Raw genomic sequence first — 72089 nt, forward strand, 5'->3', positions numbered from 1 at the left:
TTCACAAGAACGTGTAATAACTACTGCAAGAGTAGTATAACGCAACTTTCAACATCACAGCCTATCGCGGGAAAATAACCCTGTGTCAACGTGGAGTTCACAACAAGGCGGTAGCATGCAAAAGACAACAGATAACACAGCAAATGTCCATGTGAAAATCAACTCCACACCACAAAAATGCGATACACGAAAGCAAAAAAACATGCGATGAGACCAACCGTGGTACAAAAAGTAGCGAAAACCAGCCACAGGCTTGCAAATCCCACGCGTCTGTGGGACAATGCACCAAAAAACCACGGAAAACATACACCAGAAACAAGCCAAAGCACGTAGCAATATGAATGAACCCTGACCCAGGGCAGAGGCCAACTCGAACCCCACAACCCCCACAGCCTACCAGCAAGGAACAACGGGGTCGAGGAAGGCCAATGGGGAGAGGGAGAGGAAGATGGGGTGCGGACCGCAGGAAAACAAGACCAGCGTCATGGAGGTGACAGAACACTACCAGCAACTGACCCACAAGCAGACCACCTGGAATGCAGTCGGAGTGCCGAGGAGGCCAATCGAGGCACCAATCCGCTGCCAACAGGAAGGTAGCAACGGCGACAGGAGGTGGCAGTCCAGTGCCACCGGAGGAGCTGGAGGACACCTAGCCTCCAGTCTTCAGTGTGGAGACGGTGCAAGGAGTAGGGAGTACGGATACAGCTCGAGAGGACCTGAAACAACACCAACAGGGAGTGCAACGAACTGGGCTTGTAGGAACGGGGGAGAATGGGCACAATGGCATACATGCACAAAGAGGTGCAGCACACTCCACACCCAGGATCATGTCCCAGATCCCCATGGCACACGAAGCACACACACATTGCACGAACTGCACACCAACATTGACGACAACGTGGAACTACGCGCATAGCCTACACTGACATTGAAATGGGAATGTACGCGTACAACTTCACATTCGTCATGTAGTCTAAATGTACACTTACCCAGAATGATCCAGCACCCCAAACAGTCACAATGTACACTGCCATACAGTCTGCATGCAAACTAGCCCAATGCGCCAACATACATGTCAACATATATGTCAACACAAAGGCAACATGCACCTCCCCTTCACATCGCAGAGAGACACACAACACCTGCAGCAGAGCACATAATATAACACATCAGTGATGCCGGTGAGGACCACCACACTTTTGACACTGACGCCCTACAACAGCACATGGATATCCAACACAACCCCCTACCAGGACCCAGACAGCCAAGCTACTCAGAGGAGAACACCTAGCCTGAAACAGACCACACAGCAGGAAGCACCCACAAGCACAGATGGCTCACAACACTTCACCAACCAACACACAGCACCCCAATGCCATGTGGCGGCACTCCAAAAGGAGATGGCCCAACAGGTGTGGGTGGAGGCTGAACCCATGGAATGCGGACCAGGACACATACGTAGGGGTCTATCACCCTTCAGGGCCCACCCACACCCTACTAAGGAGACCCACGCTGCCATACAGACACATGCAGATGCACATTCACAGCCCAGAACCATGCCCAAGGGCGCGCAAATAGCAGTCACACACCCATGTTGGCTGTGCGTACGACAGCCCTGGCCACTCCCCTCATGAATTGAGTGGGTGATGACAAAGCTACATGTCCAAGCCCCAACCCGCTGCCTCCGATGACATGTCTGCATCTGATGTACACCGCACAATGTAAATTCGTAGGGCCCAGGGCCCACATGCATACTACAAGACCACAGGGACACACGCAGAGCTCATGTTGAACTGGCTATGGGCACATGCACCCAGCCCCTTTTTTTGGCAGGGCCACATGTACAGTGACACCTTTGCTGGATGTGTGCGGGGTGAGTGTAAGCCAACCCGCACAGAATGCTGGTGTTGGTAACCACTTGGACATTGGACACCAGTGTAACGGAAATAGAAAACACATGCAATACAGAGTCAACTGCTGAGCAACATGGGGTGAGTTGGATAAAGTCCAGAGGACAGCCAACATGCAAACAGAAGGGTCCATGAGTTACTGTGCACTGGGCTGTGGACACTAGACTAGAGATGAGCGCGTTCATGTGCCGAAAAAGTCTCGGATTGTGTCCCTTCGATACATTCCTGATGCAGATGCAGTGGGGTGTGTCAGACCTGCAAAATTTCAGCATCAACATCTCAAGGGCCCAACACTGTTTGAGGTAGCATACCTGTGCAACCGCTCCACAGCACAAAACATAATCAGCAACGGACAATGGCCTGTGGTGCATTGAGTCACAGGCACTTGGAGTGCTGAGCAGGGAATCAGGCCGATGATGACATCCACGACAGGCCTGAGCAACCCAAAGTCTGTCAGGACCACCGCTTTAACTCTGGCAGATGGCGTTTGGAGGTGGTCCTTGCGGTGGTGGTGTGTGCCTCCTGCAGTGATGCCTTGTCCAGGTCGGTCTGGACTCACTTTGGTGTATGAGCCCTGGTGGGAAGCATTTGGGCCCAAAGGCTGTGTATAGCGCAAGGCCACAGAGTCATGGCATTGATGGCCCCAAGGCCTATGCCTCAGGGCCAGCCTATGTCTCCGGAGAAGGGGTCCCGGCAGGACCAGCACAGAGTTACTGGCCCAGATGCTCTGCGGCCGGCACAGGCACCCAGCCATGGGACAGTGATTTGCAGTGCAGTTAGATGGGCCAGGCGACCTGAGCGGGTAACCATCATTGGCCGAGGTTTATGTCTTGGAGTGTTTCAGGGGACAGTTGAAGCTGTCTTCCAGGGCAAAATGCCGAAAGGTTTGATTTTATGTGTAAGCAGCAAATGGAGGAGTGGAATGTGACAGCCCATTGCCACCACCAATTCTGTATCAGCTACAAGGGGGTTAAAACTGCCCCCTAGTCCATAGGCTCTTTGGCCACCACTGTTCGACCAGAGAGTGTCCATGAATGTCAGGGAACAGACTTAGTGGCACCGGGGTTAAGTGGGGATGTAGACTGCGATGATGCCGGTACACTGATATGAACTCCGCCATTGCTGAATCATGACTCTGTGATTTACTGGACTGCAGTGTAGGCCGTAGGCAGCAGGCAGCAGGCAGCAGTGGCCCACAGTCACATGTCTTTGGCTCGTGATGCACATTGCTAGTGACACCAGGGCAGTGTTTGGTATTGTACGAACACCTCCGTAACAATGATCCTTTTCTCTACACCAAGATGCAAGGCGGCATCCTCTAAGGCCTCTCCTTGCGTGCAATGATGTGTAATCTGCCTTTGCATACTCGATGTTCATTACCAAATCTGTGACCTTCTCAAGCACAGCCTATGCCGAGAGCAGTGTAGGCAGTGGTCAGCACAGGCCATTCACTGAGTGGCGCCGGCATAGGTTGGTGGCCTCACCGGCCTGTGTAGTTCAGGTTCAGTGGCACCACTTGTTCGGTCACCTCCATGACTGTGACCTGGCTTTCGTCTGGACTGAGCGCATCTTCCTCTTACTCCTCTCCGTGCGACCACTGGTGTGGACTCAGCCATTTGTGATTCGCAGCCAGGTGCTGGATGTGAGACCTACTGGTCCGCAGGGTAGTCCTGGTCCCTCATCCACGTATCGCCGGATGGCATTGGACAGGGTTTGTGGCAGCACGGCTCGCCGGATGGCGTTGGACAAGGTTTGTGGCAGCATGTGTCGCAAGATGCACATATGGCACTATGCCTCACGGATCAAAGGGGGTCTGGTGCTGTGGCTGCTGTCCCAGATTTAGGGTCACTGCCATCAGGAGCCAGGACACAGTCTCACATTTGGGACCCACGCAGGTCGCCGGTAGAATATGTAAACAAAAAGGAGTAATGTGGGTCAGTCCCACTCTGCTCACACTTACGGGGGACGTAACAGGAAACATTTCTGCAAGGACCCCCACTGGCTGGGGTGACATTATTGAGTCCACTGACCACTACACTCCATTCACCGGAGGTGTATGTCACCATGGATATGGGTGTGTTCTGCATACTGCGGTCTGTTCAGCACTTCACCGCCACTCTTGGCATTGTGTACTTTCCCAATCATGGTTCTACTGCATCCTTCACCCATGCCTGGTTGCCTCCTCTCCCCACATTCATCTATTGTGTGGCTGAGGTGCCATGCCCTTGATTGGTCATGTTCACGGCTTGCCCAGGTTACCATTGTGAGTTGTTCTATTGTGACTTGTGAGTGAGCATGTTGTTGTGCATCTTAGTTGTGGACTTGTGACTTGTGCATTGCCAGAGTTGTGGTTTGCATGGTTGTGGAGTTGAGGTGAGTGGGGTGTTAATTGGGAAGTTGCCAAGGGGCTGTGCATTTCCCTTGGTGCCATCCTGGGATGGCTGGTTGCTGTTGGACTGTTGGATGGTGAAGGGATCATGCACACTGGCTGTGTATTTGGAGGCGAGATTGTTGTAGGTCCCGCGGTGTTCTGATGTTGCATGCACATTGATGTGTGACGTGTGCTTCCTGTTGCACTGATTGTGTGCTGTGTCACCAGGGGGCCCAGGTGGGATATGTATGCAGTGGTTTGCCTCCAACACGTGTGTGCATCCGGCTATGGCGTATGGTCCTTGCTTGGTTTCCTGCGCTTCCTGCGCATTGTGTTGGCCGTACGGGGACTGGGTACCAGGGTGATGGTGATGTCCAGGGCAGGTGTGGGGGTCTCGGATGTGGCTGGCTGTGAGACTCCGCTGACTCTGGCAGGTGTTGGTTGGAGTGTGCCAGGGGCCAACTGGTGCTGCACAGCCAGCAGCTTTGTGTGGAGTGCGATGTTGGTTGTCTGCTGTGTTGGTGCAGTTGGCCTGTTGGTCGATGGAGGCCAGGATGCGTAGGAGGGTTATTCCTTTCAGCCTGTAGTGGACAGTGACATTGTCAGATGTTGTGCCTGTGAGGCAGGTGCATTTCCTGGGGGGCTGCTGTCTTTGTCTGCGCTGCCTCTGTGGTGGTCCGGGGGGTGTGCCGGGTGGGTGCCTGGGGACATCTAGTTGAGGCCAAGATCAGGGGCTTCAACAAAAATGTGGAGGCCATTTTCAGATTTACCAAAAAACTAGGCTCCAGGCCAATCAAAGCAATCATCGACATTTATAAAACCCCATGTGTGCCGTTACTCTGTATGGCACTGGAGGTGGGGCCCATGTAACATCAAGGGTCTACAGAGGGCAGAGAACACATTCATGAAACGACTTCTGACAGTTCCCACAAGCACAGCTGCCACCATTTGCCACAGTGAATTGGGTGTGATCGCATTGTCATTTCGTATAAAATCGGCCCCTTTAATGTTATGGAATAGCATTTGGGTGAAAGAAGAAGCAGCCCAGAACCCTGCCCTTGTTCTAGATTGTTTAAAATGTAATCATTTCTAGAAAATCCATTGGATTTCTTATATTAGTGATTTTCTTGAGAAACTGGGACTCCCAGATTGCCTCGAAAGCCCTAGTGATATAGCCAAAATACCAAGGGCTAGGTTGAAAAAAGAAATTTTAATCCACCTGTACTCAGCTAGAGATAACCTGGAGAGGGGTAAAAAAAGCGTTGTCGACCACTCATTACTGATTTGTTAACCTGGCATTGCGCCGTACCTCTCCTTTTATTTTAGTCACACTAAAATGTTTTATTTCATAAGATTTAGGATGGGTACTTCCTATTTATTGGTGTCATACCCACGTGACGCTCATTTTGATGCCAACTTGGAATTGTGCCCATGCGGTTCAAAGTCAGTCCAGTGTACCTTGCATTTATGTTTTTTTGTTATCTTTATATAGAACCAAGACATGCTTTTTTAAACCACTTTTATGATTTATTAAACATTTGCAAGTGTCGGGCCGCGTTAAAACAGCTTCACCTAATGAATTTATTTGTTTAATGGTCTATAAGTATATCTCTTCGGCTTTCCAGCAACAGAACATTGTTGGAAAATGATTACTCTGTATTTGGATTATATTGAACAGATCAGCATGTCCATTCATGAATTTTTGCGTTGAAAGATAGTATGATATTGTCTCACATGTAATTTGCATTATTCACAATCATTATAATCATGGATTTAAGATTATTTGCTGGTATTTTACTCTATTATGAATTGTCAGATAAAAGGTTTTGTTTTTTATGATGCTCTCTTTTTTGGCTGGTATTCAGTCGCATAAAGACTTTTGACTGACTGAAACTGTAAAGGTTCATGTCATTGAGACAGTTTGGGGAAATGTTTTTTTGTTCTTGTAAATTAACAGAAATTGTGTCCTGTCTTCTACTATGTGAAGCCAAGAAAAAAAGACAGATGAAAAAACATGGTACAATTCAATGGATACAAAATACTCACATCTACAGTCCGCATGGCATTGCATGCTAATGCATTGCAGTTGGACTGCAAAATCGTATTCTTTATATGAAAGAATTGTCATGTGTTCTGTCATTGTTTTTATTGCCAGCACTGTTAAAAGCTTGCCTTGTGTGAAAATGTGCCCGACATCATTCTATTTTTGAATCTTTGATTGCACTTTTTATTTGGATTTGTCGCTATAAAGTTTTTTTTTTCTTTTAGTCAAAGAACTGCCATAGTAACGTAAGCTATTTAGATTTTGTTGGTAGTTAGTTACTTATTTCACTTTTTTTCTCCCCTGTTCTTCACATGTTTTATTGATGCAATTTTCACTCCGAATGGGTTGGGTATGCTCACACGTGAGTCCCAGGCGCTCCACATCACTGGAGTCAAGCTATCCAGGCTGAAGAAGGCTGATAGCCAGAAACCGGTCCTTGGATGCTTGATTCCGGTCTAGGAAAGACATGGCTTGGTAGTTCGGGCTGGACTGTCCCCATGAGACACAGGGTCAAGGCTGAGTTGCATATAGCCATTGTCTGACCTAGGGTGGTGTGGAGTGCAAATAAAACAATGGATTTAGGCCCAGATCTTTGTACTGGGGTGAATGTAAGACATTGTTCTGCATTCTGTCCATCAACTGTGTTTTTTGCAATTTTCACCCCGAGTGGGCTGGGTATGCTCAGACGTGAGTCCCAGGCACTCCACATCACTGGAGTCAAGCTATCCAGGCTGAAGAAGGCTGATAGCCAGAAACCGGTCCTTGGATGCTTGATTCCGGTCTAGGAAAGACATGGCTTGGTAGTTCGGGCTGGACTGTTCCCATGAGGCACAGGGTCAAGGCTGATTTGCATATAGCCATTGTCTGGCCTAGGGTGGTGTGGAGTGCAAAAAAAACGATGGATTTAGGCCCAGATCTTTGTACTGGGGTGAATGTAAGACATTGTTCTGCATTCTGTCCATCAACTGTGTTTTTTGCAAAACCTATTGAGGCAATATCAAAATAACCAATCACAAACCAACCTGGTTTTGCAAGGGGGTTCCCATGAGTTTTTGGCCCTGGGCTTGGCGACCATCTAGGAAAGCCTACCAAACCCACACATTTCTGGAAACTAGACACGCGGGGGAGTCAAGTGAGGTATGGCTTACGTGGGTCCCCTAAAGCCTTCCTACCCACAATCCCACGCAAACCTCAAATTTAGCTGAAAAAATCACTTTTTCCAGAAATTTCTGTGTTGGAAAGTTCTGGAATCTACGTGGATCTACAAATTTCCCTGAGAATGCTGGGTGGGAGGAAATTTGTGGCTCCACGAAGATTCCAGTATAATAAAAGGGACCCCCTGAGTCAAGTGAATGTTCCTAGGACAGGGTAACAATACTTTCAATAATAATAATTCCTAGGCAACAAAATACCTGTCTAGAGTCAGGTTTAAACAAAGGAAATTGATGAACAGAGCCTCAGTGTACTAACAAACAAATCAATTAAAAAAATATATATATATTTTTATTTGAGTGTTATACATAAAAAAAAGATTTTTTTCCCTTTTTATAAAAACAATGACATTATCACATACATGGCACAGAAATCATACAAAATGACAAATATTTCAATAATTCATTAAAAAGCATATAAATCTAAAGATAAAAAGTGACGAGGGTTTTCAGAAATTGTAGTAGAAAAGATGACAATCTCTATGCGCGTTTCGGCATGGCACACGCCTTATTCAGGAGAACCTCTTGAATTTCTATAGTTGATAAAGGTGGATACCCTATGAGCGGCTTAGTAGCATGTTCTGACTAATACAGCCAGCTAACTGATGCGGTAACAGTGCGTGGTCGAGGATAAACGACAGCGCAACAAGCTGGTCCCAACAATACAACAACAAGAGATCTGCTCTAAAACGATGTGCTCCAAAATATTCAGCTGTATAGATTTGAATTGAGGACTTATATTGCCAGTTTATGGAGCAGAGAAGCTGTGTGAGGACAGACCAATCGGGATCAAAGATACTGGATGGATTGTCGGTAAATCACTGTTATGAAACCAAACGTCAAACGCGCCTACATATGATCATTATGAACTTCGGGTGAGCAGAACCGTCTGGAATCTACAGCGGAGGGTAAACACCTAGGAAATATTATTATTGAAAGTCCACGAAGATTCCAGAACTTTCCCACACAAAAATTTGAGAAAAAAGTTATTTTTTCTGCTAAATTTGAGGTTTGCAGGGGATTCTGGGTAGGAAAATATTGGGGAACTCACAGAAGCCATACTTCGCTGGACTCCCCTGGGTGTCTACTTTTCAGAAATGTGTGGGTTTGGAAGTTTCCCAAGATGGCCGCCAAGCCCAGGGCCAAAAACCCAGGTGACCCTCTTTTCAAATCCAGGTTGTCTGGTGATAGGATATTTTGATGTCTCCTCAATATGTTTTTGGCCCTTTCCTGTCGTGAGTACTTGACCCACACATTTGAGTGAGGCATCAATTTTATTGGGAGACCTGGGGGAACACTGGGTGGTAGGAAATTTGTGGATCCACGTAGATTTGAGAAGAAAAAGTGATTTTTTCAGCTAAATTTGAGGTTTGCAGGGGATTCTGGGCAGGAAAACGTTGGGGGACCCACGCAAGCCATACCCCATTGGACTCCCCAGGGTATCTAGTTTTCAGAAATGTGTGGGTTTGGTATGTTTCCCAAAATGGACGCCAAGCCCGGGGCCAAAATCTCATGAGACCCCCTTGCAAAACCAGGTTGTTTTGTGATAGGTAATTTTGATGTCTCCTCAATAGGTTTTGGGCCCTTGCCTGTCACGGGCACTAGGCCTACCCACACAAGTGAGGTACCATTTTTCTTAGAAGGCTTTGGAAAAGGTGGGGTGGGTGGAATTTCGTGGATCCACGCAGATTCCAGAACTTTCCACCACAGAAATGTGAGGAAAATGTGCTTTGTTTTGCACATTTTTAGGTTTGTAAGGGATTCTTGGTAACAGAACCTGGTGAGAGGCAGTCAAGTCACCCCATCCTTGATTTCGGTGGGTGTCTAGTTTTCAAAAATGTACAGGTTTGCTAGATTTCCCTATGTCTCTGCTGTACTAGGGCCCAAAATCCACAGGTAGACATATTGCTAAAAACAAATCTGTACCTAGTTGGCTCTCTTCAACCCTGCGGGGGATATCGGGGGTGGGGTTGCCCTGATTTGCCCCAAGGGGGGCAGAAACACTGTGGCTATTTTTCTGAGGGGTTGGGACATTGATATGCCCATTCTGTGTAGCCCTCACCCATACACATAAAAAAGCCAGCTTAATCATTGGCGTCTAGTGGGTTTTTACCCCCAGGGGTGGGGCAGATTATGGGCTACTGCCCCATCTGCCCCCCAGGGGGGGCAGACAGGCTGTACTTTTTGTGGGGGAGGGGGTGGGGGCATGGGCATGCCTGTTTTGGGCAGCCCCACCCTGATTCAAATTTTCTCCCAAAAAATCCCTGGGGTCTAGTGGGCTTTTTGCCCCCCCGGTGGGGCAGATTATGGGCTAATGCCCCCATCTGCCCCCCAGGGGGGCAGAAAGTCCACTAGTTGCCAGGGATTTTTTTGGGCAAATTTGAAATAAGGTAGGGCTGCCCAAAAAGGGCATGCCAATGCCCCCACCCTAATGAAAATTTGCTCAAAATATCCCAGGTATCTACTGGGCTTTTTGCCCCCCAGAGGGCAGATTGGGGGCTAATGCCCCATCTGCCCCCAGAGGGGGGCAGAAAGGCTGTAATTTTTTGGGGGGGAGGGGTGGGGCATTGGCATGCCCATTTTGAGCAGCCCCCACCCTAATTCACATTTGCCCCAAAATATCCCTGGCATCTAGTGGTCTTTCTGCCCCCAGGGGGGGCAGAATGTGGACTACTGCCCCATCTGTCCCCCAGGGGGCAGAAAGGCTGTCATTTTTGCAGGGGGTGGGGGCATGGGCAGCCCCACCACTAATTATACTTTTTTGAAAATCCCTGATATTTAGTGGGCTTTCTGCACCCCCTGGGGGCAGAATGTTGGCTTCTGCCCATCTGCCCCCCAGGGGGGCAGTAAGACTGTAATGTTCTGCCTGTTTTGGGCAGCCCCCTAATTCAATTTAACAATAAATAATCCCTGGCGTATAGTGGGCTTTTTACCCCCAACGGGGGGCAGAAAGGCTGTAAATTTTATGGGGTAGTGGCATGGGCATGCCCTTAATGGGAAGCCCCACCCTAATAATTTATGTGCCCAAAAAAAAAGTCCCTGCCGTCTAGTGGGCTTTTTGACCGGGGGGGGGCAAAAGACTAAATCATGCCATATTAATTTCAGGGGAGCAAAAGTCCTTGCCCAAGGGACAGCTCCCCCCTCCTGGGGTGATTCCCAAGCAGGGATCCACTGAGGAGGGATACCATTTAAAAGGGGAGATTCTCCCCCTGACAATGATACCTCTCCCGTCTTTCTACATTCCCGTGGGGCAGCGATAGCTCCCTGAGCACATAGAAAGTGAAACTGAAATGAGCCTAAAGGCTCATTTCAGTTTTGGTTTCTGTGCAATGACGACAGCGCGATGTGCGCGCTGATCGCCATTGCACAGAAACCAGGGAGGGGGACTCGGAAGCTGGGGAAACTCTTACCCAGCTCCAGAGGCTTTGGGGGAGAGGAGGAAATCCCTCTGCTGTCTGCAGCAGAGGGATTTTGTGCCCCTGGCCTCATGACGGAATGGTTCCGTCATGAGCACAGGGGCACCGATGCTCATGATGGAACCATTTCGTCATGAGCATCGAAGGGGTTAATATCAACCTGAAACACTGTTCCCTCCACAATATAAATTACAACAATATTGTTAAATATATAAACTGAAAAGAATTTAAATTTAGGAAATTTAGGAAAAGTAAATCTATACTTCCCCGTTTTTGACACAATCACTCTGATAGAGGTAGGTTTTTTTCTAACTGGATTTTTTGACACATGTCAATACATAAAACAGTTGCAACAGAGCTACATCAAAAATATATTAGGGTTGTTACACATTCCCATGTAAAATGAAATATTACATACAGTGCCATTCTCTCCCTCAATGTTCACCACACAAAGCATAAGAGAAGGCATTGCAGGATGTAATCAACGCACAGAGTCAAATGTAAACGTCACTGGCTACTTTGGAAACCCAAGCCAGAACAAGAAAGGGTACATATTTATATGGGCTGCAGTGATGAGTGATAAAGATATGCACAGAGGGGGTCATGCAATCAGTCCTGGGTCGGCGGGTAGCAACTGCAGAGAGGTGTCTAGTGGGTGCCAGATATCTCTGGGAAGGAAGGAATTAGGTAGAAGTTCAGCATATAACTATAATTGCTCATTACAACATATGAGATCTGTGATCCAATCTTTGAACTTAGGTACCCACCCCAGTCCCCAGCGACTTGCGACCCATCTCTTGGCAAGGAGCAAAGCAGTGCAATAATCCTTAACATACCCCAGTACAAGGAGTCAGTAATATCCTCTCCTCTGTCATACAGGAAAAGGACTCCTACACCTCCAACCAGTAGGAATGGTCCACATGAGCATGCCAGGTATACAACAATCTGTGCCATCAGACCTACATCTGGCACACCAGTCATCTGGTTTAAGAACAATTCTGCGCAGCCTGACAGAGGTGTAGTATACACTCCGAAGGAACTTGAAATGGATGATTCTGAGTCTACTACTGGAGGATATCTGACATGACTGCAAACAGCAGTAAGGCCATTGTTCATCTGAGAGAAAATCCTAATTCCTGTTCCCAACACAAACAACCTCTGCCCTGGGATCCATGTGATTCGGCTTGTGCATGGTGGTAAAGAAAGGAGACCAGATGTGGTGGCCTGTAACATGTTTTGTAATATGAGAAAAGTAGGAGGCTCAGCGGGGAAATCTGGGGCAGCTGTCTTAGAGGTATATTTCAGCCTAATGTATGTGAAAGCATCCATGGTTGAGGACTGTGTCTCTCCTATGTATTCTGTTTGTGTAAGGAAATGACCATTATTATTTTGATCACTCCAATGAGTTAATCACCTTTGGTTGAATTGTAGAGGAACCAAGGATTCATGAGTGGCCGACAATAGAGGGTTACATTCCAGAGGAAGTAAAGGTAAATTAACCACTTGGATGCAAATGACAAGGGTAACTCGTCATGCACTGCCCATTCATTTTAATGGAAATGAAAGCAAAATGGTGATAATGCCTTAGCACTAAAGGGGTTAAAGAAATTGATTACCCACTTTGCAGCATAGCCTTTGCCAAGCTGTAGTAGTACAGGTTACCCTGGGCATAGAGAACGGGGGTCCAGCCAAAGGCATACCAATGTAGAAAGCTGCAGGATTTTGTGGCATTTAGCCTTGTTCAATAGCTAGATGGGAAGGGAAGGGTTGGGGTGATACCAGTGAATAGCATGATGAGCCTGAGCACATAAAAAATAAAGATCTGTCTGTGGTGCTTCAAATCCCCCTCCTGGAAGGGTAATGTAGGGGTATTCCACTGAACATGGGGCTTTCTTCTCACCCGGGCAAGTCGTATCATTTAAGTTTTCAGATTGTGGAAGAATGATTTGGGGCAGTGGGACAGGGATATTCCAAAAAACTTGCAGTAATTTAGGGATGATTTACATCTTCATTAAGGCTACACGGCCCACAAGGGACAGTGGGAGAGAAACCCATTGTGTGATTTGATTGGTGATAGTGTTAAATGTCCTTATTATTAGTTATCTTTATATCCAGGAATTTAAGTTCCGTTGAGCACCATTGTAACAGGAAATCTGGAGGGAATGGCGTCGTATCAGGCATAAGAGGGAAGGGCTGACACTTCTTACAATTGTTATGAATGTCTGATAGGCCACAAAAGTGAGTGAACTCCCTCAGCACATTTCTCAGGCTTATGTGAAGGTCACAGAGATAGAGTGTAATATTGCCCATGTACAGGGAAATTAGTAGTTGTCTACTAGAGTATCACAATGCAAATTTGTGATACTGTTGTCGTAGTTTTGCAGCTAAGGGTTTAACCGGTAAGCTGATAAGTAGGGTCAAAAGTGAGCAACCCTCTCTGGTACCCTCCAGTATAGGGAAGGAGGTAGCACTGTTAACCTGCACCCTAGCCATTGAGGAGAAGTTGATTAGTTGTATTCAGGACAAAACTGAGGTTGGGAAGCCCATTTTGCAGAGGATTGTCTGCAGGTAGTCCCACTCAAGCGAATCAAAAGCTTTGGGGGCATCTAAGAAGACCACCACAGCAGCCAGCTCAAAGTCAATATCTTGCAAGACTGCGAACAATGTACTCAAGGGCCCAGGAATTAACCCATTCTGTTCAGAGCACACTAAATGTGTCATTAGGAGGGTTTGCCTGTTAGCAAATACTATAGCAAGCTTTGGGCGGGATGCCTGGCTTTCACCTTGCGGATACCCTGCTGGGGTTATCTCACAGGGGAATACCAGGACGGGTTCCCTAAGCAAGCGCTTAGAAACCGCTCGGTGATTTGCGCTATATAAATTCCTGTACATTTACATTTTACATTTACAATTGAATAAGGAGAGTTGCCAGCAGGATTTGCAATTGTATTGTATTGTATTGTATTGTATTTATTATTTATAACGCGCAACTGTCACCCTACGGGTATCCTGGCTCCCAAACAGGAAAGTAGTCAGATGGAACAACAATACACTAGCTGTCATGTCATATAAAACAGCCGCCAGAACTATTAGATGGAATCAAGGGGATTAGACTTTGGCGAACAGCCATGTTTTCCGGCTCTTTCTGAATCCCAACAGGGTGTCAATTTGCCTGATGTTCTGGGGAAGCTCGTCCACAGCCTAGATGCAGAAGTGCAGAAGGCTCTGCCTCCCATCCTCGATCTCCTGATCCTGGTAGTTGCTGCCAAACCCAGGCTAGAGGAGCATAGGGACCTGGTGGGCTTATACCAGGTGAGCCTTTCCTGTAAAGGAATAGGTCCCGTGTTGTGCAGGGCTCTGTACACAATACATAGGGACTTAAAAGCGACTCTACTCCCGATTGGCAGCCAGTGTAGGTCTCTGAGCTCCAACGTAGTGGAAGAACTGTGAGGTCTTTTAAGTGCCAGCTTGGCCGATATAGACTGGACCCTCTGGAGCCCCTGTAAGATGTATAAGGGGGCCCCTAGATATAGAGAGTTACAGTAGTCCAGTCTGGCCAGGATCACACTCCTAACCACTAGCGGTCTAGACTCATAAGGCAGAAGGGGCAAAATCTGTCTGAGCGCTTTCAGCAGTCCAAAGCAGACACTGATGGTTTTATTGGTCTTAGAGGTCATTTGGAGATCTGCATCAAACAGTACCCCTAGATTGCGCACGGTCTTAACTGGGATGCAAGGGTCAGCTCCCGGTGCAAGCCTGATCTCATAGGAAGGTTGCTGACTCAGTTTGGCTGACGAGCAGTAGACTACCTCCGTCTTCCCCTCGTTAAATTGGAGGGAGTTTATTTTCAGCCACCTGGAGACCCTGCTCATGCAGTTCTGAAAGGTCTCCATGGTCACCGCCTGTCTTCCTTCTAAGGAGAACACCAGTTGGGTGTCGTCGGCTTAATTTATCAAATCTATTCCATAGGATTTCATCATGGGGATCAGAGGCAGCAGTTAAAGATTAAAAAGAATAGGGCTGATCGAGGAGCCCTGAGGTACTCCATGACTGACCAGAGACTTGGGAGATGAAAAGGGTGCCAGGGTCACCACCTGTTGTCTGCCTGTCAGGTAGGATTGTATCCACCTCAGGGCCTTGTCCTTCACGCCCAGTTTTTCCAGCCTACTTAGCAGAACTGCATGGCTAACCGTGTTGAATGCGGCCGACATGTCCAACAGCACCAAGACTGAGGAGTTGCCATTGTCGGCTCGCATTAGAAGGGTGTCCAGCATGGTTGCCAATGCAGTTTCTGTTCCGTGGCCTGGGCGGAAGCCAAATTGGTCCTTGTCCAATAGGCAGTTGTCTTCCAGATATCCTGACAGGGACCTACTGACCACTTTTCCATGATTTTTATCGGGTAGGGCAGGAGGGATATGGGCCTGAAGTGCGCCGGAATAGTAGGGTCCAGCGAAGGCTTTTTAAGCAGGAGTAACCACTGCCTGCTTCCATGCTTCCGGCACTATGCCTTCCTCAAGGGATTGGCGACAGATCTGATGCATCCAGGGAAACAGCTCTGGCCCATATTCCTTCCAGATCCTATGCGGAAGGGGGTCTGAAGGCGACCCTGATGACACATTATGGGCCAGACTAAAAAAGAGCTCCTCTGTAAGAGGGGTGACATTTTCCAATGATGACAGTATTGGTAGAGGTTCCTCTTCTTCTATCTGTGCCACTGCATCTTTAAAGCTAGCCCTTTCCTCCTTCAGCCCCCCCCAATTTTAGCAATCTTTTCCTCAAAATAGATCGCAATCTCATCACATAGTTCTTGAGTTGCAACCACCTTATTACTCATGCAGGTGGGGTGTGAGAGATCCCTTATGATATTAAAAAGGGTTTTAGTACTGTTAGGGGACTGAAGAATAGTAGTGGCATAGAAGAGTGCCTTAGCTTTGGCAATAGCTCCTTTATATTTTGCCTGTTCCACTTTCAGCAGTTTTTTATCCGGCTCTGAATAGCATCTACGCCATTTCTTTTCTGCCTGTCACCATACATTGCGTAGGGATTTCAGCTCCTCATTAAACCAGGGAGCTGATGGTTTCCTCTTATTCTTTGTATTTTTCAGAGGGGCAAATCTATCCAGGGTATTTATGATGTGATTGCAATACATTTGATAGTTCAAGTCTACCGATTCCTCTGGATCATAAGATATGTTCCTCATAAAGATAGGCTTTGTTTTATCCTTTGGTAATTTAGACCAAATCCGTCCCTTCCTATAAGTCACCGGGCACTCACTTCCATTCCCCTCAGTGAGTATGGAGATCTGGAAATGGATTAAGGAGTGGTAGGTCCAGCACTGAGGCAGGATATCAATCATCTTAGTCTCAGTCTGGTTGGCGAAGACCATATCTAGGATATGTCCCACTGAGTGAGTTGGTTTCTGTACCAGCTGATCAAGGCCCCAGTTTCCACAGATGTCCTTCAGATCCCTCAGATGGCTCCCCAGGGACCCATTGTCCCATAGATTAAAATCTCCCAGGATCAGCATTCTGGAGTGGGTCAGGGCAAGGGCAGCAATGGTGTCAAACAGCGCCTGGTATTGTGTATCCGCACCAGGTGGTCTATAATATATCAATCCAGCCAGGATCCTACCATTTGGTTCTTGCAAGGGAAACCCCAGTAGCTCCACCCCCGCCACCCCATCGATCTGTAGAGGGGAAAAGTCCCACTTGTCTTTATAAATCACTCCAAGCCCCCCTTCTCTTCCCAGTGGCCTAGGTTTATGGAATAGCTTATACCCTTCCGGGCACGAAAAACCCAACTCTACAGAGGTGTCCACACTAGTCCACGTCTCCGTGATGAATAGGGCATCTAGGTCCATGTCATTTAGCAAATCTGACACTTCCTGGTGATTTTTTACCAGGGATCTACTATTGATCAGCCCACAATCCAGCATTACAGAGGACTGTGGTAGAGCATTTTGAGATGTTCCCTCTACACTCTTACCTATGGCCAATAGTTCTTCCTTGGAATACCTACAACCGACAGCGGTCTTGGCCCTAAGCCCGTCCGAAGCACGGACGGGCACAGACTGGCTTTCCTCTGGCGCTCTCCGGCGCGACGCTGCGCGCGTGCGCTGCACGCTTGCATACTGATCTTTAAATGAGGTGTGGAAAAGGGTACTTGCAAACACTAGAGCGCTAGCCCCTGGAGCGTTTCTAAGCCCACACCCAAAATGGCGGTCGGGAGTGAGGCAGCGCTAAATTCACCCGATTGGTGAGTCCTGTAGGGTCTTTATTAATTTGGCATTTGGCAATGGTCAGAAGGTTTTCTGGGTTTGAGCAGTGTTATAATTAGTGATTGACGCATAGACATGGGGAGCTGTCCCATCTGTCCTGCCTCTTAAAAGATGGTGAGCAAATGTGGGGCTAGGATGTCTAAGTGGGGATTGTAGAATTTGGCTGGGAGCCCATCAAACCCCAAGGCCTTGCCAGACCATAATTGTAGTATCACCTCACAGATCTCTTCAGTAGTAAAGTGCTTTTCCAGTAACATACTCTGAGCATTGCTCAACCAGCCGAGAGGTCCATCCTCCAGACAGTAGCCCACATCCATAGCTGCTGTACGTTGGGAGGTATAGTTTGAACGATAGAAGGCCACAAAGGCATTCAGCATACTACCTGTGTCAGTGTGTATCTATCCCTGCTTCCCCTTAAGGCTGATCACATCATTAGCAGCCTTGGCTCATCTGACCTCTCACCCTCCATATAGGCTAGGACAGTTGCATATTTGTCATGGAGCTGGCACTCTCTGTTGGCCACCTCCAGGTATTCCATTAACACCCCTCTAATTTGGTGTGCTATCATATGGACAGCCATAATGGATTGATTGCTTAGCACCATTTAAGGTGCTGTTCAAATTTAAGAAGATGATCCCAAAGAGATAGCAATATACCTTCATTCTTGGCCAGGCATTTCCCACTGACAGTGACTTTATGAATGGGGAGAGCTATGCCAACTGGAGTCAAGTCGGGTTTGTGTGGGAATGGCCATATGTGAGCAGGACGTGGGAGCAGTGTGAAAAGGTTTAAAGAAGGTGGCTGCCCCCTGTACCCAGGTGGACATTCTTCTGGAGATTAACCAGAATTTTAGCCTTGACCAACATCCCATGCACTCCCGAATCAAAGATTACCCTCATGATAAGGCGATGGTAGATAAGCCTGCTGTCTGAGAGATCATGGTCTCTTATCAAGTCACAGAAGTGATGGGATGATGCACCATGGTAGCTGGCTGGATATGCGAGCGGTCAATATCCTCATTTAGAGCACAGTTAAAATCACCCCTCTCTCCCCACAAGTAGCAGGGGTGGTTCTGTGAGGGCATTCTGTCCCCAGAAACAGTCATAGAAAACTGGGTCATTTCTGTATGGTCTCATCCAAAAGGAGCACAGAGGGAAAAGATACTGCTGGTTGCCCTCCACTCAAAAATCATAAACACACAGAAACCCGGTCTCTAAGGCAAACCTTTTACAAATAGAACGTATGAGTATTACTTCAGTTTACTACTCTACAATTAGTCCTCTTCTTTATTTCATATTCATTTAAAAACCTTTATTCAACAGATAGTCTTCGAGAAGGCAGGTAGTGACTGAAATATTGCTCACACAATTTCTCAGTACATTCAGTACAAAATTATTTTTCTGAGTAAGCAGAAAGCACCAATTACTCTGAAAAAAGTACAGAGGCCAAAATGACTCCTCACGGGCGCACCACCAAACAGGTAACTGGTAGGAAACTCACCAGATAAGCCCACTATTCTCATCATCGGTGGTCATTTCGTCCCAAAGAAAAAGTGTCTAAACAAAGAAATAAAGCAATACACTGTGTAGGTGCAGTGAAGTGAGAGATAAACACTCTCCACATTGTGACGAAAAGTGATTAGAATTGGCAGACACACTTTTGTCCCAATCACTTTATTATTCACTAAGTCTGACCTGCCAAATTAAAAATAGGCTGGTTGCTATCCATTTATACCAATACCAAATGCCAAAATGTTTCTTTGCCACAAAATGTTTGGCAAGTTCTTCAGGGCCAGACACTTCGTCACAGCACCAGTGTTGGACAAACCATTCAAGTAGACTGAAAGTACTGGGTAATCCGCAGAATGTTGAAAAGATCCTTCTTTCTGAGGTAGCACAATGGATTTTTCAAGAGAAGAGTGACCAACAGGGGCTTAATGAATTTATTGAGTGGAATAGGGTTGGCTAATTTGCCCCATGGTCAGCATTTTGCTTGAGCAACAATTACACTTTAACTTTAATTTTCCTCCCCACTGGTTTGTGTATGGAAGCCTTTGGTGTCAGTGAGGGCGCTCCAGTCGGGAGAGACTTTGGACATCTTAGTGCTTCTCTATCCCGATCTTTGAAGTAATGGGGGATTATTTTGAGAACAGACAAAAATGAACTTTATTGACAACCTTTAATAAAGTTAGTGTATAAAAAACAGCCATAGTAAAAGATATGGGGGTTATGATTCTATGGTCCTGCAAATCTTGTTGTAGTGTTAAGTTCCCCAAAAATATTTTATGTACACTTCTTTCAGATCTTTGTTGGGGTATTTTGAGAGCAGCGTTTGTCCACTGCAATGCTCCTGTTGTTCAATAAAGTGGGGCTTGTGGACATATATCCCCTAAAGGAAATACCATAAAAAGCAATAAAAAACACTAACTTTGTCTAGTATCGAACGCAGGTACTACTGGCCCCGCATTTGAAGATCACGTGTGTAATTATTATATATGTGCCGTACTTTGGCAAATATTTGTAACGGTGTGATACTGTTGGCTCCCTGTGGAAAAAAGCCTTCCCGTTTCAAGATGGCGCCCATAAATATCACATCGGCCATGTTAACACATGACTAGATGCGAAAAGTTTTTAAACATTTGGCGAGGCAATAAGAAGACGCAGGAGGAGACGTTATTCTCCATGAAGCCCCAGTTGGTAAGGAGTAGTGGGACTGGGACCGAGTGAGAGTCGATGCTTTGTGGTGTTTTGGTACTGACTTTGGACAAGGGCTTTATGAGATACGACAGAACAGGGTGTACACGTATTTCCGTGCATCAGGCTGTAAGTTTAAAATTCCGGTAATTGCATTGAGAACTATATGCAAAAGTAGCGGGTATGAGTGCTTTACATTTTTGGGCAAATGGTGACCGCTGATTAATGCAATATGTAGAGGTTAATGGCTGAATGCTATAACTCTGTGAAATTAGAACATATTAAGAGGTTGTAAGATACTGTACCTCGGTTGATAGTCAGGATTATGTCGACATATTGAGGCTGTTTGGCACAAAAATATGCATTATGTCAAAGTCTTAACATTTTGGTATATGTTTTTTGAAAACTCTTACTCCTCCCTTGGCGTATGGGTTTAGATTGACACAACGACTGAAGGGTCAATCACATAGGAGGACTCACATGAGGAGTTTGCCCACTACATTTTTACCTCACAAGCTGGCATGAGAGACAGAAGCTAACTGAGGGTAACTATAATTAATATAATCACAGAATATGGATTTCTGTTGGGGTGATCAGTCATGTTTTTAACGGATCACTGAAATAATATCGAATTCCAAAATATCGACCTGCAAGAATATCATGTCAAAAATATCGACTGACAAAATATCGAGTTTCTATCTACAAACAGGTAAGTACAAAAATATCGAGTTTAAAATATCGTTTACTAAAATATAGTTGTAAAAAATATCGACTTTACTAAAAACACTATTAAATTAAATTAATATTAAAAACTAAGTACTAAAATATACTTAAGAATACTTAAATTAACTAATGATAATTAAATAATTAATGAAAGTACAAAAAAAATTTTTTTTTATCATATTTCTTAAAACATGTATATATAGTTACAAAATATAATTAAATAATAGCCAATATTATTAATGTACAATAACAATAGAGTAAAAATTACTATTCCCACTCCAGTGGGTGCAACAGTAGGGAAAGCGTTGGATAGCGTAGGGGTTAAAATTACTATTCCAACACCAGTGGGTGCAACAGTAGGGAAAGCGTTGGATAGCGTAGGGGTTAAAATTACTATTCCCACTCCAGTGGGTGCAACAGTAGGGAAAGCGTTGGATAGCGTGGGGGTTAAAATTACTATTCCCACTCCAGTGGGTGCAACAGTAGGGAAAGCGTTGGATAGCGTAGGGGTTACAATTACTATTCCAACTCCATTGGGTGCAACAGTAGGGAAAGCGTTGGATAGCGTAGGGGTTAAAATTACTATTCCCACTCCAGTGGGTGCAACAGTAGGGAAAGTGTTGGATAGCGTAGGGGTTAAAATGACTATTCCCACTCCAGTGGGTGCAACAGTAGGGAAAGCGTTGGATAGCGTAGGGGTTAAAATTACTATTCCAACTCCAGTGGGTGCAACAGTAGGGAAAGCGTTGGATAGCATAGGGGTTAAAATTACTATTCCCACTCCAGTGGGTGCAACAGTAGGGAAAGTGTTGGATAGCGTAGGGGTTAAAATTACTATTCCCACTCCAGTGGGTGGAACAGTAGGGAAAGCGTTGGAAAGCGTAGTTGTAATAATTAAATTTGTAAAAATCACATATTAACCAATTAATCAATTAATATAAAATTATTAACAATTACTATTTAATTAATTAACACATATAAATTAATAATCAATTATTTACTAATTACTATCAATAAATATATTAACATATTTAATTATTATTAATTAAATTACTTCCGACCCTATTCCCCTATAATCCCACAACCCGCTACTGCATTAAATTAGTAAAATTTGCATATTTACCAATTAATCAATTATTATTAATTAATTTGCAATTACTATTAAATTAATTAACACATAAATTAATTTACAATTAATTTTAAATTAATATCAATTAATTAATTTACATATTTAATTAATTATAATTAAATTACTTCCCACCCTATTCCCCCATAAACCCACAACCCGCTACAGAATTACATTACGCAATTATTATAAAAACAAAATTCATTTAATAAAATTATTTATAACATTAATACACACTTTTCACACATATTATTACATAAAAATACACTATAAAATATTATATATATTAATAAAAATTCGATATTTTTGCTATCTTTATTTTATACAGTCGATATTACTTCACTTACCTTAAGAACGATATTTTTGTAGTCAATATTCTGTCCAGTCGATATTTTGTCCAGTCTATATTATTTACTCGATATTATGTCCAAACGATATTTTGGACTCTATATTATATCTGTGCACCGTTTTTAACATAGTGTTTATTCTTTGCACCTTTTCAATTAACAGTCTACTTGAATGGTGTGTCCAACACTGGTGCTGTGATGAAGTGTCTGGCCCTGAAGAACTTGTCAAAAATTTTGTGGCAAAGAAACATTTTGACAAGGGGTATTGGTATGCATGGATAGCAACCAGTCTATTTTTAATTTGGCAGGTCACACTTAGTGAATAATAACGTGATTGCGACAAAAGTGTGTCTGCCAATTTTAATAACTTTTCATCACAATGTGGAGTGTGATTATCTGTCAATTCACTGCACCTACACATTTATTGCTTTATTTCTTTGTTTGGACACTTTTTCTTTGGGACAAAATGACCACCGATGATGAGAATAGAGGGCTTAGCTGGTGAGTACCTACCAGTTACCCCTTTGGTGTTGCACCCGTGAGGGGTCATTTTGGCCTCTGCACTTTTTTTCACAGTAATTGGTGCTTTCTGCTTACTCAGAAAATAACTTTGTACTGAATGTACTGAGAAATTGTGTAAGCAATATTTCAGTCACTACCTGCCTTCTCGAAGACTGTCTGTTGAATAAAGGTTTTTAAATGAAAAGCAAAAAACGTGTTGCAAACTACTGCATATGAAATAAAAAAGAGGAGTAATTGTAGAGTAGTAAACTGAAGTAATACTCATACGTTCTATTTGTAAAAGGTTTGCCTTAAAGACCGGGTTTCTGTGTGTTTATTATTCCTGTATGGCACATGACATTTGATCATTGTAATAGTATGTGACTGAAGTCTTCCTCGTGTTTTGAAGACCCTACCCTGGCCATCAGTCATGTACCCTTGTGGTGTGCATGGGGTGCCATTTCTCACCAGGAGTGCTACTTCTCTGGTGTAAGAGGAGTAGTAGGAAAATAGCCTGTAAGAGGTCTATTTTGCTGCAAATGGTTGAGAGTTGTGTGTAGCCAAGTGTGCTTCCTGTAGTAATGCTACATGAATCTCAGGCCTTTCCAGATAGGATAGGCTGGACTGCATGAGGATCAGCAAGTCTCTCATGCCATCAATTTTGGCATGCTCTGTAGGAGGTAGAGCAGCCAAATCCAGCAACTCAGGGTCGATAGCCATGCCACAGGGATTATGATGAGAATCAAACTGAAGTTTTGTCTGACATCTACCTTATCCATTTTGAACTAGCAGCTGCTGATTATAGGATGAAGGGGTGATGCAATTAAAGGTTGTCTCAGAGCATGTCAACATTCCAGGCCAAGAGGACGCCAGATCACCATCAATGTGCCACTTTACCACCTCACCCCATTGATGCTTAAGGTATTAGGGCACAAGCAGACCTGGCGCTTCAAGGAAAGTAATGCAAAGGGATGCATAATATAAGCCTCACAGTGCATTGACGCAGCAATTATTGATCCCAAGATAGAACACTGTCTCAGGTAAGGGACAAACCAGGGTGTAACGCTGGTCTAGTTCAAGGGACCCCAGGCTGCCAGGAATGCATCCAGACCCTACCTCACGCTCATCAGATCCTAACATAAGGGGGCATAAGCAGACCCAGTGCCGCAAGGAGACAAGTTCACTAACCCCCTCTGTCGAGCATTAACAGATTCCCTAGCCAGGCCCAGCGGCAAGGGTACCATCAAACAGCCAGGGTACCTTCAGGGGTGTACAGGGCAATCCACCAGGCCCCATAAGGACAGCCCCACACAGTGAGCAGTTGGAATCCCGCCACAAAAGGGGGAGAGGACATGCCACTCCCTGATAGCATCCCCGGCACAATAGCAGAGGGAACATCCCTTGAGTGACACATGCCGTGGACAGCCCCACACAGTGAGCAGTCGGAATCCCGCCACAAAAGGGGGGGAGGACATGCCACTCCCTGATAGCATCCCCGGCCCAATAGCAGAGGGAACATCCCTTGAGTGACACATGCCGTGGATCATCACTCCCCGGCTCCCACCATGCAGACTACAGCAGGCTGGTCCCAGAACCAACACAGCCCTTGATGTGATGCCTGGACCGTACGCCTGTCTCAACCAGACCTTCTCTCACCCTCAACGCTTTTAGTTGCTCCCACCCCATCACAGTGCGGGCCTGTTCCAACCGACAAGCTCACCTCTGACAGTAGGGGACATGAAGGACACCGCTGCCCTACGCCCTCACTCCAAGAGCAGACTTGAGTCCACAGGCCTCGTAGGCAGCAGCACCACCAGACCACAGAAGGCTGTTATCATCCACAGGGCTTCAGGGATAGTTCAAAACATCGTCCGCAGCCCTTAGGCCAGAACATTAAACAAACAGCATCATGTTCACCCACCTTCAGAGTATATGGGGAAGATGGAGGAGGATTTCTGTTCCCTGGCTGCAAGAGCCTCACATCAGGGTGGCCATCTTGTGCACAACCTCTCTATCACTCCCACACTGATAGTGATAGTTGATGTTGTGGAGTCAATACCTGTCCAAGACAATATTTTTCACATTGATATTATGTTATGTCACACTTGTGCAGTGTTGTGCACCTTTCTCAAATAGTGAGAAAGCATCTCTCTCTTTGAATTAAGAACAAGCTCATTCATATTCACTTGGTCCTGGAACAGAGAATAAAATGCATAATTGCATGCCTCAGCATCAATTTGTTATCTGTTTCTAAAACTTCAAGAACATTCCAACACGCACTAAATGAAGCTGCACCTAAGAAAATGTTTTTAACAAGAACACTTTCTGTGGATACTGAGTGTATAATCATTTTTGTGAATGAAAGTATATTTATCTTCATCTATTCTATTGCCTAATCTGCCAGTCTCCTCTTACAATGTAGTATTCAAATGTAATATATCTGTGAGTTAAGTACTCACAATCGATCCTCTTTTGCACCAAAAGCTCTACCAATATATATATATATATATATATATATATATATATATATATATATATATATATATTACCTACTGGCGGTCGCCAGTAGGTATATATAGTTAGGATTTTTTCCCTATGGGATTTCTGAAAATTCTATGCCTAATAACTTTGGCGTTTGTGGACGGAATCGGCTGAAATTTTCAGGAAAATGGCACATTTTGTTTCTGAGCAGCCCCTGAAAATTTGGTGGGGTTTCGTTAAGGGGGGGCTGAGAAAAAAGGGGGGTCCCAAAACGCGTTTTTTGCATTGAGTTTTCCATAGGGCGGTTGGACTCACTTTTAGCTCGAACGGCTGAATGGATTTCCACCAAACTTGGCAAAATTGTAGGGACTGTTAGCCCGATGTGCCTTTGCTAGGTCTCAATATATGTGCTTCAGTGGATTTTGAGAAATTAACGTTCAAACCAAGATATATATCTGTAACAGCGCTCCGGGCAGCGATCCGGTCCGCTTACTTTTCGCTTATCGGAACTTTGCGCGCAGAAAGCTGATTGGCTCTCCGGTGTCTGTCAACATTCTAAACAGTCCGGAGCGGCCGCCATCTTGTCTCTCGGTAGGATCGAGAGAGAAGAAGAGGTGAAAAACGAAAGGGGAATTTAATGAAAGGGGGCAAGGTATCCCCCTCTTGACCCCCTAGGAATGTTGTTGGGGTTATTAAAGGGTCCCGTGGGGAAAATAAAAAAAAAATGATTTTTCACGGTAGAAGCGCGGCCGCGAACTGGTAGCGAAACGGGAATTCGCCATTTTGTGCTTCGTAAATTAAATTACTAGTTATAAGTGGGTGCGGGAGACGTATCCTAATCCCCTATGTTTCCTGAGGGTGGGTGAGGAGGCTGATATATGTTGATACATCTCTTCCAGCGGCTGTGCGTGAGCTTTTTTTTTTTTTTGCTGCGTGACAGTCCGGAGCGGCCGCCATCTTGTCTCTCGGTAGGATCGAGAGAGAAGAAAAGGTGAAAAACTAAGGGGGAATTTAATGAAAGGGGGCAAGGTATCCCCCTCTTGACCCCCTAGGAATGTTGTTGGGGTTATTAAAGGGTCCCGTGGGGAAAAAAAAAAAAAATGATTTTTCACGGTAGAAGCGCTTCACGGGCCGCGAACTGGGCCGCAAACTGGTAGCGAAACGGGAATTCGCCATTTTGTGCTTCGTTAATTAAAGTACTAGGTATAAGGGGGTGCGGGAGACATATCCTAATCCCCTATGTTTCCTGAGGGTGGCTGAGGAGGCTGATATATGTTGATACATCTCTTCCAGCGGCTGCGCCATCTTGCCTTTTTTCGAATGCCACAATTTTGTCGTGCACGGCAGCCATTTTAGATGCCAGGCTGGTTCCAGGCTATCACCTAACCCTGCGGATGTAGTTTATGGCCCCAGCTGTAGAGAATTCAGACATGCCAATCCTCCTGATTCAGGCGTGTGAGTACTGATTTCAGTGCTAGTCTCCCGCCTCCCGATTTCTGCAAGCAAAAACCCGGGGGCATATTACGAACAACTAGCGATAATTTTTGTCTCTAACTTGTTTAGAGACAAAAATTATCGCCGCACATCGGCGATTTTTATCGCAGATAAACCTTGCTATTATCGCAGAAAAGTCAGCGATATTCATGTATTATCGACCTAATGCTCTTAGCCATGTTATCCACCTCCCATTGGATAACATGGCTAAGAACTGCTCAGGGCAGGTGTTAGATTTTGGAGATATTCGCGCTTAGCGCGAATATCTCCAAAAGTTGGTAATAGAAGGTAGCGATGTTAGGGACTGTTTCCAGTCGCTAATATCTTGGCACGCCACTTTGCATGTCATTAGTGATAAGTATCACTGACATGCAAAGCGGGGCCCAAGATGGTCGCTATCTCCTTTTAGCTGTCACTAACTGGTGTTAGCGACAGCTTGATAATAGGGAAATAATTTTATCTCCGCTTTCATGGTTTTTAAAGCCAAAAAAGCGGAGATAAACCCCCTTGATAATATGCCCCACGATTCCTTGGGGGTTTCAGCTGACAGGGCTTGGTATTGTGTTACATGGTAATTTTTCCAGGAAACGTCAGAGGGTCGATGCAGGGGTTCTAGAAGAGGTGATAAACCATTTAAGCCTCATGAACAAGCGCATGGTCTTTTAAAGATTTGTGAAGTACTCGGGGCGGCGGTGTGTGTGTGCCCTCTTTCAGGAGCGGGCGGGGGGGCACTGCCAGCAACTTGCCAGGTCAGGTAGTGTTCAACACGTGCATCACCCTTTCTCTGCCTGCTATTGCGCTCCATGCTTCGGAAAGGTAAGAAAAAGAACGTGCATTTGAGTTTGAAATGTCTGATCCTGCAGCAGCACACTTCCAAAGCCCACACATGACAATAACCCGATTCAAGGCCCCATTCACCCGTTTTAAAAAAAATAGATAACACTCCAACAAAGTAAGGTTATAAAACTTTATTAACTACTAACTTTAACAAACGGAACAAAAACTAAAAACATTTAAACATTTCTCAACACAAAAAGCAACAATGGTTAGAAGCTGTCTTTTGTGCGAATAGTCCCAAGGCAGCACAACGTGCAGAGTTCTGGACGGCACCCAGGTGATGTCGCCTGGGTGCCGCACTGGTTTAGGGATCCTACAATGCTGCTCCGAAAATTGGCGTGGGGCGTCCCGGGTGGGGCGGGGGGAGGCCTCGTCAGTAGCGGTCTGTTGTGCGAATAGTCCCAAGGCAGCACAACGTGCAGAGTTCTGGACGGCACCCAGGTGATGTCGCCTGGGTGCCGCACTGGTTTAGGGATCCTACAATGCAGCACAGAAAAACAGCGTGGGGCGTCCCGGGTGGTGCGGGGGGAGGCCTCGTCAGTAGCGGTCTGTGTCCAGTGTCACATGGCTGACACAACATGTACGACAGGCACCCAGGTGATGTCCAGTAAACTGCCGCACTGGTTTTGGTATCCTACAATGCTGCTCCGAAAATTGGCGTGCGGCGGCCCGGGGGGGGGGCGTGGGGGAGCCGGCGTGAACGGGCCTCCCCAGGTGGCGGACATCTAGCTGAGTTGCGCTCGCTCTTGCGGCCACAGCGTCTCGCTCACCATGTTGTTGAGTTGCTCCCACTCTTGCAGTGCAGCGATAGGCGGCTGCCACATGGCTCTTAAAATGGCGGACAGCTCCTCGGTTTTAGGCCTGGTCCACTGAAATGGTCCTGGGACACTTTGGAACTCGGACGCTTGCCTGCTAGGGCTTGGGTTCCATTCTCGAAAAGCGTCCCCTCAGCCGTGAAGATTGTATAAAAGTCTTGGGGGCCCCCGACTCCCGCAGGCTTCCGGTGGGGAGCGGCTGCCATGATTGCTCGCGGAATGACCACGACGGAGCCACAAGATGGTGGTGCTCTCATGCTGATGCCAGCTTCAGTCTGAATGATCCAGAAACAAGGTGGGGCTTTCATCGTTTGGGAAAAAAAAAAATTCTAAACCAATGAAAAGTGTTATTTTTAGGTCATATGACCAAGCCTTCCATCTTTAGGAAACCAAAAGTAAAATGAACCAATGAAAAGTTTTATAAACAAGTCACATGACCTGTTATGCGACATAGGGCTACAAAAAGCGTAGAAAATCCGTTGGCACGTGAGGCGGCGTCAGTAGCGGACCGATGTGCGAATAGGCCGAAGGCAGCACAACGCGCCGAGATCTGGATGGCACCGAGGTGGTGTCCAGCAAATTGCCGCACTGGTGTGGCCATCCTACAATGCTGCGCCGAAAGACGGCGTGTCCAGCTGAGTTGCGGTCACTGTTGCGGTACAGTGACTCGAACGCGCCGAGATCCAGATGGCACCGAGGTGGTGTCCAGCAAATTGCCGCACTGGTGTGGCCATCCTACAATGCTGCGCCGAAAGACGGCGTGTCCAGCTGAGTTCCGGTCACTCTTCCGGCACAGTGACTCGAACGCGCCGAGATCCGGATGGCGCCGAGGTGGTGTCCAGCAAATTGCCGTACTGGTGTGGCCATCCTACAATGCTGCGCCGAAAGACGGCGTGTTCAGCTGAGTTCCGGTCACTCTTCCGGCACAGTGACTCGAACGCGCTGAGATCCGGATGGCACCGAGGTGGTGTCCAGCAAGTGGCTGCACTGGTGTGGCCATCCTACAATGCTGCGCCGAAAGTCGGCGTGGGGTGCCCCGTTGGCTTATGAGGTGATGTCAGTAGTGGACTGATGTGTGAATAGGTCGGAACCAGCACAAGGCGCCAAGATCCGAATGGCAAGTCCTGGATGTTGAGTGCCTCAGTTGAGATTTCTGAGCAGTGCTTGTAGGACTGTCTGAAGCTTATTTGCACCTGTTGCAGCTTCACTAGGTCCGGCGGAACTTTTTGCCTTTGCCTTTCTGCTTCTTTTCCTACAATGCGTTTCATCTGAAGACACGACCAGGTCCCTGAATGTGTGCAGGGGGACGCTATTGATTGAATGAACGCGCCGAGATCTGGATGGCACCGAGGTGGTGTCCAGCAAATTGCCGCACTGGTGTGGCCATCCTACAATGCTGCGCCGAAAGTCGGCGTGGGGTGCCCCGTTGGTTTATGAGGTGATGTCAGTAGTGGACCGATGTGTGAATAGGTCGGAACCAGCACAAGGCGCCCTGCACTGTTGAGCCTTTTTCAATGTCTGTTTTTTGTTGTTTCCCCTCCATCAAAAACAAAACAAAAATACAAGGCGCCAAGATCCGAATGGCAAGTCCTGGATGTTGAGTGCCTCAGTTGAGAGTTCTGAGCAGTGCTTGTAAGACTGTCTGAAGCTTATTTGCACCTGCTGCAGCTTCACTATTGCCCTGGTGTGGCCAAAGATCGCCCATGACATAGGCGGCCGGCTCCCGAGGTCCGCGGTCTTGTTTTCCGCTGCAATGCACACATTCATTCTGATGTCACTGGGCAGTGAATCATAAATGGATGCATGACTTTTACATATATATATGTGTAGATATATATAAATATATATATATATATATATATATATATATATATATATATATATATATATATATATATATATATATATATATATATATATATTCACAGAAAAAACCATAGGTTATAGTGGATATATAGTTAGGAATTTGCATTTACAAAACCTTGAAAATTCAATGAAAAAACCATAGGTTATAGGCCATATATAGTTAGGAATTAGCATTTACAAAACCTTATTTTACTCGCATAAAACCATTGAAATTCCATATATAGTTAGCTAACTATAAGCGCTAACTATATATCGCGCACCCGCAATCCACTGCTGATGATGTCACATATTACATCATTCATGACATGGTCAGTGACATCACTGATGACATCACTGATGACATCTCAAATGACATCACTGATGACATCACTGATCACAACATCCAGTGATTGTATGTGTCTGTAAAGTTTAAATATGTTTCACATATTGAAGAATGAGTGGATGTATAAGTGTCTGGATGAAGAATTTAGTAGGTGCATGACTGACTGTATGAGTGAGTGATTAAATGTGTCTCACTGAGTACATGGGTTAGTGACTAAACTGTCTTAATTCGTGCATCAGTATGTTTGTTGTTGTGTAAGCTGCTGCATGTGTTGATCAGTAGCTATAAGAGTGGCCATATGGGTTATTGATTGGTTGCCCAAGTATTTGAATGGGAGGCTGAGTGTGTGTGTGGGTGGCTGGGAGGTGCGTGACTCTGTGCATAGATGTGTAAGCAGTTGATTCACTAGGAGTATGAGTTCAAGAGTGCATGTGGAAACAGCTATATGGGCGGTTGACTGTGCATGGGTGTGTTGGTGAGTGAATGGATTTCTCATTGCTACATGTGCAAGTAAGTACGTATGTAAAACACAATACATGTGAGAGTTGAGATATATAAATAACTGAACATAAGAGCCAGTGAATGTGTGAGTGGCTGTATCGATCACTGTGAGCTTGTATCAGGGATTATATAAGAGAGTAAATATGTGTTATTATATGTTTGAATAAGTAAGATGTGTATAACTGTATAGTTGAGGAAATGGAGGTGTGATTGATTCTTTGCATGACTGACTAGGTGTGTGAGTAACTCCATGGATGAGTGACAGTCTGTGAGTGTCTGCTTATACTGAGTGTATGTAAGGTTATATTAGAGTCTGAAGAGGTTCATTGTATTATCACATGAGTGATGTGATCAGTGATGACAAATGAGATGTCATCAGTGATGTCATTTGAGTTGTCATCAGTGATGTCATCAGTGATGTCATTTGAGATGTCATCATTGATATCATTTGAGTTGTCATCAGTGATGTCATTTGAGATGTCATCAGTGATGTCATCAGTGATGTCACTGACCATGTCATGAATGATGTAATATGTGACATCATCAGCAGTGGATTGCGGGTGCGCGATATATAGTTAGCGCTTATAGTTAGCTAACTATATATGGAATTTCAATGGTTTTATGCGAGTAAAATAAGGTTTTGTAAATGCTAATTCCTAACTATATATGGCCTATAACCTATGGTTTTTTCATTGAATATATATATATATATATATATATATATATATATATATATATATATATATATATATATATATATATATATATATATATATCACTGAAAAAACCATAGGTTTGACACCAGTTATAGTTAGCTGGAAATTATTTTACTGACATAAAACCATTGAAATTCCCACGTTATAGTTAGTTGGACTCACTATAACTTGCGCGCCTGCAATGCACTGCTGATGACGTCACATATTACATCACTCATGACATGGTCAGTGACATCACTCATGACATCACTGATGACATCATCCATTGAATGTGTGTCTTTCTGAAAAATACATATGTTTTATATATGTATATGTAAAGGTCGATGGAAGAATAAATGTTTAAATAAGTTTCTAAATGGATGTTTTTAAAAAAAAATTGTTTGGTTAACTGGCTTATTAAGTGTTTCTTAGTGAATACATATATTAGCGAGTAATGTTTAAATATTTAAATATATGTATCAGTGTCTCACTTTGTGTATAAGTGGCTGCATGGGTTGGTGAGTAGCTACTTGTGTGTGTTTATGGGTTATTAGATGTATTTTTTAAGTATCAGTATGAGTGTCTGTATGGTTTGGTGGGGGTATTACTTAGCACATAGATGCATTAATGACTGACTCACTGTTTGTATGTGTTTTGAAGACAGCATTTGTGCAGGACTGTATGGGTGAATGAGTGTGTATATGTGTGTGTTAGTGAGTGAATGACTGTGCCACTAGTGTCTTTAGCAGTATCTACATATGTTTTAATCTAGTATACGTGAGTATTGATGTATATAAGTGAGTATATGTGAGAGTGAGAGATTGAAAGAGTTCTTGTTTAAGTAAGTATGTCTTCTATAAGTGATTCTTTAAGAGAGTAAGTATGTGTAAGTTTCCCTAGAAGTAAGGTGGTATTGGGTATAGCTGTATATGCAAATAAATGAATAAATGGATGTTCATTAGTTTATTTGCATGTGTGACTATGTGTGTGAGTAACTTGTGGATGACTGTCGGTGTGTAACAGGATGTATAGGTGTATCACTACATATGATGAGTGAGTATATGTATGAGTGATTATATAGAAGTGTTGGTGAATGAGTGGATGTGATTATAGATGGTGGAATTACTGAATTGGTTGTTGTAACTGGTATGGGTATCTTCATTTTTTAGAAAATGTTAGTTTCTAATATTGAATGTGTTTCAAGGGTTACATTACACTGAAAGGAGGTCAGTTACTCTGTCACAAGGATGGTGTCATCAGTGATGTCATGAGTGATGTCACTGACCATGTCATGAGTGATGTAATATGTGACCTCAACAGCAGTGCAGGCGCGCAAGTTATAATGAGTCCAACTAACTATAATGTGGGAATTTCAATGGTTTTATGTCAGTAACATTTCCAGCTAACTATAACTGGTGTCAAACCTATGGTTTTTTCAGTGAATTTTATAGGTTTTTTAAATGCTAATTCCTAACTATAACTGGTGTGAAACCTGTGCTTTTTTCAGTGAATTTCAAAGGTTTTTTAAATGCTAATTCCTAACTATAACTGGTGTGAAATCTATGGTTTTTTCAGTGAATTTCATAGGTTTTTTAAATGCTAATTCCTAACTATAACTGGTGTGAAACCTATGGTTTTTTCAGTGAATTTCAAAGGTTTTTTAATAGCAAATTTCTATAGCTATAAAATATAATATTTTTTTTAATGAATCCTATATTGTATATTTATGTAATGCTATTATTATATGTATATTCTTCATTTTTTTAACACATTTTTTGCCCTGGAGCGCTCCCGGTGCGCGTCCCGGAGAGCGCAGTCTTACGGCGTGCCCCAGGGCGTGTACTGGTAAGCGTCCCGTTAGCGCTATTGCCGCGAACGAAAACATCATTGTGACGTATCGCGTAGCCGCGTCCACGTGGTACGCACGGCGTAAGCGCACCCGGAAGCATCCACGTGCATACAAACGTGCTACGTAAGCGCCGCGGGCGCACCCCGGGGTGCGCCCTCAGGCGCGCACCGGGGCGCGTAGCGTAAGCGCGTCGGGTCATGTGGCCTAAGACTAACACTTTTCATTGGTTCAGAAGAGTTTTGGTTTCCAAATGATAAAAGCCCGGCTCATGTGACCTGAAAATAACACTTTTCATTGGTTCAGAACAGTTTTGTTTTCCAAATGATGAAAGCCCCCACCTTTTTTCCTCATTCTCACTTTATTCTTTGAGTGAGGAAGACCTACTTCCATTGATAGAGAAATGGCTATAGTAGCAGCAGCAGCTGGAGCATCTGCACCGCCACCACCACCACCACCACCACCACCACAAGGACCACCACAACATCACATTGGTGGTGAAGAAGAAGAGGAGGAGGAGGAGGAGGAGAGAAGGCAGTTCCTGCATGAAGACAATCCCCCATATAAACCTAAGGAGCACTTTATATGGGAGTTTTTTAAATTCCCAAAGGGTTTAAAAAAGTTAATGCTGCAAAGGTGACCTGTCTCATCTGTGGCGCTGAACTTTCCAGGGGGAACCCTGCAAAAAAATATTCATTTGGGAATCGCACAATGCTACGCCACATGCAACGAAAGCACCCCAATAATTTTTCTGCAGCAGAGGTCAGAGAACTGGCCCGAAACCCTCCCCAATCTTCTCTGAGCACCTCTAAACAACCCACTCCATCGGGTCCTGAAACTAGAGAGATGGTTCCATGCATCCAACGCCAGTTTGGAGAATACAAGATTACTTGTATATTTTGTGGGACTACCATTTCTTATGGGGAGCAGAGCATCAAACTTATAAACCGTGCTGGAGACAACCACCGGTGCCCAAAAAAGCCTTAATTTTTTCCTGTTTTTTTTTGCTCCAGTTGAGCTGTTTACAATTCCCTGTTTTTTGTTTATCCCCATAAAAAATACAAAAAATATATAAATCTGTTCATAAAAGCCAAAAAAAGTATCAAATCTTCCAAAAAACAAAAAACAATATAAAACAACAAAAAGAAGAAAAAAAACAGTTCTTTTTAGAACTACCTCCAATTTATAAAAAAAGGCTACATTTTTTACAAACTCTGTCATTCTTTTTTCCCCATGGTACGCTCCCCGGTCGGCTCCCCAGTGCGCGTACCGGGCGCTCCCCCCGTGCAAATCGAAAAAAAAAATATTTTTTTTGCCTAGCTGGGCCCTTTTATGGCCCCCACATCGTACCTAGGGGGTCAGGGGGGTCTACTCTGCACCCTTATGGTCATTTCCCCCTTTGTTTTTGCCACCTCTTGTGTCTCGATCCTACCGAGACATAAGAAGGCGGCTGCTCCGTACTGTTTGGAATGTTGACAGACACCCGAGAGCCAATCAGCTTTCCGCGCATGAACTCGCGTAGCGCGCTGGAGCGCGTCCCGGTGCCCTTATCGGGGCGCGCTTATAGATATATATATATATTCTTTAACCTAAATTACTCAAAATCCACTGGAGCACATATCTTGAGATCTTGGCAAAGGCACATCGGGCTACCAGTCCCGACAATTTTGCCAAGTTTGGTGGAAATCCATCCAGCCGTTCGGGCTAAAAGCGAGGTCGACCGCCCTATAGAAATTAACATGGGGAAAACACGTTTTGGGACCCCCCCTTTTATCTCAGCCCCCGCTTGACGAATCCCCCCAAACTTTCAGGAAAGGACCAGAGCGTAGATGAGCAAATTTGAGGAAATTTTCAGGCAGATTCCTCAACCGGCGCCAAAGTTATTCACAATAGAATGTTGCGATTTCCCTATTCAAAATAATCCTAACTATAACTACCTACTGGCAACCGCCAGTAGGTAATGTATATATATATATATTTATATATATATATATATATATATATATATATATATATATATATATATATATATATATATATATATATATATATATATATATATATATATATATATATATATATATATATATATATATATATATATATATATATATATATATATACATTTAAAATCCGGGCTTTGGAGGTGCAGCTGCGGACACCGCCCACTGGGGCAAGGACTTCCACATGATTCTCCGTGGCGAAAAAACTCGGGGCAGCGAGTCTGGAACATCAGCTAACCAAACAGGCAAGAGTGTCTCCTCCAATCCATGTGAAGCACTTTGATGTCAAAAGCGGACAGTGAATACAAGAGAAAAGGACACGAGACATCTGAGGAAGGCAGGGATGCCGAAATGCATTATGTCAGTCGCTTTTTTCTGCAAGCTGTAAATAAAAGGAAAAGGATTCCAACTTACCTGTGTGGATCTCGTCTCTCAACAAGTGGGGGACTGTTTGGTCATGATATATATATACTATAGCATTCTATAGTCTTTTGAATGCAGGCATCAAAAGACTGGTTTCATTCACGTAAGTCCTCAACCCTTTGAAGAAGTGCGTCAGAGAGCACGAAACGCGTCAGGGCTGGACATTATTTTTGTGAGGCAGCAAACTGTTCCTGCGCTGTTTGCATCATCATTAAAAAGGCAAAATCGAATTTTCCTGTTTGTGGCTCCCTCATTCCAGGCAAGCTTTTGTGAGTTTGATTAAATGTGGCTTGTTGTCTGAGCCACGAGGTGAACACAGCTGCAGTCTGCAGTCCGAGCTGAAGCATCAAGCGATGAGTCAGTGAGAGGAGCAGGGAAAAGCCGGTGATGTGATTAATGGGGTGTTTGAACTGTGACACTGACCCCACAACCCACTGGGGATTTCATTTCTATTTTGGCACCATGGATGAGACACGCAAAAACTCCTGCACTACAAGAACCATCAGGCCATAGTTATGGCCACGCCCACTGAGGCGGGGATTATCAGAGACTAATGCAGGCATCAAAAGACTGGTTTCATTCACGTAAGTCCTCAACCCTTTGAAGAAGTGCGTCAGAGAGCACGAAACGCGTCAGGGCTGGACATTATTTTTGTGAGGCAGCAAACTGTTCCTGCGCTGTTTGCATCATCATTAAAAAGGCAAAATCGAATTTTCCTGTTTGTGGCTCCCTCATTCCAGGCAAGCTTTTGTGAGTTTGATTAAATGTGGCTTGTTGTCTGAGCCACGAGGTGAACACAGCTGCAGTCTGCAGTCCGAGCTGAAGCATCAAGCGATGAGTCAGTGAGAGGAGCAGGGAAAAGCCGGTGATGTGATTAATGGGGTGTTTGAACTGTGACACTGACCCCACAACCCACTGGGGATTTCATTTCTATTTTGGCACCATGGATGAGACACGCAAAAACTCCTGCACTACAAGAACCATCAGGCCATAGTTATGGCCACGCCCACTGAGGCGGGGATTATCAGAGACTAATGCAGGCATCAAAAGACTGGTTTCATTCACGTAAGTCCTCAACCCTTTGAAGAAGTGCGTCAGAGAGCACGAAATGCGTCAGGGCTGGACATTATTTTTGTGAGGCAGCAAACTGTTCCTGCGCTGTTTGCATCATCATTAAAAAGGCAAAATCGAATTTTCCTGTTTGTGGCTCCCTCATTCCAGGCAAGCTTTTGTGAGTTTGATTAAATGTGGCTTGTTGTCTGAGCCACGAGGTGAACACAGCTGCAGTCTGCAGTCCGAGCTGAAGCATCAAGCGATGAGTCAGTGAGAGGAGCAGGGAACAGCCGGTGATGTGATTAATGGGGTGTTTGAACTGTGACACTGACCCCACAACCCACTGGGGATTTCATTTCTATTTTGGCACCATGGATGAGACACGCAAAAACTCCTGCACTACAAGAACCATCAGGCCATAGTTATGGCCACGCCCACTGAGGCGGGGATTATCAGAGACTAATGCAGGCATCAAAAGACTGGTTTCATTCACGTAAGTCCTCAACCCTTTGAAGAAGTGCGTCAGAGAGCACGAAACGCGTCAGGGCTGGACATTATTTTTGTGAGGCAGCAAACTGTTCCTGCGCTGTTTGCATCATCATTAAAAAGGCAAAATCGAATTTTCCTGTTTGTGGCTCCCTCATTCCAGGCAAGCTTTTGTGAGTTTGATATATATATATATATATATATATATATATATATATATATATATATATATATATATATATATATATATATATATATATATATATATATATATATATATATATATTACCTACTGGCGGTCGCCAGTAGGTATATATAGTTAAGATTTCTGAAAATTCTATGTTGAATAACTTTGGCGTTGATGGACGGAATTGGCTGAAATTTTCAGGAAAATGGCACTTTTTGTTTCTGAGCGTCCCCTGAAAGTTTGGGGGGTTTCGTCAAGCGGGGGCTGAGACAAAAGGGGGGTCCCAAAACGTGTTTTTAACATTGAGTTTTCCATGGGGCGGTTGGACTCACTTTTAGCTCGAATGGATTTCCACAAAACTTGGCAAAATTGTAGGGACTGGTAGCCCGATGTGCCTTTGCTATGTCTCAAGATATATGCTCCAGTGGTTTTTACGAAAATTAACTTTGAAAAATATATATTGGGCTACATTGGGCTATATATATGTTGGAGCCCAAATGTAGCCCAATGTAGCCCAATGTAGCCCAAAGATGGCCACCAGAGATAAAAAAAAAACAAATGTAGCCCAAATATCTGGCAGATGTAGCCCAACTATAGCCCAGTGACAGAATGTCCCAGAGTGTTCTAAAGAACAACTAGAGCTCTAACAGTCTTACTTATGACAAAAGTATGGCACACCTGAAGTCATCTTGATTGGAATAAAGTGTTAACACTTAAAACACTTAATTTGCAAAGGAACAAAGTGAGGGGTTTCATTCGCCAGTAGGTATATATAGTTAGGATTTTTTTGAATAGGGATTTCTGAAAATTCTATGTTGAATAACTTTGGCGTTGATGGACGGAATTGGCTGACTTTTTCAGGGAAATGGCACATTTTGTTTCTGAGCGTCCTCTGAAAGTTTGGGGGGGTTTTGTCAAGCGGGGGTGGAGAAAAAAGAGGGGTCCCAAAACGTGTTTTTAACATTGAGTTTTCCATAGGGCAGTTGGACTCACTTTTAGCTCGAACGGCTGAATGGATTTCTATGAAACTTGGCAAAATTGTAGAGACTGTTTGCCCGATGTGCCTTTGCTAGGTCTCAAGATATGTGCTCCAGTGGATTTTGAGAAATTAACGTTCAAAAAAATATATATATCTGTGACAGCGTCCCAGTTAGCGCCCCGGTTCGCGTACCAGACGCGTAACGGAACTTCGCGAGGAGAAGTGGATTGGCTCTCCGGTGACTCTCAACATTCTAAACAGTCCGGAGCGGCCGCCATCTTGTCTCTCGGTAGGATCGAGAGACAAGAGGTGGAAATAAACGAAGGGGGAAATGAATGAAAGGGGCAAGGTAGACCCCTCCTGACCCCCTAGGATTGATGTGGGGGCGATTAAAGGGCCCCGCGGGGCAAAAAAATAAAATATTTTTTTTTTCGATTTTTCGCTGTGGAAGCGCTACCCGGTACGCGAACCGGGTAGCTCACCGGTAGCGTAACGGGAGTCCGCCATCTTGTGTTTCGGACGAATTTAGTCACAAGATGGAGGATAAACAATGTTGGGAAAGGGTATAAGGGGGCACGGGAGACATATCCTGACCCCCCAGGTTTTCTGAGGGTGGCTGAGGAGGCCCATATATGTAAAAAAAAAAACTTTTTTTTTCCAAATTTTCGCACGGTTAGCGCCCGGTCCGCGCACCGGGTAGCGTTCCGGAAAGCATAACAAGGGGAAAACCAAGGGAAATAGTAAAATAATATTTTAGAGTGCTTTGAGGTAGGGTAGCTCTGAATAGAGCTGTTGTGTTGTGCGGGTGATGTAAGTACCAACATGTAGGTACCAATGAAGAGTCTAAAATTCAATGTACACCGTCTCCTCTGTAGATATTTTGTATGTTCTAATATGGGTTATTTAAATGTAAATGTGTGGAAAAGCACTTCATGCTTTAAAGCAATTGTATTTTTGAACTGATTGTTCTTTCCTCTTAGTCCTCCTCTTTGGCTTTTTTTCCCCACACTCTTCTTCAGCATGATAGTTGATAAATTTGTTCCCTCAAAAAATGTATATACATAAAAAAAATTATATTAAATACATATAAAATATATTTTTCCTTTAAAAGAAGAATACATTTTACAGCTTTTGATATTTGCTATTAAAAAACCATTGAAATTCACTGAAAAAACCATAGGTTATAGACCATATATAGTTAGGAATTAGCATTTACAAAACCTTGAAAATTCACTGAAAAAACCATAGGTTATAGATCATATATAGTTAGGAATTAGCATTTACAAAACCTTATTTTACTCACACAAAACCATTGAAATTCGCATACATAGTTAGTTGCACTAACTATATATCGCGCACCCGCAATCCACTGCTGATCATGTCACATATTACATCATTCATGACATGGCCAGTGACATCACTGATGACATCTCAAATGACATCACTGATGACAACATCCAGTGACTGTATGTTTCTGTAAAGTTAAAATATGTCTTACATATTGAAGAATGAGTGGATGTATAAGTGTCTGGATGAAGGATTTAGTAGGTGCATGACTGACTGTATGAGTGAGTGATTAAATGTGTCTCACTGAGTGCATGGGTTAGTGACTAAACTGTCTTAATTTGTGCATCATTATGTCTGTTGTTCTGTAAACTGCTGCATGTGTTGATCAGTAGCTATATGAGTAACTATATGGGTTATTGATTGGTTGCCCAAGTATTTGTATGGGAGACTGAGTGTGTGTGTGGTGTGTTACTCTTACAACGCATCTATTACAACGTAATGCTGTTACAACGCAGCTATTACATCGCAAATACCATTACAATGCATGCCATTACAACGCATGGCATTACATAGCAGATGCTATTACAACGCATACCATTACATCGTAAGTATTGGTAAGTATTTAATTTTTTTTTTTTTTTATTTAATATTTTATAATTGATATAATTATTATTAATTATAAAAAAACATTTATTTCATTTTTAAATATTATAAATTAAATATATTAATTTAAGTATTTTTTTTAAATAAGTATGAGTATAGGAGTATATGTTTTGGGGTACTGATGTATATGTTTTGGGGTGTTTGGGTATTTTTAGGTTTTAGGGCAGTGTTTGGGTTTTGGGGTACAGGGGTGTTTTTAGGTTTTAGGGTAGGGTTTGGGTTTTGGGGTACAGGGGTGTTTTTAGGTTTTAGGGCAGTGTTTGGGATTTGGGGTACAGGGGTGTTTTTAGGTTTTAGGGCAGGGTTTGGGTTTTGGGGTACAGGGGTGTTTTTAGGTTTTAGGGTAGGGTTTGGGTTTTGGGGTACAGGGGTGTTTTTAGGTTTTAGGGCAGTGTTTGGGTTTTGGGGTACAGGGGTGTTTTTAGGTTTTAGGGCAGGGTTTGGGTTTTGGGGTACAGGGGTGTTTTTAGGTTTTTGGGTAGGGTTTGGGTTTTGGGGTACAGGGGTGTTTTTAGGTTTTAGGGCAGTGTTTGGGTTTTGGGGTACAGGGGTGTTTTTAGGTTTTAGGGCAGGGTTTGGGTTTTGGGGTACAGGGGTGTTTTTAGGTTTTAGCGCAGGGTTTGGGTTTTGGGGTACAGGGGTGTTTTTAGGTTTTAGGGCAGGGTTTGGGTTTTGGGGTACAGGGGTGTTTTTAGGTTTTAGGGTAGGGTTTGGGTTTTGGGGTACAGGGGTGTTTTTAGGTTTTAGGGCAGGGTTTGGGTTTTGGGGTACAGTGGTGTTTTTAGGTTTTAGGGCAGGGTTTGGATTTTGGGGTACAGGGGTGTTTTTAGGTTTTAGGGCAGGGTTTGGGTTTTGGGGTACAGGGGTGTTTTTAGGTTTTAGGGCAGTGTTTGGGTTTTGGGGTACAGGGGTGTTTTTAGGTTTTAGGGCAGGGTTTGGGTTTTGGGGTACAGGGGTGTTTTTAGGTTTTAGGGCAGGGTTTGGGTTTTGGGGTACAGGGGTGTTTTTAGGTTTTAGGGCAGTGTTTGGGTTTTGGGGTACAGGGGTGTTTTTAGGTTTTAGGGCAGTGTTTGGGTTTTGGGGTACAGGGGTGTTTTTAGGTTTTAGGGCAGGGTTTGGGTTTTGGGGTACAGGGGTGTTTTTAGGTTTTTGGGTAGGGTTTGGGTTTTGGGGTACAGGGGTGTTTTTAGGTTTTAGGGCAGTGTTTGGGTTTTGGGGTACAGGGGTGTTTTTAGGTTTTAGGGCAGGGTTTGGGTTTTGGGGTACAGGGGTGTTTTTAGGTTTTAGGGCAGGGTTTGGGTTTTGGGGTACAGGGGTGTTTTTAGGTTTTAGGGTAGGGTTTGGGTTTTGAGGTACAGGGGTGTTTTTAGGTTTTAGGGCAGTGTTTGGGTTTTGGGGTACAGGGGTGTTTTTAGGTTTTAGGGCAGGGTTTGGGTTTTGGGGTACAGGGGTGTTTTTAGGTTTTAGGGCAGGGTTTGGGTTTTGGGGTACAGGGGTGTTTTTAGGTTTTAGGGCAGGGTTTGGGTTTTGGGGTACAGGGGTGTTTTTAGGTTTTAGGGTAGGGTTTGTGTTTAGGGATAATTAAATTATATTTACCATTTTAAAATTGATTAAAATATATTTAATAAATTAAATTAATTATTTTACACTAATTACATTTTTAAATTAAATTAATTAAATTAAATAAATAATTATTATTAATTTAATTTAATTTCATTATAAAAAATATGTACTTTAAACTAATTACTTTTTTTTATTAAATTAAATTAATTACTAATTGTCTTTTAATTAAATTATTTTAAATAAATTAATTACAATAAACTAAATAACATTTTTTTAAAAAGGTATACTTACCTATACTTACGATGTAATGCCATACGTTGTAATAGCATTTGCGATGTAATGCCATGCATTGTAATGACATCCGTTGTAATGGATCCCGCGTTGTAAAATCTGCGTTGTAACGGAACGCGTTGTAATACAACGCGTTTTACTGACACCAATCCGTGTGTGTGGGTGGCTGGGAGGTGTATGACTCTGTGCATAGATGTGTGAGCAGTTGATTCACTAGATGTATGGGTTCAAAAGTACATGTGGAAACAGCTGTATGGGCAGTTGACTGTGTGCATGAGTGTATTGGTGAGTGAATGGATATCTCAGTGCTACATGCCAAAGTAAGTACATATGTAAAACACAGTACATGTGAGAGTTGACATATATAAATAACTGTGCATAAGAGCCAGTGAATGTGTGAGTGGCTGTATGGATCATTGTGAACTTGTATCAGGGATTGTATAAGAGAGTAAATATGTGTTAGTATATGTTTGAATAAGTAAGGTGTGTATAACTGTATAGTTGAGGAAATGGAGGTGTGATTGATTCTTTGCATGACTGACTAGGTGTGTGAGTAACTCCATGGATGAGTGACAGTCTGTGAGTGTCTGTTTACACTGAGTGTATCTAAGGTTATATTAGAGTCTGAAGAGGTTCATCTTATTATCACATGAATGATGTCATCAGTGATGTGATCAGTAATGTCAAATGAGATGTCATCAGTGATGTCATCAGTGATGTCATTTGAGATGTCATCAGTGATGTCATCAGTGATGTCATTTGAGATGAGATGTCATCAGTGATGTCATCAGTGATGCCACTGACCATATCATGAATGATGTAATATGTGACATGATCAGCAGTGGATTGCGGGTGCGCGATATATAGTTAGTGCAACTAACTATATATGCGAATTTCAATGGTTTTGTGTGAGTAAAATAAGGTTTTGTAAATGCTAATTCCTAACTATATATGGTCTATAACCTATGGTTTTTTCAGTGAATATATATATACACATATTGTATATATATACACTGATAAAAAATTACAGAGACATTATAGTTAGGCTGACATTTCACTCGTACAAACCCAGAGAAATTTAGCAGTTGTAGTTAGCTGTGCAGACTATAACTTATACCCCTGCAGTGCACTGCTTATGAACTCACATATTACATCACTCATGACATTTTCAATGACATCACTGATAACATCTCATTTGATATGCCATCAGTGATGTCATAAATGATGTCCTAGAACATGTCATGAGTGATATTGTACTGTGAGATCATAAGCAGTGCATGGCGGGGATCCAAGTTATAGTTAGTGCTGCTAACTATAACTGTTGAATGTCAGTGCTTTTTCTTTTGGTTCTATACCTCATGCCCCCATAATGCACTGCTTATGACCTCTCATATTATATCACTCAAGACATGGTCAGTGACATCACTCATGACATTACTCATAACATCTCAAATTACATCACTGATGATGTCTCAAATAATATCACTGATGACATCATCCACACTCACACACCTATTCACTGATCCATTAAGCCACTCACATATCAACTCACCCATACAGCCACTCATGCACCTACTCACTGACCAATACAGCCACTCATATTTCCAGTCATAAAGATACTTACACGTGCACTCATATACTCATATAGCCATTCTCACACTGAATCAGTCATCCAGGCAAATGTTGACATACTTACTTACTCACCAATACAGTCACTCAAACATCCACTCACTCACCCATGCAGTTACTGACACATCCACTCATGTACTCATAGATATACTAACACATGTACTCACTCACCTATAGAGTCACTGAGACAAGTACATACTCTCCCATACAACCACTCTCACACTCACATGTTCACTGATACAGCCACTCACACACCGATTTACTCACCCATACAACTACTTACACACCCACTCACTTACCCATACACCCACTTACACACCCATTCATGCACCTACATAGTCATTCATGTATGCTGTCACTCACCTATACAGACACATTTGTACTTGCTCAGTCACTCATGCACTCTCTCATTGACCATTTATAGCCACTGCCACACCTGCACCCTCACCCATACAGCCATTCATTCATCCTCTCATTCATCATTGCAGCCACTTATAAAAGCCCACTCACCCCTGCAGATGCTCACACAGCCACTCATTTGCTCATACACCCACTGACACACCCACCTGCTCGCCCACACAAAAACGCACACACCCACTCACTCATATATACAGTCTCTCATGTACCCACTCACTCTTCTATATACCACTCACACACCCACATACTCAACCATACAGGACTCCCACAGCCACTAAACTTAGTAAATATATATGTAATGCACAGTTACTTTTAGGAAACACTCAAAATCACTGATTGGTATTATAAGTGATGTCATTTGACATATCATCGGTGATGTCATTTGAGATTTCATCAGTGATATCTCTAGTAAAATGTCATGAGCGATGTACTATGTGAGGTTATAAGCAGTGCATTGCAGGGGCATAAGCTACGGTTTGCTCAGCTAACGATAACTGCGGAGTTTCTCTGGTTTTGTACGAGTGGGACCTCAGCCTAATTATAATGTCCCTATAACCTTTGCTTTTTTCAGTGAATTTCTTTTTTATTTTATTTTTTAATTTTATATTTTATTTGAATCAGGAAACAACAAGAGACATTGTAAGAGAACAAACAGAGACATAACAGAATAGCAACAGCATGGAGCACCAAGGAGCAATAATTATAAATACAGCATGAACACTTAAGAAATACTTAACTAGATGAAAAAATAAATAAAAAATTAAAAAAAATAAAAAACAAAAACAGCAGGGCGAAAAAAGGAGTATGAGAAGGTATTAGCTGGGGCGGATGTAGACAATTTTCATCCAGCCGAGCTATTAACAATATTTGTTGGGATCAGCCAAATCAAATACTCCCAGAGGCAGGGGTTAGGCCTGTTTTCCAGTTGGTGACCAGCCGCCAAATTGCATCCCCCCGCTTCTTTGATTTATATCCCCTAATATCATAAATGGCCACTTCGTAGCTATGAACCGCTAAAAAGAGGGCTAGCCACATCTGAAAGCTGGGGGGGTCAGGCTCTTTCCAGCGAGCAGACAGAATTAACCTTAATACAGCTGTGCCTATAAATAGCAATCTTTCTTCGGTTTTCGATAGTTTTAACGAGTGATCGTGTCCCAGTAAAAAAAGGGTTTCCGACTCGGGCAATTTATGGCCGAATAGCTCTTCCCAAAATGCTGAGATTATACTTTTAATTGGGACCAGCTCAGAGCAATTACTAAACATGCGGATCAGAGTTGCGGGTCCTTGTGAGCATCTGGGACATAAGTCATTCTCTTGTTTACCCCAGGAAAACAATTTGTCCGGGGTATAATAGAGATCAAAAAGGGTTTTAAAAAGCTGTGCTTTCAGATTGCTAGCCATAAAAAGATTGTGGCTCAGCTCCAAAACTCTATCTACATCGACATTAGGATTATTTAATTTAATCGCCCATTTTGTTTCGCTTTTTTCTAGATCATCATGGGTTTTAGTCAAAAGAATATTGTAGAATGTTCCTATTCTAGTATTTACTCTAGACATAGCATCAATAGTTTCAATTCTTGACAAACAAATTATAGACTCTTTAGCTTTAAGTTTAGCAAATACTTGCGCAAATTTGAGAACATCTCAGTTGGACAAATCATATTTGATTTTCAAATCAGAAAAGGTTGTATCAAAGTCATTTAACAAAAAAGTCATTGACAGTTTTAATACCCAGCCTTTCCCACTTCCTCGCGATTAGATCAACCTCAAGACCATGTGTTAGATTTGAGTGCCATAGAGGTGTATAGAGATTTATTTTCCCAAATTGCATATGCTTAGTAACCTTATCCCACATTTTCCAGGCACTGATTATGATATCTTAAATTTCTTATAATACTTTGCCTCAGTTTGTTTTAAAAATAAGCCTTTAGCTTCTTGACCAAGTAGGAGCTCATAAATTGAAGGTATTAGATCAATTTCCATCATACTTTCTTCAGTTGGGAAGTTAATTAAAGGGGTGAGTTGTTTGAGAAATGCTGCCCAATGATAAAAAATAATATTAGGTATTGTGAGCCCACCTCTATGGAGTGGAAGCGACATGAGACTGATCTCCGGATCTTACCATGCTGCCAGACAAATTTGGACATAAGAGAATTAATCAGTATTAACATTTTATGCTCCACAGGTAGAGGAATCGCTCGAAATAAATATAAACATCTAGGTAACACGTTCATTTTTAAGAAATTGGCTCTGCCTATAATTGAAAGATGAAGACTGTTTATCCTGTCCAGATCCCTCTTTATCTTAACGAGGAGAGGATCAAAATGAAACTTCACTAATTGTTTCGTGTTAGAGCAAATGGTTACACGAAAATAGGTAGCCTTCTCGGCTCTCCTTTGATCCAAACATACAATGTTGTTGGTGCACAAAATAACAGTTTTTTCTCTGTTAAGGGAGTATCCCGAGCAATTACCGTATTCTATTGTCAGCTTCTCAATTTCACGGATAGCCTCAATCGGGTCTGGTGTAATGACGGCGATATCATCGGCATAAGCCAATACTTTTGTCTCAATTTGACCACTGAGCACTGGTTTAATAATATTACTCTCCAGAAATTTCAAGATTAGCGGATTGATATACAGAGCAAGGAGCAAGGGTGAACATGGACACCCCTGCCTAGTACCTCCTGCAATGTTGATACATCCAGATTCTAATCCTAACATTTGGAGTTTAGCTTTGGGGCGTAAATACATAGACTTGATTGATTTCACAAATTTGGGGCCGAAATTTTTACGATACAAGGCTGTCCATCGAAAGTTCCATGAGACGCGATCGAAGGCTTTCTCAGCGTCCAGTAGGATCATTGACATTGGACTACCCGCTGCAGACATGGCATCGAACAGGGCTATAGCACGGCGTGTATGGTCAGTAGTCCACTTACCTGGGACGAAACCATGCTGCCACGGAGAGACAAGGTGTTCAATGACCCCACTGAGCCTGATAGCCATCACCTTGGCATATAATTTGGAGTCCGAATTGATTAAGGATATAGGGCGGTACGAGGTTAGTTGTTCGGGAGGTTTCCCTTTCTTCAGAAAAACAATTATATTAGCCTCATCCCAGGACTCTGGGGGGACCCTATTCCACTGTACCCCTAGAAATAAGTAATGAAGAAGGGGACATAATTGATGACCTAAAATTTTATAGAGGTCGATAGGCAGTTTGTCTGGGCCAGCCGCTTTACCGGGCCCTAGTGAAGATAGTGCAGCTATCACCTTGGCAAGTGCGATTTCAGTTTCTAGCTCTTCCCTAGTAATGTCATCTAACAGCCTCACAGCTTCGGGATTATTAAGAAGATTATCGAGATATCCTTCTATGTCATTCTCAGTTGCAGTCGGTTCCTCCGAATACAATTTTTGGTAGAATTGTTGGAACCAATAGATAATGTCGGCCGCTTGGGTATACGTCTGCCCGCTATCTGTTATTGAGGGGATGTTATTTATTACATTTTTCCAACGGGTTCGGAGTGCCAGCTGCCTGCCAACCTTTTCACCACTCTCATAAACTTTTATCCTGTGGGTTCTATATGTTTGGGTGGCTTTTTGGCTGAGAATGGCGTTTAATTCAGACTTCAAGACTGCTACTTGATACATCAAGCGGCTAGCATCCTGTCCCCGCGAGATCATTAGGGTGTGTTCTTCTTCGGCTTCAGCCAGGGCTGAAACCTTTACCTCATATTCACTTCTTAATTTCTTTCTGGCCTTTGTTTTGAAAGCTAATGGTTTCCCCCTAAGTGCGGATTTAAAGCAATCCCACACGATATTTCTTGAGGCACTAAACTGGTTGATATTAAAATATTCTTCAGTCCGTTTTTTAATAAACGTAATGTATTCGTTGTTAGACAGAAGCTTCCTATCAAATGACCATGGCCGGTGTTGTGTAATTGAGGTGCCAACTGTAGTCGATAAAACAAGTGAGTTGTGATCTGATATAATTTTCGACGGTTTATTAATTAATGATTGAGATGCTAGGTCACTGGATACAAACATATAATCAATCCGGACGTGTTTTTGATGTGGATGTGAAAAGTATGTATAATCTGGGTGATGAGGATTATTTTGCACCCATACGTCAACTAAACCGAAGCTTTCTACCAGTTTTTTAACAGCCTGATATACCTTTGGTTTGCGACCAACATATTTCTGTTTCAAGCCAGAGTGACAGAGCAGTGGATGAAGTGATATGTTAAAGTCGCCACATAAAATTAGTGGGCCCTGCCAGGTGGCAAGTTCGGATTCTAGCACCTCAAACACTGCAGGATCGTCATGGTTGGAAGCATAAATAGTGCAAATAGTGATACCAATTGCAAGTTATGGCATACAGTCGCGGCGCTCATGACAAGCTCAGCTCGTCATGAGACCCACCCACGGGGGAAGCACTGGCGCTCCCCCCCTTGGGCGCGTGAACTACCTATTTGTTACGGGGAAGGCAGGGGAAGACCTTCCCCTGCCTTCCCCCTCCCCCCTCCGCGTCATCAATGTCATCAGCGAGCGAGGTGCGCTGACATCATTGGAGGTTCCTTTTCATTACTGACGCTCAGGGAAGCCATTTGCTTCCTGTGCGTCGGAAAAGAAAGAGGTGAGTTTTGGGGCTGGGGAGGGGGGATTTCAACAAAAGAAGCATTGGGGGAAAGGAAAGGTTTTTTTATCTCTATGCCTCTTTTGTGCATTCCTGCTGCACTGGCGCCAGGGATTTTTTTTGCATTTGGGCATTGTTTTCTTCATTGGGGGAGCGGCCCCTTGGGCAAGGGTCGCTCCCCTTTGTGGGGTCACTAATGTTTGCTTTGTCTGCCGCCCTGGGGGGGGGGGGCAGAGTTTTTTTTTTAAATCGCCCATTATTTATCATGCGATGGGGAGTGGCCCCTTGAGCAAGCGTCACTCCCAGTGGGGGGCAATTATAGTCAGCCCTCAATATTTTGTTTTGTTTTGGGGAGTGACCCCTTGGGCAAGGGTCGCTCCCTTTTTTTTAACCTCTATTTATTTATTTGTGGTATTTGTAGAGCGCAGCATTCATCCCGGGGGATATCAAGGCGCTAAATGAGAAAGGGCTGCTGAGGTTGAGCAGGGGGTGTTTATTATTTGGGGAAGAGATGTGTTTTGAGTTTTTGCCGGAATGAAAGAAGGTTCACAGTGTGTCTCAAATCCATCGGTAGTTCATTCCATCGTTTGGCCGCCAAATGCGAGAAGGCTCGTCCTCCTGTTCTTGTTTTGTAGATACGCTTGGGTTTTGCTAGGGCTGAGTTAATGGATCTTAAGTTCCTGTTTGGAATGTAAAATTCGATTTTCCCTTGCAGGATTGTAGGGCCTGTTTTATGGAGGGCTTTGTGCGCATGACAAAGTAGTTTAAATGTGGCGCGCTGGCGCATCGGCAGCCAGTGGAGTTGTTTTAGACATGCCGATGCAGAGTCTCGTTTGCCTTTGTTGCATACCAGCTTGGCAGCCTGGTTTTGCAGGACCTGAAGGCGGGAGAACAACTGCTCGTTCATTCCTTCGAATAGAGCATTGCCATAATCCAGGCGGCTGACTAGGAGGGCCTGGGTGATCGTACGACGACAGTCAAGTGGGATCCATGTGAAGATCTTAGCGAGGAGTTTCAGGATTGCAAATCCCTTACCCCAAAGTGTGCGCACGTGGTCCTTCATGGATAGTGCGTCGTCCATCAGGATGCCCAGATTCCTGGCATGTTGTTTCGGGGCGGGGGCTGTTCCCAGAGCCGGTGGCCACCAAGAATCATTCCACGATAGTTTGGCTCCTCCGAACAATAAAATTTCGGATTTTCCGGCATTGAGCTTGAGGCAGTGGTTACGCATCCAGTCCGCCATTTCGGAGAGGCAGCTGTGGAGTTTATTTTTAGTTGTTTCTAATTTTTCCGATCTTTCATCCAAGGTCACCATCAGCTGCGTGTCGTCGGCGTATGAGCAAATGCCGATGCCCCACTTTCTTCCGATGTCGGCCAGAGATGATACGTAGGCATTAAAGAGAGTGGGGCTTAGGGAGGCCCCTTGTGGGACTCCACAGCCGATGGGGCGGGGTTCTGAATGGAATTGGCCTCTATGCCTCTTTTGTGCATTCCTGCTGCACTGGCGCCAGGGATTTTTTTTGCATTTGGGCATTGTTTTCTTCGTTGGGGGAGTGACCCCTTGGGCAAGGGTCGCTCCCTTTTGTGGAGGCACTAATGTTTGCTTTGTCTGCCCACGGGGGGGAGAGTTTATTTATTTATTTATTTTTTTAAATCGCTCATTATTTATCATGCGATGGGGAGTGGCCCCTTGAGCAAGGGTCACTCCCCTTGGGGGGCAATTATAGTAATTTTTGCTATGTTTGCCCCACGGGGGGCAGATTTAATTTAAAAAAAATGTATTTGGCACACTGGGCCAATTGAATAAATGTAGTGGTGAGTGGCCCCTTGGGAAAGGGTCACTCCCCTTTGTGGGGCATATATTGTGCCTTTGTCCGCCCCCCTGGGGGGGGGGCATTTTTAATGTTATTTAAAAAAATCTTCCCACTGGGCTAATGTAATGAATGTCCTGGGTGACCCTCATTTAGGGGCCAGTTTGGTATGCCCATGATGTTTTGGTTAGTTTAATCCATCATCATACTGTAGCTCACTTCAGCACCTCAGTTCAGACATGGCCATATGCAAATTAGTCTGACCCTGTGCCTCATGGGAACAGTCCTGCCCAAACTGTCAAGCCATATTTTCCCTGGAACGGAAACAACCATCCTAGGACCGGTTTTCTGGCTAATCAGCCAGGTTAACTTGAGTCCAGTGGAAAGTGAGCAAGGCACCCACGTCTGGGCATACCCTGCCAATGTAAGGCAATCAAAGCGCACAGGGTCAGTCTGATTTGCATATGGCCATGTCTGAATTGGGGTAGTGGAGTGAGCCAATGATAATGGATTAAAACAAGATCAGTTGACTAGGGGTGAGTGTTAGATTTGCTCAAGCACTCCATCCATCATCCCCCTTGGTATCACCTTGAAGGGCAGTTTGGCTGTTTTTTGTTTTTTGTAGGGCCAACAGGGCACCAGGGTTTATTTTTATGTTGATGGAGCTGCCCCTTGAACATGGGTCGTTCCCATTTATGGGAGGATGATTGTGGACTTTTCTGCCCTATTTGAGTGGCAGAGTAGCAGTATGTGTTTAGGTCCATCTTCCCCCCAGGGTGGTGGAAGCCACTAGACACCAAAGTTTTTTTATATTTTCATTTTGGGGGGTGGTCTCAAGGGCAAGGGTTGCTCCCCTTTTACGGTGTGAATATTGAATTTATATTGTTAGGCCAACTAACCCCTTAGCTTGGCAGGTGGACATGTGCATTATTTGGATATGTGATTGTAATGTTTGTTTCTCCTTTTAAATCTAGTGTAAAGCGTTTCATTCCTGTTTGTGATTTCTAAGTGGTTGTTCTGCAGTTTTGTGTAGTTGCATTTTTTAGGTAAGAAAAAAATTGTTGTTGTATGTACTCCAAATGAGTAATATTGTAATGTGTGAATTCATTTTTTATAAATGGTGTCATAGTGGCATTTAGTTAGTGTTTTGAACATGAAAATCTTCGTGATGTGTTTTGCATTGTCTTATGTGTAATTTTCTTTTCTCTTTCTTTTTTAGTGGAATATTGTTGATCAATACTGTGTCTGTTCGTGGTGGTGAGTGTAGCTGCTTCTGGCAATTGAGTGGTATAGTTTTGGAGTGTATAGGTATTTTTGATAAAGGTGCACTTTATTTATGACTTATTTAACAAAATGTTTGTTGTTGTTGATTTGTTTGACAAGTTACCTTTATTAGTAATCATTATGGCTAGTCGTAGAATGACTGCTCAGCAGGTAGTTGGTATTCTTCTTGAATCTTCCTCTGAGCCGGATTATGACCCTGACAGTGTGTCTGAGGAGGGAGGGGAAGGTTCTGGCAGTGAGTTTTCCCTCCACATGGAATCATCCAATGATGAAGGTTCCCTCAGTGCAGATGAAGTGCCTGTTTTAGAGGAGGATACTGATGTGCCGATGGTGCAAGAGGCATCTGGATTGCAGCCTGAGGCTGCTAGGCTTCCCACTGGAAGTGCTGGACTCTGGGTTAATCCAAACATGGTGCAGCCGGTGTTGCCTGCCTTTAGCGGTGATGCAGGGTGTAGAGTGAATTGTGATTTTTTTTGCCTATACATTATTTTCAGTTATTTATGGATGATGTATTTTTGGGTGAGATTGTTGAGCAGACTAATTTGTATGCTGAACAGTCTTTGAGGGACAACAGTGACAAACTTAGACCCCACTCTAGAGCTACCTGGTGGACTCCCGCAAATCTGGTAGAGCTGAAAAAGTTTTGGGGTTTGACTTTATTAATGGGTTTGGTAAGGAAGCCGAACCTGGCTTCATATTGGTCTTCCAGTCCCTTGATGGCAACAGCCATATTTCCAGCAGTTATGACTCAGCATCGGTATTTACTTTTGCTACGCATGCTGCATTTTGAGGATAATTCTTTGGCGTTGCCACGTAGTCACCCTGACTGTGACCGTCTTTTTAAGATTCGGCCTGTTCTTGATCACTTTGTTGATCGATTTTCAGAGATTTACATTCCAGGGAAAGAAATATCTATTGATGAGTCTTTGGTTTTGTTCAAGGGTCGTTTGGTTTTTAGGCAGTACATCCCTAGCAAGAGGGCACGCTATGGAATTAAACTGTATATGTTGTCTGAGAGTAAGACAGGATATGCTTTTAATTTTCGTGTGTACACTGGTAGAGATTCCACTATTGACCCCCTGGTTGTCCGTCCACTTTTGGAGTTTCAGAGAAAATTGTGTGGGATCTTGCTAGAAGACTGTTCAACAGAGGTCACCATTTGTACCTTGATCACTTCTACACTGCTGTGCAATTGTTTAAAGTGGACACTTTTGCATGTGGCACAATTTGCTCTACCTGCAAAGGTTATCTGAAAGAGCTTGTTTGAAAAAAACGTCAGAGGGGTCAGTGCAGTTCCTTGCATAGTGAAGAACTACTTACTGTGAAATTTGTGGACAGAAGGAATGTGTACATGCTGACTACCATCCATGATTCAAGTACTATACCTGTGCCTGTTTGGGGTCAGGTTGCTGAAGTGCGCAAAGTAGATCAGAGGTTGGAACCTTACACTGCTATTTAGAAGGCTTATGTTTGATATAAGAAGTTGGCCATTCATTTTTTCAACTTAGCAATTTCAATGCTTTTATTGTGTTCAAGGACTGTTCTCCTGCGTCCAAGTTGACATTTCTTCAGTTTCAGCATTCTGTGACAGCTAGCCTTGTTGTTGTGGAACAGGTAAGTGTTCCTAGATTTGGAGTGGTGAAGGATGTGGCTCGATTGAAAGATCGCGACTTTCCTGATTACATTCCTCCCACATCTACAAAAGACTTTCCCACTAGGAGATGTAGAGTCTGTTGGCAAGGAGGTTTGCAGAAGGAGACTCGTCTTTTCTGCCCTGGCTGTCCTTCTAACCCTGGGCTGTGTGTGCCTGCTTGTTATAGAGCTTACCACACACAAAATAATTTTTGGGAGTATCCATGAGTGGTAAAATTAACTGCCTGGCCTGTATTGTTTAAAATGTGTATTCTATTTTAAGGTTGGCATTAGTGCAATGTATTTAGTTTCAGATTTTGTGTTAGTAGATTTGTATCTATTTGAAATTTGTTTGTGTTTGTTTTGTAAAACAAATTCAAAATGTGATGGCGGTGTGTGTTGCCTGGCGCTTGGCTGGCAGTGTGCATGTACTGGCGCTTGGCTGGTGGTGTGCGTATATTGGCGATTGGATGACGGTGTGCGTGTATTGGTGCTTGACTGGTGGTGTGTGTGGAGTGGCGCTTGGCTTGTGGTGTGTGTGGATTGGTGCTTGGCTGGCGGTGTGCGTGTATTGGTGCTTGGCTGGCGGAGTGCGTGGATTGCTGCTTGTCTGGCAGTGTGCATGGAGTGGCGATTGGCTGTCGGTGTGCGTGGATTAGTGCTTAGCTGGCGGTGTGCGTGGAGTGGTGCTTGGCTCATGGACTGGAGCTTGGCTGGCGGAATTTGTGGATTGGCGCTAGGCTGACGATGTGCATGGCCTGGTGCTTGGATAGTGGTGTGGGTGAAATGGCGCTCGGCTGGCGGTGTGTGAGTAGTTACTTTCTGTCGGTCACTACACACACTGCTAGCTGAGTGCCACTCCACGCAGTCCATCTCTTTGTGTAGTTGCTGTGTCAGGAATGTGGGCATGGGAATGTGATGTGCCCTTGAATGGTGCTGTCTGCTGGTGTGAGTGTTGTAATGTGATGGGCCCGCGGCTGGCGGTATGAATGTTTTGTATGTGCCACACGAATGAAAGGTGTATGAATGGCCTGTAAAAAGGTTGGTGCCTTGACGTGGCTTTACAGCTCACGAGCTGTGAGTCAATGGTTCAGTTTCTGGTCCTTTCAATTATTAACAGTGCATTTCATTTTTGTGAAATGACTTGCTAATACAATTGTATATACTGAATCATCACTCACCCTCATGCCAAATCCAACCAGTATGTGTGTGTGTGCTTGAGGATTAGATGGCTTTGCAGTAATATTTGTCTTTTTTCTCTTTCTGAAGCAGGGTGTACCTTGTCCCTTTTTGTGAATGTCGTAATGTGTTGCTCTTGCTCCCGGCTGGTGTGAATGGTCTTGTGTGTATCAGGTATGAAAGGTGCGTGAATGGCCTGTAAAACGGTTGGTGCCTTGTCGTGGCTTTACAGCTCATGAGTTGCGAGTCACTGGTTCGGTTTTTATGCATTTTATTATTGACAGAGCATTTCATTTGTGTGAAATCTCTTGTTAATAACATTTTAGTTACCGAAACATCACTCGCCCTCATGTCAAATCCAACCAGTATGTGTGTTTGTTTGAGGAATAGATAGCCTTGCTGGAATGTTTGTCTTTTGAGTCTCTCTGTCAAAAGAAATGCACAGTTGTTTCCCTCACGTCTAGACAAAATAGACATAGGCCATAGCAGCCCCGTTTCCAACTAAGCATAAAGGACCCTAGTGGTAGGGACCCCAGCCTGAATTAGTGGTATAATTTTCTTGCCAGGGTGCTCCTAATGATGTCCCAATATGGCACTAAAAACAAAGACAACTTGAACTCCAAGAATCCATTTGTTATGGTATTATTGCTCTGGGATAGTCGCTGCTGATCGATATAAGACCAATATGCTTCTTTTAATAGCTTCTTGGAGGGGAACACCATTAAAGACGGAGAGTCCCACAGGTTCCTCCTCCCCATTGCTATTAGTGTGGACTTGAGTTCCCTAAGCCACTGGATTTATTGACTTGACTTCTCTCAAGGCCTGGGCGTACTGAGCCCACTCGGCGGTGGTCCACAGCCGGTGCCAATAGGCTATATGGCGAAACGGAGCCTGATCTCGAAAATTCCTGGTTCCAGTGTCCAAATACAATGGCAGCAGTGGAGTGGATTTAGGGAGCCCTGAGAAAGCTTCAAGAAAGTTGTTATGTGCTACGGCAAGGGATGTTAAGTCACTGAAGCCCCATAGCTCCGCACCATACAGAATCGAGGCCCCCACCTTATTGTTATAAATTTGCAGCGCTGGAGCAATGGGCTTAGATTTAGATTGCTCGTGCTCTCTAAGCAAGACGCCCACCAACTCTGAGTGCTTTAGGTTCATTATGTCAATATGAGGTTTCCAGGAAAAGTTTTTACCTATAGTTAAACCTAGGTACAAAAAAGAATCAATTTGATCTAAGGGGGCCTGTTCTAAACTAACCCTCCCTCTCACTATTTTGGTCTAGAGAAAGACCATAAATGTTGTCTTTGACACATTTATAACTAAATCCTGGTCACGACAAAAGGCCTCAAAACAGTTGAGTGCGTCCTGCAGCCCCTTTTGTGTTCGCGATAACAAAGTGTTGTTGGCGAACATCAATAGGGGGGTATGAAGACCCGCAAATCTTGGTGCGTCTGTTGGTTGTTTATCAAAGTAGTGTGTAACCACATTGATAAACAAAGAAAAAAGGGTAGGGGCCAGGACACACCCCTGCCTGACTCCCATTCCAACCTTAAACTTGCTTGTCACATTCCCTTGCTTCCCCTATCGCACTTGGGCATAGTTTTTGTGGTGGAGCTTGACAAAAATATTCAAGAGTGCTAGAGATAGCCCCATCGAGCGGAGAGCCTGCCATAGTTTGGCATGCGGAACCAAATAGAAAACTGTCTTTAGATTGATAAAAGCAGCGTATAACGATCCCCCGCCCAGAGTTACTACCTTCCAGTGAATAGCCACAAATCGAGAGGCCTGATCGACAGTACTAGTGTGGGAGCGAAAACCGGCCTGTAGAGGTGTTAAAATTTCTTTTTCCTCAATCCAATTTTGGAGTCTACCCGGGACCAGTCTAGCTACCACTTTCTGAATACTGTTTATCAAGCTAATGGGCCTGTAGTTGTTCGGGAGGGGCGATCCCCCTCCTTGAATATGGGGATAATCTCCGCTCCTGCCCATTTTCTTGGCAATGATGCTCCACTCGTCACAGCATTAGCCAGGAATAAAATATATGAAGCCCAGGTTTGGGGGTCTGATAAAAATAGATCCACCGGGACACAATCTGGACACTGGCTTTTCCACTGGGAATGAGTTTCAAAATTCTTAAGACCTCTGTTTTTGTGAAAAGGACACCAGGTTCTTGAGTTAAGTCCGTGGGAGCTAGGGGGTCACTGGGGGGGGGGGGGGGCCTAATTGTGCTTCAAAATATGAAACCCAAGCTTCAGGGGAGATATTATTTTCAGGGGTATTAGAGATGCTGCCCCTTCCCCATTTGAGAGTGTGCCAAAATCTCATCATATCCCTATCCTTACTAGCCTCCAGCAAATCCAACCAATATTTCTTCTCCCAAGCACTGTGAGCTATCTTTTGCTTCTCTCTATATGATCAACAAGCTAGTCTGGTGGCGTGCCCATCACAAGATTTAATGGCCATAGCCAAAATCTTGTATACCTTCCTACATGAGCCATTATACAAGGAGGCTTCTCTGGATTGAGGTTCCTTCCTCTCTAACTCTGGTTTTGTAAAATACAATTTGAGGTCCCCAAACAATGTTTCGTGCATCCCAACTATCCTGTTATTAAAGGACTCCTGGTAATCACAGGCTTGGAGAGAAAGAAGGGCAGCATTAATGAGACCTTTGATTTGGTCCCTTGTCTCTTCATTTTCAATAGCATATTCCCACCGAACTCTTCTCATATTATTAGTGAGGGCTAGCTCACCTGAACTAGTGTTGCTGGACCGTTGGGGGAGTGATGTAACCAAGGATAGGGATTTAATACTCATAACTAATGGATCATGGTTGCTTTCACATCTTGGGAGAATCACCATGTCCATAAGCAATAGCCAAAGAGACATACTCAGTATAAAGTAGTCAATGCGACTACTTCTAGGGCCCGAGCTGAAAGTACTCCCAGCCATCCTATCTGAGATAGTTCTCCTATTTGCAGCCCTGAAACCCTTAGCAAGGCAAAGACACTTAAGATGTAGGGCTGCGTCAGTCCATCTCTTTATAGGCGGCATTGAGAGCTGGGGAATGTCCCACTTGGCATCCTCCTCACTTCCTAAATCCATATCTTCCCCATCTAAGGGCTCAAAAGTGCAATTAAAATCTCCTGCTAGGATGACATTAGTTAAAATACTTAGGGTATCTAAAAAACATTATAAGTCTATCATTACTGGTGGGATTTTGCCTCCCGGGACCCCTCTAGCGTACACATTAATCAAATGAAGGTCCGGCATTCCCTTTTTTTTCAGCTTCAGAATCAAGCTGTCTGGACTTTCGAGGATAACTTCCTGAGCTGTCCATCCCCCCTCTTGCTTGATCAAAACAGAGTAGCCTCCAGATGGCCTCCCCATTCCCCCGGTATCGCTTGTTTTGAAAAATGTAAATATCCCGGGAAGAAAAGGGGCATAGTAGCCCAAGCCCCTTGAAAGAGCAGAATATCGTACATCGTTACAAATTCTGCCCAGTCAGCCGAGCCAATTCTTGATGAAAGACCGGCAATATTCCACGAAATCATGGAAAAGTTTTGGTGGCTCACTATCTGATGGGAGGGCGCGGGTGTTCGTTTGGGCCACAATATATCTTCTCTCCCTAAAGACCTGCCCTGGAACCCAGTGTAATTATCTAAAGCTGGAGAAACTAACATAGGGTCAACAGGACCCATACCAAGATTCTCCATTGTTTAAAGGAACCTCCTTTGAAATTGGGGGATTCGAGGAATCTTGCTGGTACCTCAACTGAAAGCCCCATTTTGTACTATCCTCATGACTAGTAGCCACATTCAATGTGGAGTTTGAAGATGGTAGTATAACCCGGGGAGCATTAAAAAGACATCCCTCTTCCCGCAAAGGGTTCTTGGGGGAGCACAGATGCTCTCCAGTCAATCTAGCTCGTCTAATAACATCAGAGAGTCAAATCTATTCCTCAGACACAGTGTACCTTGGTTTCCAGGGAAAGCCCCTAACGTTGGATGGCTGACCCCCATCCCAGCATTGGGGCTAACACTTCTCCCTTGATGTTCAGGACCTCCGCCGTAGCTCGGTTTTCCCATCTGATAAAAGAAGCCCAGGGGCAAAAGCCTAATGCTGCTCGTCTGATTTAAGGACCCCCATCTTAGAATGTGATCAACAACTCTGTGGTCCCTAAAGTTTACTATCACACAGTCACCAATGATATCCTTATGCTTATTTCCCAACCAACTCATCCTTCGAACAAACAAGATTTCCCCCTAATCATTTCCTGAAAGCGGTCTGTTCCTGTTCAGCCAGAACGTTATTTTGTTCTCTAATTCTACAAATGATTCTGTACGGTCTGGCTTCAACTCTGGTACCCCCGTTAATATGACAACATAAGGGGAAGCCTCAGGGGGTAAATTAATGCAAGGTAGATGGTTGTTTTTCACCTTGGGTAGCAGCCCCTTGGGCTGGCCCAGCAGCGGGAGTTCTGGAATAGGCCGCTTGTGGGTTGTACCTTGCGGAATAATTGTTAACAGATCAGTAGTTGCCTCATCAATACTCGAAGGGTTTGTGTTGGGGTTGCTACTTGTTTGTGCATGTGGGGGAATAAGAGGAAATGTTGGCCCTGTTATAGAGCTTGCTTGAACAGCTAGGTGTCTGATAGGTTGTGCTGGGGGCAAATTCACAAGGATGGCCTCAAGACTGTTAGAATTAACTGCCATGGGTGTAGGCATTTTGCCACCCATGTCCCCCCCCTGTTTTCAATAAAGTAACCACTTTATCCAACCGACTCACAATCAATTTCATCTGTGAGTTAATAAGCTGCTCGAAATGGGATTGCAGATCAGTAATTAATTGGGACGCCCAACTAGGAGGTGTTAATGGTCTCGGCTCATACTCCATATTTGCATCAACTGACACACGCATTGCTTTTATCGAGACAGTATTACTTTTACCCTTTTTACGCTTATATTTCCTAAGGCTAGCCCCCTTTTTCTTTACAGATGGTGTCTCTCCCCCAGCTTTGGTTTTTCCAAGGTCTTCTTTGTTCATCATCTGAGCACACGGAATCTCCACGATTGGTGACTCTGATAGATCGTATGGACTGTTGGGGGTAACATGGGCCTCGGGGTCTTGGGACTTGGGAGTAAAGTCAATGTGCAGGGTTAGCGATAAGCGTCTTTCGGTACACTCAATTTTGCTAGACACCTCGCCTATAGCTTTTCGGAGCATTCTATCGATTGCAGTGGGCTGTATAGATGTAGAGGGGAGGGTACCCTTTTGCTTGGTGACAGATCGAGGATTCTGGAAGGTGATATGACCCAATTTAGATGACATTGTTTGCACAGTGCTAGCCATTGTGGTTAATGTAATCGAGTGGAGTAGCTGGGATGTAATCCCTACCAAGTAGCAGCACAAAACCACTGTAACACACTCTGGTTAGCAGATCAGAACCACCCCAAAACTGATCTATATACCAAACAGCCCATCTCTACCCCTCTGTTCGTACCAGAAAACAAGCTTGGGGATTGTGGCCCAGTCCAGTCACTCACAGTCACGATCTTCACTCCTTATCTCGCCGTCCGCGAGTCATTGGCAAAGGACCGACTAGCACTGTGTTTACCAGAAGTAGTTCTCAGAGGGGGGGCCACCCTGCCTCTTCCTGCCCCTGATGGCCACAGACGGCCCGCCCTTTGTCCGGGCTTCGTCCGCGATGCAGGAGACTGCACTCTCTCTTGTAGTGCCTCCAGGCGCTCCTCTGATTGCTGGCAGCTGGCGACAGGCGCAGAGGACACTGGATGGTGTGGTCCTCTGGGACTGGACAAGAACAGGAAAAGCAGCGTTGAAGGACCCGTGATGCGGGAGACCGCACTCTCTCTTGTAGCGCCTCTAGGCGCTCCTCTGATTGCTGGCAGCTGACGACGGGCGCAGAGGACACTGGATGTTATGGTCCTCCGGGACTGGACCAGAACGGGAAAAGCAGTGTCAAGGGACCCGCGATGCGGGAGACCGCACTCCCTCTTGTAGTTCCTCCAGGCGCTCCTCTGATTGCTGGCAGCTGGCGACGGGCGCAGAGGACACTTGATGTAGTGGTCCTCTGGGACCGGACCAGAACGGGAAAAGCAGTGTCAAGGGACCCCTTCTATAAAGAAACCTTCATGGATCTAGACAAATGACCCCTTTCTGAATTCAGAATTTTGTCTACTTTTCTCAAAAGTATAGCTTTTTCAGGATCCATTATTGCTTTCTTACTCATTTTTACCATTAACTGGAAGGAGGTTGAAAGCACTAAAAATTGCTAAAATAGGCTATGTACCAGAAAAATGCCGAAACTGTGTGAAAAATGTTGGTTCTCTGGCAAAAGAATGTCATTCCCTAAAAGCTGTGAAAATGGTGATTTCAGCCCCACAAGTCCTTTTTTGATAACATTTGCAGGGAAAAACCCAGAGGCCTTCATTTGCAGCCCGTTTTTCCCATTTTTATTAAAAAAACGAAAATTTTACTGTATTTTGCTTAATTTCTGGGACCCCTCCAAGAGAATCCACAAACCCTGGGTATCTTTAGAATCCCAATGATGTTGGAAGAAAAGGACGCAAAATTGGCATGGATACCTTATGTGAACAAAAAGTTACAGGGGCCTAAGCGCGCACTACCCCAAATAGCCAAATAAAGGCTTAGAACAGGAGGGGAAAAGGCCTAGCAGCGAAGGGGTTAAGCAGTAATGGTGTCTGTAGCGTAGTGTAGAAAGAGGGTGGGGCCTCTGACCAGCTCTCAGGAATCCCACTGTGTAGGACTTACAGAAAGTACCAGCAGGGCTTCTTGGCCCCCAAGGACCCTCAGCAGCCAATGAGACTTCATGCCCCAAATAGTAGGGCGCAAGGAGGCATGCTTGCAGTGTGGAAGAGAAAAGAGTTGGGACACAATGACCTCTCAGAAATGCCACAGTATGGGACTTACTGAAGGTAACAGGAGGAGTATTTGGCCCACAAGGTCGTCCTTGGGGCCAACAACTCTTCCCATTACCTCCGGTAAATCCCAGTCAGTGTGATTGCTTACTGGTCTTCAGCCGCCAAACCCCTTCCATTGTGTGATCTAGCCCAAGAGTTGTGATGATCCACAGGGCTGGGAGAGGGCCGTATTACCAGCACATTTGTTTTGGTTAAAGCCCCAGGGAGGTGGCAGTACTCATTGGCCCCTGAATTATGTAAATTGGAAGCCCCTGGAGCAGCAGGGAGGTCTGCACGGCCCCCAACTTGTTTATAGATGAAGCCCCGGGAAGGTGGCGGTCCCTGGAGCTCAGGGGGATCAGTGCTGCCCCCGCTTTGTTTACAGATGAAGCACAGAGGAGGAAGAATTTCCAAAACTGTAAGCCCCGGGGAGATGGTGGTCCCCGGGGCAGCAGGGGAGGCCCATACAGCTTTATTTTCTTTTTAAAAGAAGCTCTGGGGTCACCAGTAGGTAGTTATATTTAGGACCTAGTTTCCATTGGAAGGCAGTTTTTGACTTGTCTATAACTTTGGTGTTGTTTGACCAATCCTCATGAAATTTTCCCAAAAAAGTGTCAAGGTATGTTCTAGCTGTCATGGAAAGGTTGGGCTGATCTGTGGAGTTCAGACTGAGATTTTATGGTACAAAATAAGTGTTTGTAATATTATTTCCCATAGGAACCTTTAGCCCCATCTACAGCCCGAGCTTCTGAACAGACTTACACCAAATTTGGCTGGGTGTTAGATGTTGGTTCAAGGCAGTGCCTTTTCCCTATTTGGAGTAAATATTTTGAGTAGTTTTTGAGAAATTTAAGCCAAAAATGATAGTGATATCTCTGGCCGCAGAAATTTCACGATGGTTTCGTGATTAATTGTGAATGCACGTGCCAATGGGAATGCTCTGATTTGACTGGACTGAACCTGAACAGAAAGTTGCGGTCACCATTTTATTGATCAGGAATGGTTCACGGGGATGAAAATTTCAGAAAAAGCTAACATAAGGGCTCAGATTAGAAGTGCTCTGACAAGGTGTGTTAGTGAAACAAGTTATGTGTCCAAAATAGATTTTTTTTAATCGTGCGCAATCTTCGTGATAAGTCCGCGACCACCAGTGCGGCCCCCGTGTACTATCGCGGGGACATCGCGACTAATATGACAACACCGCAAATATTGGTGAAAATTGAAAAAATATATATATTTGTACATACTAGCCCTTGACTGTCACACACTTATGAACCTACTCATATATTCACTCAGACACTTATATACCCATTCACATACCCACTCACACACTTTTAAATCCAGTCACATACCCAATCATATACTGATATACCCACTGTTATATCTATTCAGGTACTCATGCTAGCACTAACTGACTCATTTGGAGAGTTACGCACCAATGTGCAGACCCACTCAGATACTCATACACCCATGTGCAGACCCGGTGTGAGAATTTTGCTCCACTGACACACACACACTGATAGACAGACTCACTCAGACACTTATGCACCAACTCATAAAACCAGTCACAGGCTCATGTATCTCTTCACATATGCAGTCAGAGACTCATACACCCACTAAAGACCTATTCAGACACTCGTGCACCCACTCAGAGAAGCACTCAGACACTCACACTCCCCGTCAGAGACTCATTCAGATATTCATGAATCGACTCACAGACCATCCGAGAGACTTATAATTCCACTCACACACCTACTGAGACATTGATTGACGTTCCAGTCTGACAATTGCATACTGACTCACAGAGCCACTGATAGACTTATACTTCCACTCATACATTCCCTGATAGAGAGATGCACTCAGAGACTTTTGCAGCCAGTGAAACACTTGCTGAAAGACTCATGATTGTATTCTGATATCCATTCATAGACTTTTATATGCAGTGACAGACCCACTCAGAGACTTCTGCATGCACTCACATAAGCCACGAAATCATTAACACAGACTTTTATAGAGCTATTAAGATATTGATAAATGCTTTTATCAAGTTAGTTAGATAGTGACTTATCTAGTGTGGTGGTTAGAATTAGTAAGACAGTTATAATTGTTAGAAATGGTGGTGGCTATCTAATTCCTGCTTTTGATTTGCATTTTTGTGAAGTATTAACGATATTCACGGGTACCAACGTCATCCCCATCTCCAGCGTCATAGAAATAGGTTTTAGAGATGGTTTTTATTGAAACTCCCTAGAAAAAATGATTTTAGAGAATACTGTAGGAGACCCCTAGTGTGTAAAATACTGTAAGATGTGTGGATATACTTATTTTAGACTTTATGGAAAAGGGTGATCGTTGCAGTTAGCTACGTCATCACAATGTCCCAAATTACCGCAAAAACTGAAAATCGGTCTGTAACTTGGTTTTAAAGAAACTTAGTACAAAAATATGAGTTTAAACATGATTTGAAAGATGTATGTATATATTGATATGTGTAGTGCAATGCTCAGAATCAGTATATTACATAATATTTTTGGATGTGTTGGTAGCCATTGAATGTCTGCTTTTGTTTTCTGTTTTCAAGACATGTTTGCAACCATTGCGATGTCTTCACGAAGATTGTCAAAAACTAAAAACAAAAAAAACATTAGAAACAAACTTCCCAATATTTTGAGTACTAGGGTGGCTCTGCAAGAGCCATTGTGTTGGTTGTGTGTATATGGCTAATACACATAAGACCGGATGCAGAGTTTCAGGTTACTTAGAAACACCCTGTTGCGTACATCTGTAAAGTGCACTCAGTCATTTCTTTAAATTCTATGTATGTAAAAATGCAGATTGTTGTCATAGAAACAGCCCATGCAATGGTCTCTGAGGAATGCAGAACTAGTTTTATTAACATGTTTCTTGGCTTTGTCAATCTGTGGACAGAATTGATTTGACCATTTCCATTTCTGTCTTTGGCATATATTTGAGTACACCAAGACAGTGTGAGGGAAAAGGAACATCAGTTTTGCAAAGGCTTCTTTTATTAGGATTTCCAGCCCTACAATGTGACTAGGCCATTGCCACCACAGTGCACAATCATAAGGTGAGGAGCTCAGGAATCCACAAAGGATTCAACCAAAGCCAGCAACTGATGAAACCTTAAACCTCCCTGACCAACAAAGTAATCTACACATTTGGCAAACCCAAGTCCCTGTCAAAACATTTCTTTTTTGCAGCCTTTTAAGCTCAATAGACTTATCTGTGGCCCGCAATTCATACTCTAAGCATTTTTAAGTGAAGGATCAATAGTAGTCAGGAGAATGCTGGAGATGAATGAGGTTGTTTTCCAAAGGAAAAGCAGCTAAAACTAAGGTGCTTTGTTAAACAAAAAAAATATGAATATCGCACTGGATACTGTCAGCATAAAAGTGAATATAATTAGGTAGTGTGTTGGATGTCTAAGGAAGAAGTCTTATTTTTGGCTGTTGTTTAAAGAAAGAAATGTAATATAGACATGGATATGCTTTTGAATCTGTGGAGTAAACCACACCTGCGGTCTCTCATTTAGAAGTAGAATTTCCTTCTAAAATGTGCTATGAGCTTGTGGCCCTACGGTTCCACTGGGTTGTTGGGTACACTGAGCTAAGATTGTATGGGGGAAGGATGTTAAAGAGACAGAAATAATTTTTTTAAAGTTTAGGAGTGATGACACTAATTAATGGCAAGCTCTAATTTTCAACTCAGGACAATGCAATAAACTGATGTGTGGTATTTAATTAAAAAAAAAAATAAACTAGATCTAGGTATAGATTTCTCCATGATCATCATGGATACATCATGAAAACGTGCCAACAGGAACCTTGTTTTCAAAGAGAGGGAATGGGTAAACAGATGCTAACCATTCACAAGTGGGACTGAGTAGTCTAAAATGAAAGACATAATTTTTTTTGCTTCCTCTCTCATAATCATAGAGTGGAAAGTTGAAGAGGTTGCCATTTATAGTTGCTTTCTATGAGAGTGGTGTACCATTCTCGTGCTTAGTTTTTACAAATCTTAACAGTGTCAAAACTACTCAGATAGAGCTAAAAGAACAATATAATCCACAAGCTGAATTCACTGCTATGTATATAACTTTTTAATTATATAAAAAATGTATATTTGAAATGAAGATGTATATGAGAGTTTGATTAAAAAGAGTTTCACAATGATGTTAAAAATAAATATCAAATTAACTGTATCTGTTAGTGGGTATGTGTTTAAGATGTTAGTACTGTTGAATATTACAATGAGCAATGCCTTTAACAATAATGTTTTATATGTTTAAGCATTATGTGCAGAATAGACACATTTATATTATTTGCATTCTGGGAGTTGTGGAAGTTGTAGTCACACTATTAAACTGGGGCACTGTAGTAATTACCAGAACATAAGAAAATGTGGTGTTTTTCCTGTTTATAAATGATAACGTAGTAATTCTTGCTGGGTATGTGTTAGGAAATGGTTGTCAATATCGTTTTTAACATATATGACTGGTTTGCATACGTTTAGATAGCGAGATTTCCTAGTGGAACTCCTATGGGAATCAGATCTGGGAATAAATTGGCCTATCTCTTTTTGGAACAGAATTTGGACGAAATTTAGAAAATCATCCAGAGCGGCCAGCACAACACAAACCCCCTTCTTTATTTACAATAGATTGTTTCTTACCCCCAAATACTTACATAAAATACAAAACATAAATCTCAACACTTGCTGGACATGTTCCCAGGTTGATGCTGATCTCAATCATATGCTTTTCACATGTTCATATGTTCTTATATTTTGGAAACAGGTGTGGCACAAAATCAACCCTATATTTCACACCACAATTCCCCTTTCCCCTACAAATATTTTTCTTGGTAATTTAACATCAGACTGGAAAACAAGTCAATCCAAGCTACCACTTATTGATCTGTTAATAGCTGTAGCTTTTCAGCAAATATAAAAAAAACTGGAAGGATTCCTCTAAACTGTCCTATTTAGCTCGGTGGTATGCTGTATGTCACAACTATCGTCTCGATACAGCACTAGTCCATCCCATCTCTCTTGCTACTAAACGTTCTCACCTTTGGTACCCACTCACGCAATTTCTAGACAATGCCGTGAAGAAAACTTCTTTACCCGATCCCTCACAACAAGAAGTTATCAAGCCTCCTTGACCTCCTATTGTTTGTCTATAATTATGCTTGCTTTATCATTTTCTATAAAATACGTATATATATATATATCATATATCATATAGGAATTCTGGAATCCAGTATAGATATAATTATTGAGTACTTTGATATTAAGTCATGAAATTTGGATGGTCATATCTTTAAATTGTGATTATAGATGTATATAGATATATTATATGTAAATGTATGTATATAGGAAATATGTGTATATATATATTTTTTTTTTTCACTTGTATATACATTGTTTCAATTTTTTGCTGGATTATTTTTATAATGATGTTATTATTCATGACTTCAGAATTCAATAGTGATTATGATAGAGAAATGGATTATGCATTCATGCAGTTATATTGTATTCCGTGCCCTTTAAGTTTATATGGGTGTGCACTTATCAGAAGCATTGATGAGTATTTCATCTATGTCTATGCACCATGTGATTCACTTAGGAGGTGGAGCATCACGTACTAAAAAAATGTATTTAAATGTTTGCTGACCAGGTGTATGGTGTGTGATCAAGAGCACTAGTTGCTCGAAATGCGTCGCCTGAGAGGTTGAAATAAATCTCCCTTACTGCAGCCTTGGGTCCGTGTCTTCATTGCAGGAGTTTGCTGATATGAAGATTCTGATATATATATATATATATATATGCACCAACGATTTCCCCTCCTTCAAGAAATCAGAGGGACCACGCAGGAATACCAGGAAGAGGTAGTTTTATTGAAAGCAGGGTCGGCATGAAACGTTTCGGCGGATTGCCTTAATCATATGCCATAGTCACCAGCATTCTGCATCAGTTCCCCTTTTCAACTTAATAATCTCGCTCCCGATTGGTAGGAGCCCAGCTGTGCCAAATTCGGTGAAACGTCATGGCGGACTGCAGGTCCCAGAAAGCACAATCTCGGCTGTCGGGGTGGCGTCTTCACTGGACACATGTAAACTCATGGTGAGTGCTGGTACAGTTTAAAGGTGTAAATGTGTGCAGTTTAAAATGTTCGGGTTCACACTCAGCTTCAATAAGCTCCTCTCCCAAGCCTGCTGATATATATATATATATGTTTATATATATAGATGTATGTGGATATTTATATATTTGTATATATTTTTTTCTTTTAACAATTGTGTATTTTTGCAATATATTGTTATTTACAATTTCTGTGAACCTTTGATTGTACTCCTATCATCTTATATATTATCCTTTAACCATTTTAGCTGATATTATATACTATTATTATTATTTATTATACCTTCAAGTATTTATGTATTAACAAATAACTGCATATATGAAGAATTGTTTTTATGATTTCATTATTCTTTTCAATAAACCCTTTGTTGAACTTAATAGATAGCGAGATTTGGTTTTTCTAGTTGCAGTATGTACAATGAGACTGTTGTATTTACTTAAAGATGCAGAGAACTATATATTTTTGGAAAGATAGCCTGAAGGTGTATATCTTTTTATGAAATCACATCTATGTTTACATGGTGATCTATGTTCTTCTAGGCTGTTGAAAATGTCATGTATATAGTGAGGGTGGTGCATTTCTTTTCACGTGCTCTGTTTAAAATTGGGGAGGGGCAATAGTGCAGAATGTATTTTGTGAGTTTGTCTTCTAGCTTTACTTGGCATGTATCTTTTCTTTAAGAACTTCTAAATATATGTTTTAAAGATGCAAAAAATATTATGATGATCTAGTTATGCCATTAGGAAAAGGTTTTGTGGTATCAAAAGGTGAGAATGGTTGTTTTCAGTATTAAAAACGTACTAATGCATGTGGACGTTAAGCAACAGAGCACTGTGTACTCTTAAAGAGCCATTCATGGAATTATATATCAAGTGTGATATCTAGACTTATTCAGTCAACTGGGTACTACACATGCACTCTTCCAGTCATACATGCACTAATTGTGTACTCATTGAACTAGGCAGGCAACACCCATGTATTCATCCAGTCACCTAGATAGTAGCAATATAGGGCTAGATGTAGGTAAATCACAAATACCGAATCGTTATTACCGATTTTTACCGAATCGGTTAAAAGGAATTGGTATTTGCGATGTAGGTAAAAAATCGGTAAAAATGACCCATTTTGGTAAAATTCAGTAATAGTTACCGATTCCTTAGAATTCGGTAAAAATATTACCGAAAACCCATTACCGAATCTGTAAAATACCAGTTCTGTAATACCGAATCGGTAAATACCAAATCAGTAATTAAAAAAAACAGGCATTTTGGAATCAGCCAATCCAGAACAAGCACATGACTCCCAACCAGGAAGTGGCCACACCCATGCAGGTGCATTGAATCAGTTGGTGTTTGGAGAGACTGGGAGCAGCAGCAACAGCAGAGGAGCAGAACAGCCAACACCCAGTTCACAGAGACAAACTGCACCATGGACACATCTGAGAAAAGCAATGGTTCAGCAGCTGGGAGAAAAAGAAAAATGAAATTTAGTGAGAAGGAGTTGGAGGTCCTCATTGAGGAAGTAGTAAAAGACCATGACCAGCTCTTTGGTAAGAGGTCACTAAACGTGACTGAATCCCAGAAAAGGGACATTTGGATGGTAATCCAAAAAAATAAATGCCATTGGGGTCACATCATGGACAATTGAGGACCTCAAAAAGCGCTGAGCACGTGCCAAGGAGAGGATGTATGAGCGTCAGAAACAATCAAGAAAAACTGGTTGTGGAAACTCCACAGCGCCTGTTGCTACTGCCCTGGACCAACTGGTAGAATTCACCCTCCAGCCATACAGTGTCAGTGGAATTGGGGATGTGGATAGCTCTGCTAGACCTTCCAACTCACAGGGTAAGTTGCATTACATCATACTGTTTCCCCTCCCTAACCCCAATCACCCTGCAACAATCCCACTCCGGGCCATGTTTTACGTAAGCTGTACAATGCATCATGGGAAATGCCGTCCCTATCAATGGGTAGCAAAACAGCCACTCCCCAATTAGCTTAGGCAATTGTTACACATCTATAGATGAGATAGCAAAGGTCAGACAGCTAGGATGTCAGTTGTGAAATTTATTAGCACACATTTGCTGCAAGAAAAGTAAGTAATGATTCTGTATCCACAGGCGGAACAGTGCCACAAAGTTCAGAGGGGGAGACTGCTGATGCTCCCAGGGATGATACAAGAAGTGGTGAGGAAGTTCTGTCACCTCCACCCATTGCACCAACTACTCCACCATCACCTACAAAGTCAAGGCGATACACAGTTGCTCCACTTCCAGAGATAGATGCCACAAAGGAGGACAGGCAGGAAGTCCAACATACTTCACCAGACGCAGACACACAGCCATCTGGGGCGCAGTCCCCCATGCGTGAACGCAGCACAGGTGTCCATAGACAACGCCCAAGGTAACAGAGTCCAGAATTTCAAGGCTCAAATGTCTTTGCAGGCCTGGAGGGCCAAATGCTGATGGTGCAGCGCCTGCAGGGGAAGACAATGTGGACCATTCAGAGGCAGATGGTGGCAAACAACCGGAAGGTGGATGAAATGAAGGAGGCCATATACTGCCTCAACAATACTATGGCAGAGGGACTGAAGGAGGTTACTGAGGCAGTGAACAAATTAAGTGACAGAATGGAGGGGGAGTGCGCTGCAAGGCAGAGAGACAGGCAGGTGATTGAGGGTTTCACAAAGTCTGTGAACAGACTGTGTAATGCCACCTACATACTGAGTCGAAGATCTGTGGCCATGCAAATGGAGATGGCCAAGTGCAGCCGTGAGGTTACCCAGGGGCTGGTCACATTCACCAGTGTTGTGGAAATCATGCAAACCAACCAGATTGCTGCCACCGGTTCTGGGGACGTTGAGGAAAGTGAGGATGCAAGCAGTCTTAGCACTGAACCCCCCCCCTTGCTAGAGAGTAGGAGGTGCAGAGTGAGGCATGGCTCTGCTGCAGGACACAGTGCTGCTGAGGACAATGTGCAAACAGGACGCGGCACTGGTGTGCGGGGGCACAGGAGATAGGCACGGCCATAAAATTCAGTTCTGTAGTGGGTGAAGTAACCCTTTTGAACACATAGCTGGTGTCATAGTGTGCTGATAATTTGCCTGATGAAAGGTCTATTAAACACCCTGACATAAATGCATTACCTGGCTTTGTCTCATTACTTACTTAGAAATAATTATTTGTGATCTCTGACCGTCTCTGTCTCCCATCTGCTACAGCTGCGCCACCTGCTGCGCTGTGCTGTGGCTATGTACCTTCCTCATCCTCCTCTTCAGAATCACACATTTCCACAGGTGTACCCTTCTTTGTGGCAAGGTTATGCAGCATGGCACATACAGCTATGATTTTGCAACACACCAGGGGCTGGTACTGCCGTGCACCTCCACTTTTGTGCAGGCAGCGGAACCGGCTTTTGAGGAGTCCAAATGTTCGCTCAACCACACTGCGTGTCGATCTATGTGCAACATTGTACCTCCTTTCACTTGGGGTGGATGGGTGCAGGTACGGAGTCAGGATGAAAGAGGGCACTGCATAGGCACTGTCACCTGTGTGTGAGATGTAAGTAAGTATTACACAGCGTACGATCTCATCAACAGTTGTGTAATTCAAGGGATGTCACATGTACTTACCCAGTAGGTAGCCTTCACCAAATTCTCCTGCAAGGATCCGGGTATATATCCCACTGTTCCTGAATATGTATGAATCGTGGGTGCTCCCTGGAAACTTTGCAACTATGTCGGTGATTATGTTCTTCGCATCACATATGACCTGTACATTGATGGAATGTGTGGACTTGCGATTGCGGTACATGTACTTGGTCGCAGCAGGGGGGAAAATTGGTATATGTGTCCCATCAATGCAACCTATGACGTGTGGGAAGTGGGCCTTCTGATAAAAGTCCAACTTGTCTTCAACAGTTCTGCCTGTGTGCTGGGGAATTTGATATAGTGTGCAATCCTTTGCAAAATGGCATCCAGGAATTTGCG

Source organism: Lissotriton vulgaris, chromosome 4_1 (assembly GCF_964263255.1).
Source record: "Lissotriton vulgaris chromosome 4_1, aLisVul1.2, whole genome shotgun sequence".
In the NCBI taxonomy this organism is placed as follows: domain Eukaryota; kingdom Metazoa; phylum Chordata; class Amphibia; order Caudata; family Salamandridae; genus Lissotriton; species Lissotriton vulgaris.